General features: G+C 42.3%; 1 protein-coding gene across 2 annotated transcripts; it reads left to right on the top strand.

Moving 5' to 3' along the window:
• The first annotated feature begins 16,724 nt into the window (after window positions 1–16,724).
• zn214 (Zinc finger protein 214) lies at window positions 16,725–49,364 on the top strand. 2 transcript variants are annotated; one of them, XM_045716210.2, is made up of 7 exons: window positions 16,725–17,242; window positions 19,881–20,011; window positions 20,212–20,394; window positions 30,808–30,972; window positions 31,381–31,492; window positions 35,709–35,836; window positions 45,049–49,364. In XM_045716210.2, the coding sequence occupies exons 1-7, from the start codon at window positions 16,960–16,962 to the stop codon at window positions 45,955–45,957; spliced, it is 1,911 nt and encodes a 636-aa protein (XP_045572166.1). In that variant the 5' UTR covers window positions 16,725–16,959; the 3' UTR covers window positions 45,958–49,364. The 2 variants fall into 2 exon arrangements, with proteins under 2 accessions (XP_045572166.1, NP_001133810.1); NM_001140338.1 differs by lacking the exon at window positions 45,049–49,364 and having other exon boundaries at window positions 16,735–17,242; window positions 35,709–37,144.
• Window positions 49,365–52,226: the final 2,862 nt, after the last annotated feature.

The following is a 52,226-nucleotide window of genomic DNA, read 5'->3' as shown; positions in this document are numbered from 1 at the left end:
TTTTTGCACATAAAGCAGGGCTGTTCAATTCTGGTCCTGGAGGACCGAAACACTTATGGTTTTTGTTTCTACCTGCCAGTTAACTACATTTTCCTGGTGTCCCAGGTCTGAATTAGTCCCTTATTAGAAGGAGAGGATGAAAACCAGAAGGGTTTTGGCCATCCAGGACCGACATTGAACAGCCCTGACATAAAAGAATGTCAGAATGTGATGCCGGTGTGTGTGTGTGTGTTGTCTGCATGTTAAAGAGAATGAATAGAGCACACACAATCCCGAATACTATTCCAATTCACCTGACCGTCATTTGATCTACACAATACATTTCTATCTGAACATTTTGTAAATGTCCATTATCCTGAATGTCCATTGCTCCAGGTGTACAAAATCAAGTCAAACCAATTTAACCAATGATATTTTGTACAGAAGTATAAAAAAAGTTGATGCTGAACTACTGTATGACTCTTTCAACATGTCACTGAAATGGTTGAAAGCTGCAATACATTATGATACCTGAAAATACTGCAGAGTAATTCAAACCCATTTGCAAACATGGCAAACAGCAAGTCGGATACTTAGCAAAAAGAACTTCGAACCTCTACTTCCATCTGAAAGTAAGTGTTCTTGTTTCAAGCACACTATACCATCTTTAAAGAGATAGTTTACTCAGAATAGAATCTAACATGATTTTCCACCTACTGTCGCTGTAGTTGATTCAAGAGGGCAGTTTTGGGATATTTTGTTACTTTCATTGCTTAATATACATATTTTGTTACTGTTAGCATTCTCAGTAATACTTAACATTAAACTTATTAAACTTAACCCAATTCTTGAAGCTCCCAACGAACAGTTCTTGTGCTGAAGTTGCTTCCAGACACAGTTTGGAACTCGGTAGTGAGTGTTGCAACTGAGGACAGATGATTTTTACTCTCTACGAGCTTCAGCACCCTGCGGTCCCGTTCTGTGAGCTGTGTGACCTACCACTTCGCGTCGTTGCTCCTAGATGTTTACACTTCACAATAACAGTACTTACAGTTGACCGGGGCAGCTCTAGCAGGGCAGAAATTTGAGAAACTGACTTGTTGGAAAGGTGGCATCCTATGACGGTGCCACGTTGAAAGTCACTGAGAATTTCTGTAAGGCCATTCTACTGCCAATGTTTGTCTATGGAAATTGCATGGCTGTTTGCTTGATTTTATCCATCTGTCAGAAACGGGTGTGGCTGAAATAGCCAAATCCACAAATTTAAAGTGATGTCCATATACTTTTGTGTATATATAGTCCATCAATCATCATCAATATTGTGTTGGGTACTGACTGTGCACCATGACATTGTAGTCTGTAGAGCTGTTTATACCGTGTCAGTGAGAAAAGTGGGGAATTAGCTAGGGAAACTGACAGATCAATAACATTACATTGCTATACCCACATTGCACTGTAAACAAACGTCAGAATAGCAGTCTTCAATCATTTGGCCGCTGGGTTCATCATTTGATTCAGGTCTAGTGTGATTGAGGCAAAAATAATACCTAAAGTTAGTGAGCAAGCTAGCTAACGATAGCCAATTTTTGGCTAGCTCTAATGGTGCATCAACTGGCGAAAACTAGCTAAGTTAATTTACTTCTGTTGAAACGGGTCAAAAAGCCTACGAAACATTTCCATACACACAACAGCTGTTAGATACATTTAGCTAGAGGATAGAGCTGAACTGGCTGTGGTAGCTACTAGCGAGCTAGTTCATTCTCTTCAGACAGAACTTCAGTAGAGAGGGGATGAAACATTAGCAGAGCGTCTGCTAAATGACTAAAATGTCAAATGTAAAAAAATGTAAATGTCTAACGTTACATGTCAGTTACACTACAAGTTCAGCATTGGGAATAAATCATTCAAACAGCAGTTACCTTGCCAGGTTCATCATTCAAATAAAGAGTAGCCAGTTTCTGCTCTGCTTGCTTTTACAACGCTGAGAAAAAGCACAACACACAGAAAGCAACATTGCATTGTGCTGGTCAGAAGCTTTGCCTTCACTAGCCTGTCCGCACGCTCTGGGGTGTCCAAGTGGTCCTGAAACCATTGAACAGCCTACCTGACCGCTCTGAGGCATCCACATGGTCCTTAAGCACACCGATGGTACATTCTTTTGTATCACAGTGGTAAAACTGGGGGGGGGGGGGACAAAAATGTAATTTCAGAATGTGTGTGTGGGGGGGGGGGGGGGAGCGTGTTGTCCTACTCCTTTTCAATGGCTGTGCTCTGGATTGACGTGTAATTAATGCATTTCAAACATGCTCAATGGGTGACATTTCTGGTGAGTATACAGGCCAATGAAGAACTGGGACATTGTCAGCTTCCAGGAATTGTGTACAGATCCTTGCAACATGGGGCTGTGCATTATTATGCTGAAAAATGAGGTGATGGCGGAGGATGAATGACATGATAATGGGCCTCAGGATATCGTCAAGGTATCTTTGTGCATTCAAATTTCCATCGATTTAAATGCAATTGTGTTCGTTGTCCGTAGCTTATCCCTACCCATAACCCCACCACCACAATGGGGCAGTCTGTTCACAACGTTGACATCAGCAAACCGCTCGCCCACACGACGACTCACACAGGTGGTCTGCGGTTGTGAGGCCGGTTGGATGGACTGACAAATTCTGCCCAGTACAGATGAAACCGGGATTCATCCGTGAAGAGCACACTTCCTCAGCGTGCAAGTGGCCATAGAATGTGAGCATTTTCCCACTGAAGTCGGTTAAGACGCCAAACTGCAGTCAGGTCGAGACCCTGGTGAGGACAACGAGCACGCAGATAAGCTTCCCTGAGACTGTTTGTGCAGAGATTCTTCGGTTGTGCAAACCCACAATTTCATCAGCTGTCCGGGTGGCTCGTCTCAGACCATCCCGCAGGTGAAGAAGTTCAATGTGGAGGTCCTGGGCTGGTGTGGTTACACGTGGTCTGCAATTTGTGAGGCTGGATGGACGTACTTCCAAATTCTCTAAAACAACGTTGGTAGAGAAATGAACATGAAATTCTATGGGAACAGTTCTGGTGAACATTTCTGCTGTCAAAATGCAAATTGCATACTCTATCAAAACTTGAGACATCTGTGGCATTGTGTTGTGTGACAAAACTGCACCTTTTTACAGTGGCCTTTTATTGTCCCCAGAACAAGGTGCACCTGTGTAATGATCATACTGTTTAATCAGTAGCTTGATATGCCACACCTGTCAGTTGGATGGAATATCTTGGCAAAGGAGAAATAGTCACTAACAGAGATGTAAACAAATTTGTATTTGGTATTTTATTATTATTATTATTTCAGGGGGGTCTCGGATGGTTGAGTGGCAGCTCTCAGGGAACTGTGGGGGGATCTTGGAGGGTTTGTGGCCTGGTTTGTGGTTGGGAGCTTGGGTCGGTAGGTCGCCGGTTCAGGTCCCCGTTTTGACTTGGTGAGAGACCAGTCGACGTGCCCTTGGGCAGGGTGTTGACCCTGGTTGTTTCAGCGGGTCTCTCTGGATGAGAGTCTGTTAGATGACTGAATGTAATGTACATTCTGAGTGGCTTCACTGCAGGTAGATTGTATGATTTAATAATTTACAAATAATTTGGGCACAACATTTGAGAGAAATACGTTTTTTTGTGCATATGGAACATTTTGGGGATCCGCACTGCTAAAGCTAACTCTCTCTCCTCTGCTCTCATCCTTCTAGACCTATCTGCTGCCTTTGATACTGTGAACCATCAGATCCTCCTCTCCACCCTCTCCGAGTTGGGCATCTCCGGCGTGGCCCACGCTTGGATTGCGTCCTACCTGACAGGTCGCTCCTACCAGGTGGCGTGGCGAGAATCTGTCTCCGCACCATGCGCTCTCACCACTGGTGTCCCCCAGGGCTCTGTTCTAGGCCCTCTCCTATTCTCGCTATACACCAAGTCACTTGGCTCTGTCATATCCTCACATGGTCTCTCCTATCATTGCTATGCAGACGACACACAATTAATCTTCTCCTTTCCCCCTTCTGATAACCAGGCGGCGAATCGCATCTCTGCATGTCTGTCAGACATATCAGTGTGGATGACGGATCACCAGCTCAAGCTGAACCTCGGCAAGACGGAGCTGCTCTTCCTCCCGGGGAAGGACTGCCCCTTCCATGATCTCGCCATCACGGTTGACAACTCCCTTGTGTCCTCCTCCCAGAGTGCTAAGAACCTTGGCGTGATCCTGGACAACACCCTGTCGTTCTCCACTAACATCAAGGCGGTGACCCGATCCTGTAGGTTCATGCTCTACAACATTCGCAGAGTACGACCCTGCCTCACACAGGAAGCGGCGCAGGTCCTAATCCAGGCACTTGTCATCTCCCGTCTGGATTACTGCAACTCGCTGTTGGCTGGGCTCCCTGCCTGTGCCATTAAACCCCTACAACTCATCCAGAACGCCGCAGCCCGTCTGGTGTTCAACCTTCCCAAGTTCTCTCACGTCACCCCGCTCCTCCGCTCTCTCCACTGGCTTCCAGTTGAAGCTCGCATCCGCTACAAGACCATGGTGATTGCCTACGGAGCTGTGAAGGGAACGGCACCTCCATACCTTCAGGCTCTGATCAGGCCCTACACCCAAACAAGGGCACTGCGTTCATCCACCACTGGCCTGCTGGCCCCCCTACCTCTGAGGAAGCACAGTTCCCGCTCAGCCCAGTCAAAACTGTTCGCTGCTCTGGCACCCCAATGGTGGAACAAGCTCCCTCACGACGCCAGGACAGCGGAGTCAATCACCACCTTCCGGAGACACCTGAAACCCCACCTCTTTAAGGAATACCTGGGATAGGATAAAGTAATCCTTCTAACCCCCCCCCCCCCCCCTTAAAAGATTTAGATGCACTATTGTAAAGTGGTTGTTCCACTGGATATCATAAGGTGAATGCACCATTTTGTAAGTCGCTCTGGATAAGAGCGTCTGCTAAATGACTTAAATGTAATGTAAATGTTTTATTTCAGCTAATGAAACATGGAACAAACACTTTACATGTTGCGTTTGTATTTTTGTTCAGTATATAAATAGTATATCAAGAAGTTATGCGAAGTGTTACCTTACATCTTTGCCACTTTTAGTGTCAAGTGTACAATATACCATTGAGCATTGACAGTACCTAACCTAACCACCTCTTTCCCCCAATCACTCTCTCGGGTAAAGGACATCTTACTGGAGGCCACAGGAGCTAAATGTGGCCCGTTTATTTCAGAAAGGCTCCCCTCAGCTATTCACTTGCTTACATGTGCATCCTTATTTACTCTATCTGCCATAGGGGAGCTTAGAGACTTCCCTACAACATTGTTATCCAATTCTACTCGTGTACCGGTAATAACCTCCTCTCTTCTGGTGTCAGTCTGCAGATCAGAGGCTGCAGGTTCTGGAGGATCGACTCTGGTCAAGCAGGAGAGGACTGAATGGACAACAGTGGTGTCGAAAGGAAAATTGCCTAAAATTGGAGTGGAGGATACTTGTATGTCAGTGAATGAATAGTTTTTTTTTGGGATGCGTTTGTTGAGTAAGGATGCATATGTGGGAGACACCGTTTGAGGTGTGAAGTATGCACTGAGAAAAGCGGAGTCTGAGTGACCAGGAGTGGTCTTATTTCGATTGATTGTATTTCTGAAGAATATAGGAAGATTGCAGTGGGTCTCAAAAGAATACGGACAAGAGAAGTATCGTGCTTTGAACTTTGTAGCAAAGCACCCCTCAAAATAGTCATCTCAGGACTGATGACGGATGTTCAGGTTGAACATCTGAAGAGAATTCCTGGTTTGGTTGGCGCCCGGTGTCTGACCCGCTGGGTGAATGTAGGAAAAGAAGAAAGTCTGTCGGTCATGTTGTTTTTTTGTGAAAAAGAACCTACCTACCCATGTGAAGCTTGGTTAAGTAAGATACGCTGAAAGAGCTTTTGTACCCAAACCATTGCAGTGTACTTTTTTTTTAAGGATTTGACCATGTTTCAAGAATGGCGTGTAGAAAGACGACAGTGTTGCAATTGTGGTGTGGATCATTATCCCGAGTTCCTGCAGTGCCCTGTAAGGATGAAGGAGATTGAGGTGGCAAAAGTTAGAGCGATCAACTGAATTTCCTATGCGGAGGTGATTAAAAGAGTTGAGAAAACAAGTGAAGATATGGTAGTGAATTAATTGAATCAGATGGCTAATTCATCACAAAACCCACTGATATATTGCCAACTACTTTAATATTTTTTCCATTGGCAAGATCCTCAAATTTAGGCATGACATGCCAGCAACAAACACAAATCCAGGTATATCCAGGTATAATCCAGGTATCCCTAGAATTTCTAAGCAAACGGCTGGAGGTAGGGCTTTCTCCTATAGAGCTCCATTTTTATGGAATGGTCTGCCTACCAATGTGAGAGACGCAGACTCAGTCTCAACCTTTAAGTCTTTACTGAAGACTTATCTCTTCAGTAGGTCCTATGATTAAGTATAATCTGGCCCAGGAGTGTGAAGGTGAACGGAAAGGCTGGAGCAACGAACCGCCCTTGCTGTCTCTGCCTTGCCGGTTCCCCTCTTTCCACTGGGATTCTCTGCCTCTAACCCTTTTACAGGGGCTGAGTCACTGGCCTACTGGTGTTCTTCCATGCCGTCCATGGGAGGGGTGCGTCACTTGAGTGGGTTGAGTCACTGACGTGGTCTTCCTGTCTGGGTTGGCCCCCCCCCCTTGGGTTGTGCCATGGCGGAGATCGTTGTGGGCTATACTTGGCCTTGTCTTAGGACGGTAAGTTGGTGGTTGGAGACATCCCTCTAGTGGTGTGGGGGCTGTGCTTTGGCAAAGTGGGTGGGGTTATATCCTGCCTGTTTGGCCCTGTCCGGGGGTATCATCGGATGGGGCCACAGTGTCTTCTGATCCCTCCTGTCTCAGCCTCCAGTATTTATGCTGCAGTAGTTTATGTGTCGGGGGGCTAGGGTCAGTCTGTTACATCTGGAGTATTTCTCTTGTCTTATCCGGTGTCCTCTGTGTATTTAAACATGCTCTCTCTAATTCTCTCTTTCCCTCTTTCTGTCTTTCTCTCGGAGGACCTGAGCCCTAGGACCATGCCTCAGGACTACCTGGTATGATGACTCCTTGCTGTCCCCAGTCCACCTGGCCGTGCTGCTGCTCCAGTTTCAACTGTTCTGCCTGCGGCTATGGAACCCTGACCTGTTCACCGGACGTGCTTGTTGCACCCTCGACAACTACTATGATTATTATTATTTGACCATGCTGGTCATTTATGAACATTTTAACATTTTAACATCTTGACCATGTTCTGTTATAATATCCACCCTGCACAGCCAGAAGAGGACTGGCCACCCCTCATAGCCTGGTTCCTCTCTAGGTTTCTTCCTAGGTTTTTGGCCTTTCTAGGGAGTTTTTCCTAGGGAGTTTTTCCTAGCCACCGTGCTTCTTTCACATGCTTTGCTTGCTGTTTGGGGTTTTAGGCTGTGTTTCTGTACAGCACTTTGAGAATATCAGCTGATGTACGAAGGGCTATATAAAAATAAATTTGATTTGATTTGATTTTGATTTGATATCTGACCAAATTATGAAAGACAAGCATTGGAATTTTGAATTCCATGAAGTGAGTGTGGAAGAGTTGAAAAAATTGTTGTCTAGCGATAATGACAAGACACCGGGGTTTGACAACTTGGATGGAAAATTACTGAGGATAATAGGGGATGATATTGCCACTCCTATTTGCCATATCTTCAATTTAAGCCTACTAGGAAGTGTGTGCCCCCAGGCTTGGAGGGAAGCTAAAGTCACTCCGCTACCTAAGAATAGTAAATCCCCCTTTACTGGCTCAAATAGCCGACCAATCAGCCTGTTACCATCCCTTAGTAATCTTTTGGAGAAAAGAATTGTTTGACCAGATACAATGCTATTTTACAGTAAACAAATTGACAACAGACTTTCAGTACGCTTATAGGGAAGGACGTTCAAAAAGCACAACACTTACACAAATTATTGATGATTGGCTGTGAGAAATTGATGATAAAGATTGTGGGGGCTGTTTTGTTAGACTTCAGTGAGGCTTTTGACATTATCAATCATAGTCTGCTGCTGGAAAAACGTATGTGTTGTGGCTTTACACCCCCTGCTATATTGTGGATAAAGAATTACCGGTCTAACAGAACAGAGGGTGTTCTTTAATGCCTCTCCAACATAATCCAGTTTCAGAATGGGTGGCAAGGAATAAGTTGGTCCTAAATATTTCAAAAACTAAAAGCATTGTATTTGGGACAAATCATTCACTAAACCCTAAACCTCAACTAAATATTCTAATAAATAATGTGAAAATTTAGCAAATTGAGGTGACTAAACTGCTTGGAGTAGTGTCATGGACAAAACATATTGATACAACAGTAACTAAGATGGGGAGAAGTCTGTCCATAATAAAATGTTACCCTGCCTTTTTTAACCGCACTATCAACAAGGCAGGTCCTGCAGACCCTGGTTTTGTCGCACCTGGACTACTGTTCAGTCGTGTGGTCAGGTGCCACAAAGTGGGACTTGGAAAATTGCAGTTGGCTCAGAACAGGGCAGCACGGCTGGCCCCTGGATGTACACACAGAGCTAACATTAATAATATGCATGTAAATCTCTCCTGGCTCAAAGTGGAGGAGAGATTGACTTCATCACTACTTGTATTTGTGAGAGGTATTGACATGTTGAATGCACCGAGCTACTACATAGAGCCCAGTGGCGATCGGTGCTGTTTATGATGAGGGAGGACGATTTATTTTTAGTGATCATGGCTTTATTTCTATTACCACATATTGGATGACTGTCATTAATATTCCATTCACCCAGGTCAATTTAACATTGATAGGTTTAGGCTACTCCATGATACTCAAATTTTCCCTATACCCATCATGAGTTATCAACAACCTAGCCTATGAATGAAAGTTTACAACGTAGGTGCACAAAGGTCGATAGAAACATTTGAGGTGACAGACAGTGACACATGGACAGAGTGACACATTCAAAACCGCCTTGCACACTCTTGCCTGCATCTAGCTGATCTAGGGTGTAATCATAAGTCCAACAGTTGCAAATGAGAGCTTCTATTGGAAAAATTCAGGTGTTTATCCCCGTTCCGTTCCGCTTGCTTCCGTTTAAGAAACTGTTTAACAGAATCGGCGGAATAAATACACCACAGATCACGTGTAAACACAGTTCACTTTCATAGCAGCCACGTTGTATTCCTTTTCACATCTATGCACTCCCCTCCTCTTACCTTTTCCCTTCGTTTGTGGACTTCGATGCACAACACATCAGCTGTACTGTATGTGACCAGGCAAAAAAACCTTTCCAAACCATATCATAACCACTACACACAGCCTACATCGTTGTCAACATACCTAATAGAACTAACGCATTAGTAAACACACTACAATCATGCAGTAAGGTTAAAGTGTATAGTCAGTAAGCAGTTTAGCAGTTACACCTGTGTGCCCCAGTAGCAATAAATTAGTAAAACCAAAAGCTTACCTTGACTTGGAAGAGTTCCAGTGTTGGGTTGGATAGTCTTAGCCAGCTAGCTAACGTAGCATCCCTCTGTTTGAGCAGGGTGTTTGAGTATGCTAAACTAGTTAGCTGTATTTGCTAGCTAAGTAAGTGAAACTGAAAGTGAAAAAACATTAAGAAATGTCTCTCTTGTTTCTCAATTTTTGAAGAAATGAATTTGTTAAACTGTTAAATTATTGTCTTTCTCTCTCTTTGAGTCAACTACTTACCACAGTTTATACACTGCAGTGCTAGCTAGTTGTAGCTTATGCTTTCAGTACAAGAATAATTATCTGATCCTTTGATTAGGTGGACAACCTGTCTGTTCATGCTGCAAGAGCTCTGATAGGTTGTAAGTCTATGGAAGGGGGTGAGAACCATGAGCCTCCTAGGTTTTGTATTGAAGTCAATGTACCCAGAGGAGGATGGAAGCTAGCTGTCATCCGGCTACACCATGGTGCTACCGTACAGAGTGCTGTTGAGGCTAGTGTAGACCTTCATTTCAAAACAGTGTGTTTTAATCATTCATTTGGTGACATGTGAATATATTTAGTATAGTTTTATCTAAAAAGGATAACTTTTTTAATGTTTTACAATTTTTATGAAATTCACAGAGGAGGATGGTCCTCCCCTTCCTCCTCTAAGGAGCCTCCATTGATAGAGCCATGACTACATGGAACTCTAGTCCACATCAAGTAACTCATTCAAGCAGTAAAATTAGATTTAAAAAACAGATAAAAATACACCTTATGGTATAGCGGGGACTGTGAAGCAACACAAAACAGGCACAGACACATGCATACACACAATCACATGATAACGTACGCACTATATACCCACGTACAAATGAATTTTGTGTTATAGATATGTGGTAGTAGAGTAGGGGCCTGAGGGCACACACTTAATGTGTTATGAAATCTGTTGTGAATGTATGGGGATCCATAATAAATACAAATACAAAATGCACCACAGCATGTAGTAAATGTTTGCTGCTAGTCAAAATATACTCTGTGTGTTTAAAAATATGGATTTTTTTGGCATCATTGCTACATTTATAAACTGAAGGGTCAAAGTTTTTGGGACTGAAGGATTTTACATCTGACTTTATTTATTTATTTATTTTTTATGTCACCTTTATTTAACCAGGTAGGCCAGTAGAGAACAAGTTCTCATTTACAACTGCGACCTGGCCAAGATAAAGCAAAGCAGTGCGACACAAACAACAACACAGAGTTACAGATAAACAAACGTACAGTCAATAACACAAAAGAAAAGAAAAATACTTGTTAAATCCACCGTGTAGATGAAGGGGAGGAAACAGGTGAAAGAAGGATTGTGTACGTGTGCCATTCAGAGGTTGAATGGGCCAGACAAAAATATTTTAAGTGCCTTTGAACGAGGCATGGTAATAGGTGCCAGGTGCACCTTTTTGAGTGTGTCAAGTACTGCAACGCTGCTGGGTTTTTCACGCTTAATAGTTTCTCGCGTGTATCAAGAATGGTCCAACACCCATCCAGCCAACTTGACACAACTGTGGGAAGCATTGGCATTAACATGGGCCAGCATCCCTGTGGAACACTTGACCCTTGTAGAGTCCATACCGATGAATTGAGGCTGTTCTGAGGGCAAATGGGGGTGTAAATCAATATTATTAAGGAGTTCTTAATGTTTTGTACACTCAGTGTATATCACACAATGTCTGGATTCAACATTCTACCCAGGAATATTCAACACTGAAATCTGTTCCTCTCATTATTCTAAATGCTTCTGTGGATCTTTTCTGTTGACAATAATGAATTTCATTTTTAGCAGGCTCATATCAGATTTCTTGATCCAACATCCTCTCACTCTGTATCTCTTACAGTCAGTAGACATGGAGGATGGGAAGCCTGATCTGCTGCTAGTCAAAGAGGAGACAATAGAAGACGGACCAGAGAGCATTGATCTGCTAAGTGGACTAAAGATGGGGGAGCAAGGTAAGGGAGAAATACATAGCCTACATACAGTAATAGATCTTCAATGTGAATAGTGATGCGCCTGATTTTATTATTTTTGTATTAAACACATATGAAACAATATCAATACAATTTGTATGAAATACAAAAAAAGAAACGATATGATGCATATCAACATGAGTCATAAGCTAGGGTTCCATCCAATTGGTGACAGATTTTAATTAGAATATTATCAAATCAGCATTTTCCCACCAGTGGTGTGTTTCCAACAAACTGACTTGAGGATAAAAAGCAGTGTGTAATGATGTAGTGTATTTTTATCTGTAATAAACTGGATGCTTTCCCGAGTTGTAGTGGGAGGACCACACAACGTGACTCCATGTTTACTTCGATATGATGGTTATTTTATCTATATTTTTGCATAATTCATTTTACAGACAAAGATCCCACCATGTGTAGCGTATTTCGTTTTGTCGACTTTTGGAAAGTTTAACAACAAATTTGCTGTTTCCATCAGGCCTGATTAACATTTTTTAATCTTACGTTTACTTTACTCGCATAAGAGGTTGGATGGGAACCTGGCTATAGACGTCACCAGGCCATGTTTACAACTTTTTCTGTTGTGTCATGTTTGTTAAATCAGGATTGTAACATTTGCCTATTTGTGTTTGGTTGGAAGCTAGAGGCAAATGGGATACCATCTTAGATTCCCAGACCTAGAGTGGTGCTGCCATGGGTCCAGGGGACAACATCACTGAGCAGGCCAGGACCAGAGGCGACATAGTGGAGGTCAGTGGATTGGACAGCGTCCTCAACTCTGGGCTGGGGAACAACACTGTTAACCACAACCAGAAACAGACAGTTGAGCACAAAATAACAACCGAACAAAGTCTCCATGACAACAGACTCGCTTTGACCATGGCGAGGCATAGATTTGGTCTTGAGGGATGGGGAGGTGTCCGTATGCAGGGGGAGAGAACAGACACAGACTCGGCTAGCGATGATCCGCTCCTATAGTTGTGATTCAGAGAGACTGATGGCGCCTCAGGATAACACTCTAACAGGTGCTGCCTTCAGCATACCTTCTATAGGATCTATCGATTGGAACATGGACCCTGCGACAACACAGACACTTCCTGGCCGTCATCCTCCTCACACTCTCCTAATGTTAAACCAGACCTCATACAATAGTGCCTCAACACTAAATGGCTACACAAGCCCATTGACAGTAGTAGTAATGCTATCAGCAGATCTGGTGGCAAAGAGAAGTGCTTCCCGTGTTTGTTCTGTGGGAAAGTCTTCAGTTTCCCCAAACAGGTGGAGCTCCACCAGAGGATGCTCACAGGGGAGAAAAGGTTCTCCCGCCAGCACCACCTGAAGAGGCATCTGAAGGTCCACACGGGAGAGAGGCCATTCACCTGTACACACTGTGGGAAGAGGTTCTCAGAGAGGAGCTACCTCAGGATACACCAACAGAAAATGCACATGGCCTGTGTATAATGACATGTAATGTAATACTAGTTAGTTTGTAATTAATTCTGTTGGTTTTGGATGTAGTAGGGAACTAAATGAGGTGAACAGAGGAAAGAATGAGTATGATGAGACAGAGTAGATTATATGGTGATTGTTGGTGTGATGGTGTCTATAAAAATGCTTCACTGATGACAACTATGTTGTTTGATTCTGGGACAATGATAGGGCCTTAATTCATGTTTACTTGACATGTAATGTTGAACTTTTTACAAAGTATTCTAAAATGTATTTTATCAAAGCGATTGTACCAGATTTATAGAAAAGGTCAAGTGTTACCATAATGAGAAGTTATTCTACTTGTCACGTTTTGTACAATAAAAGTACTGTACATCACGTTATGTGAGTATATGACTATTTTGTTTGTTTTTTAAAACATTGGACTCTGTGCTGACTGACTTGGTTTTATTTTTGTATCATTGCAGGAATTGAATTTCCTTTCTCAGTCGAACCAAAACATACTTCATTCTTGAATCAACACATATGGAATTGTTTTTATAATAAACTCCAATGGCTCCATATTGTTAGTTTCTTGAAACACAGTGTTAGAGATGGCTTGACTGGTTAACATTTTATAATATCATGTCATGTTTCTGTGTGTACAGCAAAGAGTTTCTTATATAAACCTTTATGCTTTTCTGTTAAATTTGTGTTTACAGTCTGCAGTCCATGAGGACCTGCTGATATCCGGTGTTACTGGCGGGAGAGACTGGACCTATGAAGCGGCTGGTCACAAACCCTGGCCCCGGATCACGACCCTGGATCAGGAGCCGTTGCTCTTCCTTTCCGAGTCGGAACCAGGACCCAACCGTGAGGGACAGAGACTCCACCACCACACTGAACAACCTCAGTCCTGGTGGTCATCATAGAGACAGAGGATCCAGTCTGCAGACCAGACCCTTCTCTTTACAGTCTCAGTGCAGGGATGGAGCAGCGCCTGGGGCTGATTGAGATAGACCCTCCTGTTCCTATGATACAAACACCATAGTATCCATGATGAACAGAGCAGGTCACCCTGGGCTTCAGCCTTCACAGAGAGGTGGGAGGGCTTCAGCCTTCACAGAGAGGTGGGAGGGCTTCAGCCTTCACAGAGAGGTGGGAGGGCTTCAGCCTTCACAGAGAGGTGGGAGCCCCCCCCCCCCCCCCCCAGTTGGAGTCTATCAGGAAGTCTGTCCTCCCCTTCTGGATCTTGTTTAAATTCTGGTGACTAGGTTCATAGAAGGGCCTGGACCTGGGTCTAGCCTTCCTCATCTACCACATTGTTACTTAACCAATATAGACAAGGTCAGTATGGGCGTTCACCACGAGAGGTGCTTGGCCTATAACACAGCACACAATCCCAACAACACCCAAACAAGGGCTAGAGGTCAAGGAGGGAGCTCAAAGACTAACCTGAGGGTGGTGGCTCCTGCTGCTACCTCCTCTGGTGTTATTGGGTCACGACGTGGGAGGCCGAGGATTAGGACGGACGCCGACAAGCCGTACACCTGCCGCACGTGTGGGAAGCGGTTTGTTAGGGCAAACTATTTGAAGGAACACCAGACAGTTCACAATAAGGAGAGGCTCTTCAAGTGCAAACTATGTTACAAGAGCTTCACCTTCCTGACAAACCTTATCAGACATAGGAGTGTCCACAACGGGGCAAAATAGGAGCCGTGTGGCTTGAGATGTGCACAGGGGCTATCTGGGAACCATTCTGTAGCTGACATATTTAATCCAATAAAATCATTTTCTCCAGGTGTCCTTTTCAGGTTCTCTCAAAAAAACACTTTTTAAAATATAATATAGTCCACATGAGGTTTGAGAAAAATATTAGATATTTAGATTTTTTCTTTCAGCCTTTGAATGAATACAACGTCGCCCGGTTGGAATATTATCGCTATTTTACGAGAAAAATAGCATAAAAATTGATTTTAAACAGCGTTTGACATGCTTCTAAGTACGATAATGGAATATTTGATTTTTTTTGTCACGAAATGCACTCGCGCGTCACCCTTCGGATTGTGACCTGAACGCACGAACAAAACGGAGCTATTTGAATATAACTATGGATTATTTGGAACCAAAACAACATTTGTTGTTGAAGTAGAAGTCCTGGGAGTGCATTCTGACGAAGAACAGCAAAGGTAATCCAATTTTTCTTTTTGTAAATCTGAGTTTGGTGAGGGCCAAAGTTGGTGGGTGTCAAATTAGCCAGCCGTGATGGCCGGGCTATGTACTCAGAATATTGCAAGATGTGCTTTCGCCGAAAAGCTATTTTAAAATCTGACACTGCGATTGCATAAAGGAGTTCTGTATCTATAATTCTTAAAATAATTGTTATGTTTTTTGTGAACGTTAATCATGAGTAATTTAGTAAATTCACTGGAAGTTTGCGGTGGGTATGCTAGTTCTGAACATCACATGCTAATGTAAAAAGCTGGTTTTTGATATAAACACGAACTTGATTGAACAAAACATGCATGTATTGTATAACATAATATCCTAGGAGTGTCATCTGATTAAGATCATCAAAGGTTAGTGCTGCATTTAGCTGTGGTTTTGGTTTTTGTGACATATATGCTTGCTTTGAAAATGGCTGTGTGATTATTTTTGGCAGGGTACTCTCCTGACATAATCTAATGTTTTGCTTTCACTGTAAAGCCTTTTTGAAATCGGACAATGTGGTTAGATTAATGAGAGTCTTGTCTTTAAAATGGTGTAAAATAGTTGATTGTTTGAGAAAATCGAATTGTTGTATTTTAGTTGGTTTTGTATTTCGCGCCGTGCGATGCCATTGGCTGTTGACTAGGGGTTCCGCAGGCGGAACGGCGTTCTGTCCTTAACATGCAAGTGTGCACCAGCAAGAGACTATATTTTGGTTGTGATGTTTCTGTAGCGCTCATGTGATTGCAGAGTTTGCTAAACAAATGGCCACTGGATTGATGCAAATAATCAAGCCAGGTTGGTATAGGCTACATTGTAGTTAACATTTAAATTAGAAGGTTTTTGGTAAAGGCTTTCTATCTCTATTAGAAGGTTATCATTAGCATCATTGCTAACGGCGACACAAAGTGTATACCTAGGCACACACGGGCATTCCTGTTGCAGGAAGTTGCAGGAAAATACATATAACTGATGCATTTTTTTCATGTCTTATGATTAATATTTTACATTTACATTTTAGTAATTTAGCAGACGCTCTTATCCAGAGCGACTTACAGTAGTGAATGCATACATTTCATACATTTTTTTCTCCTACTGGTCCCCCGTGGGAATATAATATATGATACATTTTTTTAAATATAGGTGAATTACGTTTTAAAGTCTGGAATCTGTGATTACGTCCGTTTTTATAGGGCTCTACAAATCATGTATAGTGTCTTGGTAAGATACCCCCCATTAACTATTTAACTTTTCATTTGAAACAGGCTTGTCTGAATACCTGTTTTTAGAGCCCGATGACCTAGGCTCGAACAAGGACAGTTTCATATTTACCTTGCGGAGGATGGAATAAAGTAATTATATTATACTCTATTCTTGCTAACACACTGTTCTAAATTAGTCTGAGCTTGGAAGATTGTGATCATGAATAGGAGAGTTTATGTATAACGTCATAAGCAGTACCGTAATTAAACGAACAGCGCGCATTCCTATACCTTTTTCATTTAACCCCGGAATTTTAGCTATGACGCCAACCAATAAGATACCTTCTCTTTAGTGCGAAGTTAAGCTAACGTAGCCAGGCTTAGTGAAAGGAAGTGTAGTGACCAAGAACAAATTCCACGTTAGCGTTTTTGTTATTTAGACGTTTATTGGCACCCTGGAACTCAAAATATGACACAATTAACCGCGCTGCACATATTTACCCTAGGTAGTCTTTAATTCGTGTTTGAGACGGAACTTGGTTGATGATGTTATCTAGCTAGCTGCTAACGTTAGCTAACAACAATGGCTGACTGTATGATTTTTCACACTCAAATTGCCTCCATCATGGAGATGCTAGCGAATGCAGCCGTGGCAGAGATCTGTAAACTTGTAGACGACGACTATGCAGTGTTTCGTTTGGAAATAACTCAAAGCCAGAAAGAAAACAGGGGATTGCGGAGGAAACTACAGCAATTGGAACTGAAAGTGGCACGGGAGCGCGCAGAGAAGACAATTAGAGAGCGCGTCCTTGCCAGTCGTCCCAGTAGTGTCAAGATCCTCGACCGATACAGAGGAATGGCAAGAGGTACATTTTGCATTAGGCTGAGGCTGCGGGGAGTGTCGCCCCGTTCCCTTCTGCGCATGTGTTAAGATGTATACCCAGAATTGGGTATTGGTCAGTTTATGGATAGTATTGTAATGAAACAGACAGGGAGTGCAGTTCGAACCCTCAACCTTCTGGCCCGTTGCCCCGCGGAAATCGATAGTGCTAAAAAAAACATGATCAAGTGAGGGAGTTGTGTGGAGGACCCTGGTTTAAAAGAGCAGATATCTACTCTGCATCTGCTCTTTTAAACCAGGGCCTGCCACACAACTCCCTCACAGGACGCCTTTCTAGGAGTATGCAGCATTGCTAGTTATTGTTTATGGCCCTCTCATGATAAATAATTACTTTTGGGGATTACGTAGATTACATTTTGGATTACTTTTAGTTTCATTTAACTGGTTTTAATATAGACAGCGTGAATTGACTGTGAACTCTGCCATGATACACAGACACACACACACCTTCAATCTCCATGTTTCTCTCTGTCACCCCCACTGCTCTGTGTGGTTTAATCCGCCCTGTCATGGAATGTATCCGTGAAGGGCTTGATGCTGTGCATTGATGACATGACACCTGGGTCCTGCTGGTTATTATATGGGATGTCTTCCTTAATCTGAACTGGCAGTGTCAGCGGGGTTGGCAAGTGAGAGGGTGTGGTGTCATGTACAGTACCAGTCAAAAGTTTGGACACACCTACTCATTCAAGTGTTTTTCTTAGTTTTTACTATTTTCTACATTGTAGAATAATATTGAAGACATTGAACTATGAAATAACACATATGGAATCATGTAGTAACCAACAAAGTGTTAAAGTAGCCACCCTTTGCCAGCTTTGCACACTCTTGGTATTCTCTCAACCAGCTTCACCTGGAATGCTTTTTCAAAAGTCTTAAGTGTTCCCATATACGCTGAGCACTTGTTAGCTGCTTTTCCTTCACTCTGCAGTCCAATTCATCCCAAACCATCTCATTTGGGTTGAGGTAAGGTCATCTGATGCAGCACTCCATCACTGTCCTTGGTCAAATAGCACTTACAAAGGCTGGAGGTGTGTTGGGTCATTGTCCTGGTGAAAGACAAATGATAATCCCACAAAGCATAAACCAAATGGGATGGCAGAATGCTGTGGTAGCCATACTGGTTAAGTGTGCCTTGAATTCAAAATAATTCACTGACAGTGTCACCAGCAAAGCACCATCACACCTCCTCCATGCTTCACAGTGGGAACCACACATGTGGAGATAATGCGTTCACCTCCTCTGCGTCTCACAAAGACACAGCATTTGGAACCAAAAATCTAAAATTTGGACTCATTAGACCAAAGGACAGATTTCCACCGGTCTAATGTCCATTGCTTGTGTTTCTTGGCCCAAGCAAGTCTCTTCTTATTGGTGTCCTTTAGTAGTGGTTTCTTTGCAGCAATTCGACCATGAAGGCCTGATTCATGCAGTCTTCTCTGAACGGTTGATATTGAGATGTCTGTTACTTGAACTCTGGGAAGCATTTATTTTGGCTGCAATTTCTGAGGCTGGTAACTCTGATGAACTTATCCTCTGCAGCAGAGGTAACTCTAGGTCTTCCTTTCCTGTGGAGGTCCTATGAGAGCCAGTTTCATCATAGCGTTTGATGGTTTTTGTGAATGCACTTGAAGAAACATTCAACGTTTTTTTGAAATTTTCCGGATTGACTGACCTTCATGTCTTAAAGTAATGATCGACTGTCCTTTATTTTACCAAATAGGGCTATCTTCTGTATACTACCCCTACCTTGTCACAACACAACTGATTGGCTCAAATGCATTAAGAAGAAAATAAATTCCACAAATGAACTTTTAACAAGGCACACCTGTTAATTGAAATGTATTTCAGGTAACTACCTCATGAAGCTGGTTGAGAGAATGCCAAGAGTGTGCAAAGCTGTCATCAAGGCAAAGGGGTGGCTACTTTGAAGAATCTAAAATATGTTTTGATTTGTTTAACACTTTTTTGGTTACTACATGATTCCATATTTGTTATTTCATAGTCTTCACTATTATTCTACAATGTAGAAAATAGTAAAAATACAGAAAAATCTTGAACGAGTAGGTGTGTCCAAACTTCTGACTGGTACTGTAGGCGAGAGTAGTGGTGCACGCGCTCGCCGGTCATGTACATGCACTGTTGTGGATGCAAGGTCCAACTCAGATCACTTCTGACACCAGTGTAATGAAACAGGCAGGGAGTGCGGCACGAACCATCAGCCTTCTGGACCATAGTCCCGCGGAAATTGACTGCCCTAAAAGCATGCTCAAGTGGGTGTCTATCCATGCTTATAAATCCAGGGTAGCTTCAGGATGAAACAATACTTCCCCTGGTTACTTAGCTATCTTGCACAATTTATGTGATCTTTATTTTAACAGGCAGGTTAGTTAAGAACAACTTCTTGCACAAAGAAACTATCATATTCCATATTATTTAAAATTCCCTATGTTCATACTCAACTAAAACAATGTGATGCATGGAAAAATAAATAGTATATCAAGAAATTATGAGAAGTGTTACCTTACATCCTTGCCAATTGTAGACATTGTCAATAGTGTACAATATAACTTAACCATCCCCTTTCCCTCTCACTCTCTTAGGTGAAGGACATCTCACTGGAGGCCACAGGAGCTTTGTGAAGCCAGCGGAACACAATACATGGAGAGATGACCAACCAATCACTGTTGATGAGGAGAGTGGAACCTCAACCCAGCACGTTATTGTGATAGAGGTTAGTGTAATAGTATTACATCAAAATTACAGTACATCAAATGTGGCCAGTTTATTTCAGAAAGGCTCCCTTCAGCAATTAATTTGCTTACATTTACATCCTTATTTATCAGCCGTAGGGGAGCTTGTGAGACTTCTTTACTACATTGTTATCCAATTCAACTCATGTACCGATAATAACCTCCTCTCTTCTTGTTTTAGTCTGCAGATGCAGAGGCTGCATGTCCTGAGGTCAAGCTGGAGAGGTCTGAAGGAGAGGAGGACCCACAGCACAGCAGAGACATCCAGACTGGAGCAGTGGCTGGAGTGGCGCCCCCTGTAGTCACGGAGGACCTCGCCACCGCTTCAGTGCCCCAGACCAGGACCGGACGCAGCATCACGGAGGTCAGTGGAATGCTGAACTCCGTCCTCAAGTCAGAGACAGACACGGAGACTTTAACTGTAACACAAAAGCTCTTACACACAGGATCTGATAACAGGTCAGATCCAGAGAGACTGGGGCAGGAAAGGCTGGGCTGTCCTACTGCTCCCGGCTCAGAGTATTTACTTTACGGTATTCCGAATTTGAGGAAGGTTTATTCCTATCGGGACTCAGATGACGCGTTAGAGACTGGCAATGATCTGTTTTCTTCTTACCCTACAGAGATGGGTTTAGAGAGACAAACTGATCTGTCTAGAGGGGACTGGAACCGGTACAGTAGTAGTGTACACTCTGAAGGTTGCCTAGATAAGCAAGGGGAGGTCATAGATGAGATGACTGTGAAAGTGGAGGGCGATGCTCCTCTGACATGGAATGTAGACGCGACTCACTTAGGAGAACAACACTCACAAGGCAGATATTTATTGGATTACAGGGAAAGCTTAGAGACAAATCCAAATGTTGTGACCCACTCCACTTTACAGGCGGTCAGGAATCGCGACCCAGTGTCCACGTTGATGAGGCCTTCTGATTCACACAGCGGTGTCCTTTTCGATCAGGTATTGAACTCAAACGACAGGGCTAGAGCCCAGGCTCAGGGAGGGGGAGCCACATCAGACAATAGTAAAGAGAAACGGTTCCTCTGCATGTTCTGTAACAAAGGCTTCAGCTGCCCCCAGAAGGCGGAGATCCACAAGAGGGTCCACACAGGGGTAAAATCTTTCAGCTGTACCCAGTGTCATATGCGCTTTGCCCAGTCCGGCAACCTGAAGAGGCACCAGAGGGTCCACACAGGGGAGAAACCCTTCAGCTGTACCCAATGTCAAATGCGCTTTGCCCAGGCTGGCCACTTGAAGAGGCACCAGAGGGTCCACACAGGGGAGAAACCCTACAGCTGCCCCCAGTGTGAGAAGAGGTTCTCCCACCAGCACCATCTGAAGATGCACCTGAATGTCCACACAGGAGAGAGGCCATTCAGAGAGTAACTACCTTAGGATACACCAGCAGAAAAAACATTCCACTCTGTAACATAAAAAGTAACCATTCCACTCGATAGCTTCTGATGTTTAGATAAAACCCTGCATTAAAGAGAAAGATGAATTTTCATTGTTGTCAGCATAAAAATATCCAGAGATGCATTAGGAATAACGAGAGTAACAGATTTCAGTGTTGAACATTCCTGCGTAAAATATTGCATCCAGGCATTGTGTGATTTATAAGGCATATAGAAGCTTAAAAAGTCTGTTAAATATTGTGTTTGTACTCTGTAGGCAATATGATGTTCACAAATGTCTATTTCATTACTTCCATTTAACTACTTTATTATTTTAACAAACAAGTTTTAAATGCACCATATGAAAACAACACAGACACATCTCAATCGGCATGATAAGGTGATATACCGGGAAAAAAATGAACACAAAATGGGACTTTTCATTCTAAGACTTTCATTGAGACTCTCTTTAGTATATATTACATCTGATTTTACCCTATTCTGCATACACTGACAGCGCATAACCAATATGATGCGGTCATTGCTGCCGGCTCACCTTACAGGCACCGCAATCGCTACTCCTTCCTCCTTCAAGGCACTCCGAATCAGAATCACCTTTATTCGCCAAATACATTTGCATGTACAGGAATTACGGAAGCCCTGAAACCCAAGGCGAAAAAAATTTATACAAATTTTACTCTTGGAATTATCTCATTTGAATGACTTAGTGTCTCGTTCTAACGACTTAGTATCATGTTTGAATGACTTAGTTAAAGTCGCATAAAAGAGGTGCTAAGTCATTCAAATGAGATACTAAGTCGTTTCAAGGAGATACTAAGTCCTTCAAACGAGAGAATTGTTATTTTTTTCTCATTAGGCCTCATTATGCAGTTTGTCAGACCATGTAATGGTTGCTTCAACCATTCATTCACTGTTTCTATTAATTGATATGATTGACAAGTTATTTGATAGTCTAAAGCATGGCTGCTTTTGAATGCCAGAGCTTGTATGTGGGCGAGCAAGGAGCAAAGCGTAATTGAGCAGATTTTTTTTGTTGAAATTTTGTCAGCGCTGTAACTGTACACAACTACACACTCTATAAGACTGATGTACTCTGGCAACCGATTGATCAGACTTTCTATAGGAGACTCACTACAAACTCCACAAAACAGCTTTTGGCTGTAATCAAACAGACTGTCACCAAGAGCATGCACAATGGTGAATAGAACACAGATTATTGTTGCGTAAAAACAGCTCCACACCGGTAATCTGCAGTCACTAAAATATTGTTTAATTATCTAAATCCCCAAAGGGACAGGACGAATCTTCTTTGCGATATCAGACCTGGTTTGGCAGAAGGCATGAAGATCTCTGTTCAGCTTCAAATGACCTGATTGATAAATATGCCGCTATGTATTGTGACACTTTTGTTTACCAAAGACACAGTTAGACATTTGTTTAACGTCTTCCCGCTAATAAAAACGACTCCACTCAATATTATTGTCCAAATAATTTGTGTGCACGTAAGATTTTTTTTCTTCTCCCAGTAGTTGGTTTTGACTATAGCTTGAAGTATTTGAAACAGCTGAATAGTAAGGTAATAATAGTTTATTATAATAACAATAATAAACTGCTACGACTGCATGAGGCTATAAAACTGCATGCCACAGGAAGTTGATCCCTGCAATGGGAGGATTTATTTTGCAACCCGTCCAACAAATCCATCCATTAAGCAAGGTTCTCGCATATCATCAAATTAATAGGTATTTGTCATCGGTGCTATTGAAAATCAGATAGCTTCCTTATGTTTCAGTAAACCATTAGCCAACACTTCAACGATTAAACAAAGTTTCATCATGAAAGTTTACTATCTCTTCATTTTATTTTGGTGATTAAATTGATTTTTCCCCCTGTTATTGTGAACTGTAGGCTATAACCTTTATAATTGAAGGCCTATCACAAACCTTTTTTTGTAGGCGATTCTGGTAGACTACTAAAAACATGTTGTTCACAGCCTATTATCTCGGATGTTCATTAATTTATTGGTGATGGATACTTTAACTGTTTGTTTAGGCTACTGTTAAAGCGCTCACATTGGCTACTTCTCTGCCAGAACCCGTGAGATAACTAGTAATTCCCTTATGATAGATATCATGTTACCTCCTTACACATAGGTGGCGCGTCCATAAGGCTAGGCGAAACTAAGCTTTAAATTAAAGTGTTAAAGTAAATTGAATTGAATTATATAATTACCCAACTCCTGTTTATACAGAAATACATAAATAAAATAATTAAAAATAGGCAGCTAAAGCATGATTTGGCCACAGAGGATCATTAGCTTCTTTCAAAAATATTAGTTGTAGATGTTTTAAATCGTATTGCCTACAGTCAGAAGGAAAGGCAGCACAAGCTATTTGGGCAGCTCGCACAGCAAATACTAAGTAGATGATCGTTGAGTTGCGACTGTCGGTGAAAAGTAGAGGCCCGGCATATTGCAATATAAAAAAATGCGGGAAAAAAATGTTAGGAAAGCAAATGCCTATTGCTGTAAAGAGAATGCAATGAAAATACTCTCATCTGTCTTTTAGTCCGGGGCGCAACTTTCACTGTGCATTTTTGTTCCCCCCCCCCAGTTTTATCATTGGAATGTGATACAAAACGAGGCAATAGGGTGCTTTAGGACAATGCGGACGCCTCTGAGCGGTCTGGTAGGCTGTTTGGAGTGTTTATCTGACTGGAAAATAAAAATAAAAAAGTTATGTCTCTCCCACTTCTAAAACCAAAGTTTTCCCCCTGCTTTTAGTTATCAAAATTCTAAATGTAATTGAGCGAACAACAGTATAGCCTATCTTATTGGCATCAGCGGAGAGCATCGGCCATATCCCGGATAACTGCGCATATTCACACTTTATCATTGTTGGGTCAGTGCTACATGAATTTGTTTTTGGACAATAATTTCCTCCTCCAGTTTAGATGGACGTCATATTCTATTTGTGTCTCCACTTCTCGTATGGTCTATTATATGGATAACGTCGTTTTTATTGATCTGTTTGTCAGTGTCAGCAGTATTAAAACGATTTTGTTTATGTCTCCAGTCATATAAAGTGTTGTAGAATTGCATGAAATGTTTTTCCTGTGCAACGAAAGAAGAAATGTTTCTGATATAGGCTAGCCTATAGCCTCGGCCTACTCTACGCTGTACGCTCTCAACCATGCATTGAACGACAAGGTGCGAGTTACGGGCGAGCCAGGGGGGGCTCAGCTCCCCAGAATGAGACGTTAGCTCCCCTAAATGCAACAAAAGTCAAACTTGGGGGGGTCTCTAAATAATGCTAATTTAACCATTGTCCTATTAGTTTAAAATGTAGTAGTAAATATGTTTTACAGTGGTAAATATTATAATAAAAGCTTCCAAATGAAACTAACTCCCCCACCTCTTTGTCATGATTTAAACCGTTTAAGGTAGCCTAGTGGTTAGAGCGTTGGGCCAAGTAATGGAAAGGTTGCTGGTTTGAATCCCCGAGCCGACAAAGCTCTGTTGATGTGTCCTTGAGCAAGGCACTTAACCCTTATTGCTCCTGTAAGTCCCAGAGCATCTGCTAAATGACTAAAATGTAAACGTATGTAGCGGCGCTGTCCACTAAATAGTGCTGAATTTTGGCCTTTACTCGTAGATTTTCCTTCGTACTTCCTCATTTTCGCCATTTGTTTGCCATGCGTCCTTGATTGTTTTAAAGTCACCATTGGCCTCATATTGAAATCCCTGAGCGGTTTTCTTCCTCTGTGCCAACTAAGTTTGGAAGGACGCCTTTATCTTTGTAATGACTAGGTGTATTGATACACCATCCAAAGTGTAATTAACCTGTTGGGGCTAGGGGGCAGTATTTGCACGGCCGGATAAAAACGTACCTGATTTAAACTGGTTACTACTCTTGCCCAGAAACGAGAATATGCATATAATTAGTAGATTTGGATAGAAAACACTCTAAAGTTTCTAAAACTGTTTGAATGGTGTTTGTGAGTATAACAGAACTCATATGGCAGGCCAAAACCTGAGAAGATTCCATACAGGAAGTGCCCTGTCTGACAATTTGTTCTCCTTCTGTGGCATCTCTATCGAAAATACAGCATCTCTGCTGTAACGTGACATTTTCTAAGGCTTCCATTGGCTCTCAGAAGGCGCCAGAAAGTGTAATGGGGTGTCTGCAGTCTCTGGGCTAAGTACAGCAGCTCTGTTTGTTACTGGACAGGCTGAGGACAGTGACACTGGAGATGCGCGTTCATGAGAATTCTCCATGTTTTTCTTTCAGCCTTTGAATGAATACAACGTCGCCCGGTTGGAATATTATCGCTATTTTACGAGAAAAATCGCATAAAAATTGATTTTAAACAGCGTTTGACATGCTTCGAAGTACGGTAATGGAATATTTAGATTTTTTTTGTCACGAAATGCGCTCGCGCGTCACCCTTCGGATAGTTACCTGAACGCATGAACAAAACGGCGGTATTTGGATATAACTATGGATTATTTGGAACCAAAACATAATTTGTTGTTGAAGTAGAAGTCCTGGGAGTGCATTCTGACGAAGAACAGCAAAGGCAATTTTTCTTATAGTAAATCTGAGTTTGGTGAGGGCCAAACTTGGTGGGTGTCAAATTAGCTAGCCGTGATGGCCGAGCTATCTACTCAGAATATTGCAAAATGTGCTTTTTAAAGCTATTTTAAAATCTGACACCGCGATTGCATAAAGGAGTTCTGTATCTATAATTCTTAAAATAATGTATGTATTTTGTGAACGTTAATCGTGAGTAATTTAGTAAATTCACCGGAAGTTTGCGGTGGGTATGCTAGTTCTGAACATCACATGCTAATGTAAAAAGATGGTTTTTGATATAAATATGAACTTGATTGAACAAAACATGCATGTATTGTATAACATAATGTCCTAGGAGTGTCATCTGATGAAGATCATCAAAGGTTAGTGCTGCATTTAGCTGTGGTTTTGGTTTTTGTGACATATATGCTTGCTTTGAAAATGGCTGTGTGATTATTTTTGGCAGGGTACTCTCCTGACATAATCTAATGTTTTGCTTTCGCTGTAAAGCCTTTTTGAAATCGGACAATGTGGTTAGATTAACGAGAGTCTTGTCTTTAAAATGGTGTAAAATAGTCATATGTTTGAGAAATTGAAGTTATAGCATTTATGAGGTATTTGTATTTCGCGCAAGCGAGCATCCCACCTTGCCCAGGGAGGTTAATAACTTCAAAATGCCCAAAAAGATATTCAGTGTCTGCGTTTTATAAAAAATGTTACTCATCTACGAATAAGTGACCTTTGTGAGGCATTTGAAAACCTCCTTGGTCTTTGTGGTTGAATCTGTTTGAAATTCACTACTCGACTGAGGGACCTTACAGATAATTGTATGTGTGGTGTACAGAGATGAGGTAGTCATTCAAAAATCATGTTAAACACTATTATGTGACTTGATAAGCAAATGTTTACTCCTGAACTTGCCATAACAAAGGGATTGAATAATTATTGACTAAAGACATTTCAGCTTTTCATTTTGAATTAATTTGTACAATTTTTGAGAAACATAATTCCACTTTGACATTATGGGGTATTGTGTGTAGGCCAGTGACAAAAACATCAACGTTTAATACATTTTAAATTCAGGTTGTAACACAAAATGTTTTGAACAAAGTTAAGGGAGTGTGAATACTTTTTGAAGGCACTGTATAGACACACAAATGACACAATCCACATACAGTATGTACATACCAGGCAAAAAGAAAATACAGACTACACTATAAACATCAGTCTAAACTACAGACTACACTATATGCCACGACACCTCAGTGGGGCTCGACGGCAGAACCAGCATCCTGGAACTACCCCCTCGATCCACCACTCAACTCAGCCCTGCCTCCTTACTGCCTACTTGGCTCTGACACCGCTCATTCCACTTCAGGCAGACTCAACAGGATGTCCACTTCTTCCTGCTTTCTTACTGTACATCAGCCACTGGCTTCTTCCTTGCCACTATTTCAATGCCAAGTAGCCCCAGGGCTCTCCAGAGTGATTGGCCAGCGAAGCCCCTGCAGCCGACCACAACTGGTAGATTCCAGGTTCTCCATCCATTCTGCTGACTCTCAAGGATGAGGGACTGGTATTTGAGCTTCCACTCATGTGACAACTCCATTCTCTCCTCCCAGGGCACTGTGAGCGTGATGAGGACCACCTGCTTGGTGCCTCTAGACCAAAGAACGATAACCATTGGTCAGACCTGCTTGGCAGGAGGAGAGCACATGCTCAGTCGTCCACATATTGTGCTGCTGGGTTTTTTGCCAACCCCCACGTCTGGAGGTTTGTTGGTGTGGGCAAAACATTGTACACAGAGCAAGCCAGAAACTTAATCTGCTGCCCTTTCATGTTCCAGATGTGTTGCCGGGTGAGTGCCCCGTCTCGCACGCTCTCTCGGCGTGTCGAGCTGCCTTTTTTTTCATGGCTACAGCTCTGACATGCCTTCTTTTTTCCTCAGCCTTTGTGACCTCCCTCTGCACCATGCCTCAGCACTCTGCTTTCTTCCAGCTTGACCTGGTTCTGCATCCCAGACCCAGCCTGCCTTGGTTTACCGACCAAACAATGTCAGCGTGTTGCAGTCGTTCCTCCACCTCTATGAGTGCTCTGCTGGCTGACCACTTGTGACCCGTTCTGACCTTGATCTCTAACCTCCAATCAGACCTCTCAAATCAAATCAAATGTTATTTGTCACATTCTCTTTTGATTTAACAAGGAGGTTCATCGCTGCAGAAATCTAAATGATTGAGAGTGCCCCCGGCCACAATACCTACCTCCAGCCTTTCCACTTTTGAAGCGCATCTTGAAGTTGTCGAAATAGCATTGGAGGAGCTTCTGGAGTCTTGCAGGTACATGGTCTTTGTGTGTGGTTTCCACCAGCTTGTGGGGTATGGTTCTGTAGGCAATGGTTAGGTCTAGCCACAGGACTGCCATGCCTCCTTGGTTATGCTTTGCGTCCTCGATCTTTGAGATGAAGCTTGTGTGTTCAAGGCAGCCGGACAGATGGAACTCTGCCCAAAGTCAAGAAGATTTTACCTTCCACATTGAGGAGTGAGATGGTTTGGAATTGCTTGATGTTTGTGGAGTTATCTTCTTTTGGAATGAAACAGCCCTCAGCAACTAGCCAACTTTCTGCAAGATAGTTTTTCCTCCATCCCACTTTCAGCAGCCTTGTACAGAATACCATTAGGCTTTGGTGCTGATCTTCTCCTGGCCTTCTTGAGAAAGTAATCTCCTGCCAGCTGGGTTCCAACACCTCGAAGGGGATGGTGGCTTCATTGGTTTGATGAGTTTTGCCATCTCTTCCAGCTCCTTTTCATGCCTGGGGTCGCTGTGGACTCCACGTAGGTGCTCCTCCATCTCTTCCTTTGTTGCTTTGAGCTCTCCTGATCTTTTGTCCTCCAGGGGTTTTGATAGATACTGGAAGGGTAAAGTCATTCCTCTCCTTCATCTGCCTCCTTCTGTCACTGCGATGGTATTCAGCTCGGCACAAGGTCTTTATACGCTCTCTCAGATTGTCTCAGATGTCCTTCGATGCTGGTTTCACTCCCTCCCTTACTTGGTGAAAAGCCTTCTTCAGCCTCCGCAGGTCGCGTCTTAGGGTCGTTATATTCTTCAGACATCGGTTTTCTCTTGGCTTGATGTTCGTCTTGGATTTCCTCTCTTTTTTTTCTAAAGCTGTCAGCCCCTATGCTCCAGATGATAGTTGACATGGCTCAGATATTCTTCCCTACATCTCCTGCAAGTGTTACCTCCAGCACTTGATCCACGTCTCGGTCGAACATGTCCCATTCCTTCTTTGCTGACACATTAGGCCATCTTAAGACCGATAGGGCCTTAATGATCATGTACTCTTATCTCCACCCAGCACAGCCAGAAGAGGACTGGCTACCCCTCGGAGCCTAGTTCCTCTCTAGGTTTCTTCCTAGGTTCCAGCCTTCCTAGGGAGTTTTTCCTAGCTACTGTGCTTCTGCATCTGCATTGATTGGGGTTTTATGCTGGGTATCTGTATAGCACTTTGTGACAACTGCTGATGTAAAAATGGCTTTATAAAATAATTGTTATTGATTGATTTCACAGGCTCCTTCCTGGTCTCTCCTGTGTTGTTCTGTACATATTGTCTTGTATGTTGTTTGCCTTCCCTTTCCTGTTGGTTCTCTGTCTCCCCTGGTGCATCAGTGATGTTCCGATTTGCCACCCCTTGCCTGATAGATCTTCATACCCCTCTTGTTTTTGAAAATCTTTACACATCTGTAGACCCTAGATAAATTGTTTAGCTGTTCCGTTGTCGGTTGTCCTTTATGAGTGGTCATAACAGTGGTCTGTCCTGTACGTCGATCATCCTCCCCCGCTCTCGCAAGAGAGTGGTATCTTATTAGGTATCTTTCCATAGCGATTGATAGTGGGTACCTTCTTGGGAAGGTTGTGATTAAGCCTTCCAAGAAAGATATTTAATGTTATGGGAATATTTTGCTTCCACTGATCCTGGGGATCTTAAGGTCAATGGCATCACTTTACTACCAGGACATTTTATCCAACAACCTGGTTGCCTGAATTTAACCCCAAGCTAACCCCAAGCACATATCAAAATCCACAAAGAAATGGTTAATTGACCACAAAATCTACATTTTGCAATGGACTTGAACCTCATTGAAAACCTGTTTTTTGAATTGAAGAGGGCAGTCCATAAGCGCAGACAAAGGATATCAAGGACCTGGAAAATTATGCATGGAGGAATGATCTAATATCCCTCCCAATGTGTTCTCCAATCTTATAAAACATTTTAGAAAAAGGCTAAGTGTCGTTATCCTCACAAGGGTAGGGTGCTGGAGTATTGAAATAATTTTGAAACCTATCTTTTTTAGAAGAAAAAAAATTACTTGTTAAAAAATCTTTCTCTGAGCAATTCTGTTTGTATAAAATAATATAATTTTCCCAATTTTGGGAGCATATAATAAGCTCAGTATTTTAATTATTTATTTTATACAGTCTTTTTTGCTCATATTTATTAAGGGTGCCAATAATTTGAGGTGACTGTACATTTACATTTACAATAATTTTACTTGGTGAAATGGTATGGGACTCAAACGTTCTGGGGGTGGGTAAACATTCCATGTTGAAAGTGTGTTTATTACAGTGATGGGGAGAAATCAATACAGTTACATATTGCAATACATAGCACCTAAGTATCGTGATAATATCGTATCGTGACATCCCTGGCAATTCCCAGCCCTAGTTTATTATCTGTGTGTATGTACCTGAGGGAGTATATGTCTGTGTAATCTGTATTACCTCTCTTCCAGGAGGAGGAGGGTCTAGAGGTGCTGCTGGTGAAGGAGGAGGGCTGTGAGGAGGGTCTGGGGAACGCTGAGGGGACCATGGTCATGGAGGACAACCAGACTACACCTCCTCCTGAACCCACAGAGGAACCAGCTGAGCAGCACAGGACCACACACAGTCTCACCAAGGTGAGCCCACTTTGAACTACTGTCTGAATGATATTAGGTCAGGGCCCATATACACAAAGCCTCTCAGAGCAGGAGTGCTGATCTAGGATCAGTTTAGCCTTTTAGATCATAATAAATAAGATTATATGGAAAGATCCTAGATCAGCACTTCTACTCAGAGTCTTTGTGGATATGGGCCCAGGTCTTGATTAATTTTGATTTAAGTGTGGGACCATGCATTTGAATTATCAAACCATTAAAGAGTGTCGAGTAATCAAATCAACAGACACATTTGCATAGTATCACATCAGCTAACATGTTTGGGCAATGAGGGATTGCTATGAGTATTATGCAATCAGAAGATGTTCCATAGCAGGGTGCTTATATCAGCTTTCAATCCAACATCTTCTCACTCTGTATCTCTTACAGTCAGTAGACATGGATGATGGGAAGCCTAATCTGCTGATGGTCAAAGAGGAGACAATAGAAGACGGACCAAAGAGCATTGACCTGCTGAGTGGACTAAAGATGGGGGAGCAAGGTAAGGGAGAAATACATATAGCCTACATACAGTGCCTTCAGAAAGTATTCATACCCCTTGACTAATTCCACATTGCGTGTGTGTTGCAGCCTGAATTCAAAATTGATTCAATATATATTTTTTCTCACCCATCTACACACAATACCCCATAATGATAAAGTGAAAACATGTTTTTAGACATTTTAGAAAATGTATTCACACCCCTGCGTCAATACATGTTAGAATCACCTTTGGTAGCGATTACAGCTGTGAGTCTTTCTGAGTAAGTCTCAAAAAGTTTTGCACATCTCGATTGTACAATATTTGCACATTATTATTTTTACAATTCTTGAAGCTCTGTCAAGTTGGTTGTTGATCATTTCTAGACAGCCATTTTCAAGTATTGCCATAGATTGTCAAGCTGATTTAAGTCAAAACTGTAACTGGGCCACTCAGGAACATTCAATGTCGTCTTGGTAAGTAACTCCAGTGTATATTTGGCCTTGTGTTTTTGGTTATTGTCCTGCTGAAAGGTGAATTTGTCTCCCAATGTCTGTTGGAAAGCAGATTAAATCATATTTTCCTCTAGAATTTTGCATGTGCAGAGCTCTATAATGTCCCCAAAAAAACTCCCTAGTTCTTGCAGAAGACAAGCATACCCATAACTTGATGCAGTGGCAGCCACCACCATGCTTGAAAATATGAAGAGTAGTACTCAGTGATGTGTTCGACTTGCCCCAAACATAACGCTTTTGTATTCAGGACATAAAGTTAATTTCTTTGTCACATGTTTTACTTTAGTGCCTTATTGCAAACAGGATGCATGTTTTGGAATATTTTGTGTTCTGTACAGCATTCCTTCTTTTCGCTCTGTAATTTTGGTTAGTTTTGTGAAGTAACTACAATGTTGTTGGTCCATCCTCAGTTTTCTCCTATCACAGCCATTAAACTCTGTAACTGTTTTAAAGTCACAATTGGCCTCATGGTGAAATCCCTGAGCGGTTTCCTCTCCGGCAACTGAGTTTGGAAGGACGCCAGTATCTGGGTGTGACTGGGTGTATTGATACACCATCCAGAGTGTAATTAATATCTTCACAATGCTCGAAGGGATATTCAATGTCTGCTTTTTTTTATTTGTATCCATCTACCAATAGGTGCCCTTCTTTGCGAGGCATTGAAAAACCTCCCTGGTCTTTGTGGTTGAATCTGTGTTTGAAATTCACTGCTTGGCTGAGGGACCTTACAGATAATTGTATGTGTGGGGTACAGAGATGAGGTAGTAATTCAAAAATCATGTTAAACACAAGTATTGCACACAGAGTGAGTCCATGCAATTGATTATGTGACTTGTTAAGCACATTTTTACTCCTTAACTTATTTAGGCTTGCCATAAGAAAGGGGTTGAATACTTATTGACTCATCTTTTCATTTTTTATTAATTTGTAAACATTTCTAAAAACATAATTCCACTTTGACATTATGGGGTATCGTGTGTAGGCCAGTTACACAAAATCTAAATTTAATCAATTTTAAATCCAGGCTGTAACACAACAAAATGTGGAAAAAGTAAAGGGGTGTGAATACTTTCTGAAGGCTCTGTACAAATGACGTGCGGTGAGGTCTGTCCATATCAAAACTTTTCCATACGGATGGCATTCCCCTTGTAGCAGGGCTCCAAACTAACATTTTCCCCTGGTTTTTCAGTTGGTGGCACCAGGCCAGGATTTAGTTGCACCCATTTATTTTTGCCGCATCACGCAATATAAAAAATGAGTAGGCCTATCATCTTATAAAGTCATTCACAGTGCTTTATTAAAAAGTTTAATAGACTACTGAGATGGTATTCAATAAATAAGTTGTTTCATTCTTGTGATGTGATAAAAAATATTTTAATGTGCAATCTAATCCAGTGATTTTGATGCATTTTGGGTAGACACTTATGCTATTGTTGTCGCCAGTTGGAGGGTGTTTCCTCCGACACATCAATGCGGCTGGCTTCCGGGTCAAGCAAGCAGTGTGTCAAGAAGCAGTGTGGCTTGGCAGGGTTGTGTTTCGGAGGTTGCATGGCTCTCGACATTCGCCTCTTCCGAGTCCGTACGGGAGTTGCAGCGATGGGACAAGACTGTAACTACCAATTGATGGCATGATATTGGGGAGAAAAGGTACAAAAAAATAATTAAAGATAGGGCTCCAGAATTGTCATATTTTTTTTCGATAGAGATGAAGTTGCATCTTTCTGTGCTCTAATATCATAGGCTAATTTATTTGGGGCTAATTCACCACCTGAGTATGTGGAAACCCAACACATTAGCTAGATCACTAACTCTAAACATAATACCCACTCATAGTAGCCATGTATGAATCTAAAAGTACATTAAAGGTCCCAAAAAACATTGCAGTTGTAGCCAACCGTCCTATGCACTCGCAACGGCTAATGCACATTTTCCTCGCTCCATATCTCAAAGGCATATCAAATATCTTTGTAAAATAGTTGCTATTGAGCACATAATTGAGAGTTGAGAAGTATAAAGTATAACACTAAACCAAGGAATTTAAGTTCACCAAAGTGGTCAAACCTGGCTCTCGTCTGAACATTGATATTGTCCAGTATACTGTAATAGATTTGCCCCCTCTCTACACTGATTGTCTGTTTACTACGAGTTCCGCTTTCTGCCAGGCCCAGTTCATTGCCTTTCAGCTCGAACTGCTCATAGAAACTATCAAAGTCTTGTAGCTGCTGTTCCAGTGCTATCAGAGGTGGAAAAATTGTTCTCGATCAGCTTAGATGGAAAGCTACTGAGGATGGTTAGCTGACTCTATAGCCACATCTTTAATCTGAGCCTAGAGGAAAGTCTTTGTCCTCGTGCCTGTAGGAAAGCCAAAGTAATTACGCTACCCAAGAGTGGTAAAGCTGCCTTTACTGGTTCAAACAGCAGACATATCAGCTTGCTGCCAGATCTTAGCAAACTGTCAAACTGTTGAAAAAAATGGCAGTTTACAATTGAAGGAAAAACCAAGTAATTTAGTCTCCTCAACATGCTCAACAGCCACACCATTCATTACACGATTCAGCTGAGATCTTGAGATCTAGAACTTACGGAATGATTGTACCCAATACAATGCTCTTAGTTTTAGAGATGTTCAGGAACAGTTTATTACTGGCCACCCATTCTAAAACTTTGCATGTTGATATTCAATCTCCGTTGTTTATTCAATGCCAGATCTATCCATGAGCTGCCAAATGTCTTAAGAGCTACAGTATCTGGCTTTGGACGTGAGAAAGATTTCTCATGCTTGTTGAGTGCTATAGGCAAGTTGTTGGAAGTCGCAGTAACCGGCTCTTGTCCACATGCTGTCGCTGGCGGAAAACAGCAGGCAGGAGAAGCAGTAGTCGGCTGCTAGCTTCGCTGCCACAGTTAGAGCCAGTCTTTCCGTTGATACCACTCAGATTGAAAGGATTGTGTTATTTTCTGTCCCTTCCTTTGATGTAGGTCCCTAAACTCAGGTGTTGATCTTCCATCCCTTGTTTCGCAAGAAAATCCAACTTTGAAAACTGTTTCAGATGCAAAGTGTTAGTCATCCTGATCAGCTTACTTTAGCTAGCAGTAAAACGAACATAACCGCCAAAAGGCGGCAGATGACGTGTGACGTCCACAGGCAGGAGCGAGCTCTGTCTATACCCCAGCCTAACCCATTACTTTTTTCATGCCAATACGTATTTATTATTTGAGTGCAATGAAAATTAATGGGACATATTGACACATTAAAGGCAGCGAAGCTCTCTGCCTGCCTTTTGGCGTCCGTTAGCTGGCAGTATAAGGTAGAAAAACAGACCGCAAGTCATGTCAATGGCTTGCATTGAGTTTGGAGTTTGAAGGGTGGGAAAAAGGGACACAGCGAGGCTGCCTTTCTCTCTGGCCTACTTGGGCATTTTGTACCAGATCACTACACATTTGGGAAGATGGCATTTTCCCAAATGAAGGTGACAAGGCACTGCCTACCCTGAATGCACATCACTGTTACATACAGTAATAGATCTTCAATGGGAATAGTGATGGCCTGGCTATTATTTGTTGTTATTTTTCTTCATTCATAAAATTAAATCAATGCAACTTATGTTTACAAACAAAACACACCCGTTATAATGTATGAACTTGACTAAGTAATTGACAAAATAATCTCCATATATAGAGTTTTCTGACATTTTTTCTGTCTATTTTCTAACCTCTTCCTGCAGGTGGTTGGCTGGAGGCTAACAGAGGAGACTGGGGAGACATCATGGATTCCCAGACCCAGACTGATGCAGCCAAGGGCCCAGGGGACAACATCATTGAGCAGGCCAGGACCAGAGGTGACATAGTGGAGGTCAGTGGATGGGACAGCGTCCTCAACTCTGGGCTGGGGAACAACACTGTTAACCACAACCAGAAACAGACAGTCGAACACAAAACAACATCTGAATTTAGTCTCCATGACAACAGACTGGCTGAGACCAGGGCGAGGCGTAGATTTGGTCTGCGGGGACAGGGAGGTGACCATATGCGGCTGGAGAGAACAGACACAGACTCGGTTAGTGATGCTCCGTCCTGCTCCTATAGTTGTGATTCAGAGAGACTGATGGCGCCTCAGGTTAACCCCCTAACAGGTGCTGCCTTCAGCCTGCCTTCTATAGGATCTATCAACTGGAATATGGACCCTGTGACAACACAGACAGTCCCTGGCCTTCATCCTCCTCACACTCCTCTAATGTTAAACCAGACCTCAGACAATGCCAGTGCCTCAACACTAAATGGCTACACAAGCCCATTGACACGTGACAGTAGTAGAGACAGAATCAGTAAAGGTGGCATCGTCAAAGAGAAGCGCTTCATGTGTTCGTTCTGTGGGAAAGCCTTCAGTTTCCCCAATCAGGTGAAGATCCACCAGAGGATGCACACGGGGGAGAAACCGTTCAGCTGCCACTTGTGCTGGGACAGCTTCTCCCATTTGTCTAGCCTGAAGAGGCACCAGAGAGTCCACACAGGGGAGAAACCATACAGCTGCCCCCAGTGTCAGAAACGGTTTTCCCACCAGCACCGCTTGAAGATACACCTGAAGATCCACACGGGAGAGGGGCCGTTCGCCTGTACACACTGCGGGAAGAGGTTCTCAGAGAGGAGCTACCTCAGGATACACCAGCAGAAAATGCACACGGCCCATGTATAAAGTATTGTAACGTAATGTAGTACTAGCTAGTTTGTTTGTAGTTAATTATTTTGGTTGTGGATGTATAAGGAACTGGATGAGGTGAACTGAGGAAAGAATGATTATGACGAGGCAGAGTAGATGATATGGTGGTGGTTGGTGTGATGGTGGTGTCTGTAAAAATGCTTCACTGATGAAAAGGGACAACCCTGTCCCTTTACGTTGATATTGGTATTTTACAGAGAAATAATGATAGCGCCTTAATTCGTGTTTACTTATCATGAAGTAGTGAAGATGTGTGTAATGTGATGTTGAACCTTTTCCAAAGTCTTCTAAAATGTATTTGATCAAAGCGAGTCTACCAGTTTTAAAGAAAAGGTAATGAGAAGTTATTCTACTTGTCACATGTATCGTTTTGCATAATAAAAGTACTGTACTTTATGTTTGGTGAGTGTATGCCCATGTTGTTGAAATTAAATACAAAACAGACTCTGTGGTGGTGACTGACTTTTTGTATCATTGTGGGGACTGAGTGCCCCTTATCTCAGTCGAACCAAAACATTATAATTAATTCTTAAATCAACACATGGACATTTTTTATAATTCACTCCAATGGCTCCATATTGTTAGGTACACTATACAGTGCATTCGGAAAGTATTCAGGCACTTTCCCTTTTTCCACATTTTGTGAAGTTAGTCTTATTCTAAAATAAGTTTTTTTTTTTTTTTTAAATGTCTTCAATCTACACACAATACCCCATAATGACAAAGCAAAAACAGGTTTTTAGAAATGTTTGCTAATTTATTAAAAATAAAAAACAGATACTTTATGTACATAAGTACTCAGACCCTTTGCTATGAGACTCGAAATTGAGCTCAGCTGTATCCTGTTTCCATTGATCGTCCTTGAGATGTTTCTACAACTTGATTGGAGGCCACCTATGGTAAATTCAGTTGATTGGACATGATTTGGAAAGGCACACGCCTTTCTATATAAGGTCCCACAGTTGACAGTGCATGTCAGAGCAAAAACCATGCCATGAGGTCAAAGGAATTGTCCGTAGAGCTCAGAGACAGGATTGTGTCGAGGCACAGATCTAGGGAAAGGTACCAAAACAATTTCTTAAATGGAACAAGTTTGGAACCATCAAGCCTCTTCTTAGAGCTGGCCGCCCGGCCAAAATTAGCAATCCGGGGAGAAGGGCCTTGGTCAGGGAGGTGACCAAGAACTCGATGGTCACTCTGACAGAGCTCCAGAGTTCCTCTGTGGAGATGGGAGAACCTTCCAGAAGGACAACCATCTCTGCAGCACTCCACCAATTAGGCCTTTATGGTAGAGTGGCCAGACGGAAGCTACTCCTCAGTAAAAGGCATATGACAGCCCGCTTGAAGTTTGCCATCAGGCACTTAAAGGACTCTTGGATAAAACCAAGATTGAACTATTTGGCCTGAATGCTAAGCTTCACGTCTGGAGGAAACCTGGCACCATCCCTACGGTGAAGCATGGTGGTTTTTCATTTTTTAACATTTTTATTTGGATCTCTTTTAGTCCTCATTTGGACTAATCTTCCAAGAGGCCTTAAACATTAAAATACAATTTAGCATACGAACACATTTTCACATATAAACACACTGTTACAAACAGACATAATACACTAACATATTGACCCGATAAATACTCAGTCTAAAAATATATTGAATCTTCGTCTATTATAGTCCAACACAACATTTATATGTATTATATTTAAATGGTTTTAAAGTATTGTTTAAATGTATATATTGAGAGGTTTCTGGTTTGCTCAGTAAAATGTTCTATTTCTTTATTGCTCTAAATCAAAATGTTCTTTTGCCTATTTCTCTTTTCTGTCTAGATAACACATAGATGGTGGAAAATCTATTCCTAGTATTTACTGAATGTCTGTCTCTTACCAACTGAATACCGTTGTGAATAGAGTTTGCACGTTTTAAATTGTGTATATTATGAAATAAAATAAGCATGTTTTTTTCAATTATCTTGTTGATTGATGACCAACCAAGAGCATTGCGCATGACTACAACAGAAGAACCATATCCCCACCTTAAAACAATCCTTGCTGCTTTGTTCTGTGCAATCTGCAGCCTCCTAATTTCACTTTCTGATGCATTTCCCCAGACCACAGAACATTAGTTCACCTGACTCTCAATTAATGCTTGTGTTATTTGCTTAAGAATCTTTCCTGGTAAATATTTAGCTATCCTTCTGATCATGCATGCTGTTTTGATATTTTTTTTACATAGATGAGTTGTTTGAGGCGACCATGATAAGCAGTTGTCTAGCTGCACTCCCAGTAGTTTGGTTTCTGCCACTTCCTCAATTTGTACTCCCCCCATACTTAATTGTATCCCATGCTGTGTTGTTGGCCTTTTCTTAGTGGAACAGACCAACATAACTTTGGTTTCTTGGTGTTTAAAACAAGTTTTCCGGCAAACCCCCTCCCTGATATTCTCCAAATCTCCTTGTAAAGCTTGCCATACCTGTTGAACCGATTGTCTTGCTGTATAAATTGTAGTATCATCTGCAAATATAGTAGCTTGAGATACAGATAAGGCATAAGGAAGGTCGTTGGTATATATTAAATAAAGAAGTGGCCCAAGGCAACTGCCCTGCGGTATTCCACAGTTTAAAGCATGAGGGGAAGAAAATTAACCATTGATATAGGTGGACTGTTTCCTGTCAGTTAGATATGACTGTACCCAATTCAATGCTACCTTCTTAAAACCATAATGCATTCATTTTGTCAAAATTATTTCATGATCCACTAAATCAAATGCTGCACTAAAATCTAAAAATAGTACAGTCGTGGCCAAAAGTTTTGAGAATGACACAAATATTAATTTTCACAAAGTTTGCTGCTTCAGTGTCTTTAGATATTTTTGTCAGATGTTACTATGGAATACTGAAGTATAATTACAAGCATTTCATAAGTGTCAAAGGCTTTTATTGACAATTACATGAAGTTGATGCAACGAGTCAATATTTTTTAGTGTTTGACCCTTCTTTTTCAAGACCTCTGCAATCCGCCCTGGCATGCTGTCAATTAACTTCTGGGCCACATCCTGACTGATGGCAGCCCATTCTTGCATAAAAAAATGCTTGGAGTTTGTCAGAATTTGTGGGTTTTTGTTTGTCCACCCGCCTCTTGAGGATTGACCACACGATCTCAATGGGATTAAGGTCTGGGGAGTTTCCTGGCCATGGACCCAAAATATCAATGTTTTGTTCCCCGAGCCACTTAGTTATCACTTTTGCCTTATGGCAAGGTGCTCCATCATGCTGGAAAAGGCATTTTTTGTCACCAAACTGTTCCTGGATGGTTGGGAGAAGTTGCTCTCGGAGGATGTGTTGGTACCGTTCTTTATTCATGGCTGTGTTCTTAGGCAAAATTGTGAGTGAGCCCACTCCCTTGGCTGAGAAGCAGCCCCACACATGAATGGTCTCAGGATGCTTTACTGTTGGCATGACACAGGACTGATGGTAGCGCTCACCTTGTCTTCTCAGGACAAGCTTTTTTCGGGATGCCCCAAACAATCGGAAAGGGGATTCATCAGAGAAAATGACTTTACCCCAGTCCTCAGCAGTCCAATCCCTTTTGCAGAATATCAGTCTGTCTCTGATGTTTTTCCTAGAGAGAAGTGGCTTCTTTGCTGCCCTTCTTGACACCAGGCCATCCTCCAAAAGTCTTCGCCTCACTGTGCGTGCAGATGCACTCACACCTGCCTGCTGGCATTCCTGAGCAAGCTCTGTACTGGTGGTGCCCCGATCCCGCAGCTGAATCAACTTTAGGTCCTGGCGCTTACTGGACTTTCTTGGGCGCCCCGAAGCCTTCTTCACAACAATTGAACCGCTCTCCTTGAAGTTCTTGATGATCCGATAAATGGTTGATTTAAGTGCAATCTTACTGGCAGCAATATCCTTGCCTGTGAAGCCCTTTTTGTGCAAAGTAATGATGACGGCACGTGTTTCCTTCCAGGTAACCATGTTTGACAGAGGAAGAACAATGATTCCAAGCACCACCCTTCTTTTGAAGCTTCCAGTCTGTTATTCGAACTCAATCAGCATGACAGAGTGATCTCCAGCCTTGTCCTCGTCAACACTCACACCTGTGTTAACGAGAGAATCACTGACATGATGTCAGCTGGTCCTTTGGTGGCAGGGCTGAAATGCAGTGGAATTTTTTGGGGGGGATTCAGTACATTTGCACAGCAAAGAGGGACTTTGCAATTCATCTGATCACTCTTCATAACATTCTGGAATATATGCAAATTGCCATCATACAAACTGAGGCAGCAGACTGTGAAAATTAATATTTGTGTAATTCTCAAAACTATTGGCCACGACTGTACACCCACAAACCTGCCATTATCCACAGCATTGAGCCACTGGTCAGTCATGTCAACCAATGCAGTGGTAGTGGAATGGTTTTTGTGATAAGCATGCTGATTGGCTGTAATCAGATCATTCTTTTCCATGTACTCCCATATTTGTCTACTCACAATACCCTCCAATATCTTACTGAGTGAAGGGAGTAGACTAATTGGTCGACTATTGGCAGGAGTAATGGGTTCTTTGCTGTCTTTCGGAATAGGACACAGTTTCGCATGCTTCCATACATTTGCAAACATCCCCTTTTCCAGTGACCAATTAAATATATATTTAAGTGGAGCTGCAATCTGGGGAGCAGCATAGCGAAGTAAAACAAATTGTCCATAAGATCATAACCTGTAGATTTATCATCGGGTAATGACTTCAAATGGTTTAACACCTCCTATTGACACCATTTGTAGACTAAAAGAGCAGGTCTTGTTGCTCATAATATGATCATCAACCATTGGACAATAGCTTGTTTGGAAGAATGTATGTTTACATTATTGCTCAGTAAATTCATTTTCTTTGTAAAGAAAATCTGCAAAATGATTGGCAATGTCAGCTGGTTTTGTTATTGTTCTCCTGCCAACCTCCACACTAGATGGGCATGATGAGATAGATGTACCAAGTAGACCCTTAACTGTATTCCATACCTTTTTAGAATAATTTTTACAATCAATAAAAGCATTTTTGTAAAATATATATTTTTTCTTACGATTCAATTTAACTGCATAATTACGTAATGTTCTATAATTCTGTTAATCAATTTCTAGTTCTGATTTGGCTGCTAAGACTTTTGCCACATTTCTTTGAGAAAAAGCCTCACCCAGTTCATCATCAATTCATGGAGGTGGACGAGCCCCAACTGTACTCTTTCTTACTGGGGCATGATGGTCCATTACCTCAGTAAGCAAATCAATAAAACATTCTGTAGCGTGATTGAAATCATCCCCTAGATAAATCAGCTCCCAGGGTACAGCAGCCAAATTATTTTGAAATAGCTCATGATGAAATGTTTTAACATTTCTCTGGAACACAATCCTAGGGGGTTTCTTTGGAACCTTGGTGTTCATGGTTATGGTCACAAAATTATAGTCTGTCCAACCCACTGGCATTGATCTGGCTTTTAAACATTGCAATGGTATACTACAGAAGATCAGATCAATGCACGTGTCTGAATGGTGACCCAACTTAGTTGATGATCTAGTAGTATCATTAACCATTTGTTTCAAACCACAGTTCTCGGCATATCTCATCAATTTAATTCTATTCGAATTATTATGATCCTTCCAATTTATATTAAAATCACCCAAGATAAATACATCTCTGTTGCTATCTGTGGCCTGGTCAAACCCAGTGCATAAGTCATCCAGATAGGACACCTTAGAGCTAGGAGGTCTATACACACATCCTACCAATATGGCTGCCTGGTGAAGCAGATGTACTTGAGCCCATAGTGCCTCTACTTGACATACATTAAGGTCATCCCTCCTCTTAAAAGGTATATGATTCTGAATGTACAGTGCTACACCCCCACCATTCCTATTCCTGTCTCTTCTAAGTAGACTATATCCTTGAATGTTAATTTGCCCATCATTTACAGATGCATCTAAATGCGTTTCGGTCAGAGCCAAAATAGGAATATTATTTATGTTGACCAAGTTAAAAACCTAATGTATTTTGTTAGGAAGGCTACATACATTAACCTGCAACTGTTTCCTTGTCAAGTGGAGATCAATAGAGCATGTATTCATTATAGTTGAAGTTGTCATGATACACTACAACACAAACTCAGATTTGAACATTTAATTAATTAATTATAGCGAGGGAGTTACTCTAGAGTCCCGATACAATTGCCTGTTGATGTAAAGTTTATCCATCACCATGGAGACTCGTTGATTGGTGGCAGCATCATGCTGTGGGAATGTTTTTCAGCGGCAGGGACTGGAAGACTAGTCAGGATCGAGGGAAATATGAACGGAGCAAAGTACAGAGAGATCCTTGATGAAAACCTGCTCCAGAGCGCTCCGGACCTCAGACTGGGGCGAAGGTTCACCTTCCAACAGGACAACGACCCAGAGCACACAGCCAAGACAATGCAGGAGTGGCTTCGGGACATGTCTTTGAATGTCCTTGAGTGGCCCATCCAGAGCCCACACTTGAACCCCATCGAACATCTCTGAAGAGACTTGAAAATAACTGTGCAGTGACGCTCCCCATCCAACCTGACAGAGCTTGAGAAGATCTGCAGAGAAGAATGGGAGAAACTCCCCAAGTTACAGGTGTGCCAAGCTTATAGATTCATACCCAAGAAGACTCAAGGCTGTAATAATCAAATCAAATTTTATTTGTCACATACACATGGTTAGCAGATGTTAATGCGAGTGTAGCGAAATGCTTGTGCTTCTAGTTCCGACCATGCAGTAATATCTAACAAGTAATCTAAACATTTCACAACAACTACCTTATACACACAAGTGTAAAGGAATGAATAAGAATATGTACATAAAAATATATATGGATGAGCGATGGCCGAACGGCATAGGTAAGATGCAGTAGATGGTATAGAGTACAATATATACATATGAGATGAGTAGTGTAGGGTATGTAAACATTATATAAAGTGGCATAGTTTGAAGTAACTAGTGATACATTTATTACATCCAATTTTTTATTATTAAAGTGGCTAGAGAATAAGTCAGTATGTTGGCAGCAGCCACTCAATGTTAGTGATGGCTGTTTAACAGTCTGATGGCCTTGAGATAGAAGCTGTTTTTCAGTCTCTCGGTCCCAGCTTTGATGCACCTGTACTGACCTCACCTTCTGGATGATAGCGGGTTGTGAACAGGCAGTGGCTCGGGTGGTTGTTGTCCTTGATGATCTTTTTGGCCTTCCTGTGACATCGGGTGGTGTAGGTGTCCTGGAGAGCAGGTAGTTTGCCCCCGGTGATGCGTTGTGCAGACCTCACTACCCTCTGGAGAGCCTTACGGTTGTGGGCAGAGCAGTTGCCGTACCAGGTGGTGATACAGCCCGACAGGATGCTCTCAATTGTGCATCTGTAAAAGTTTGTGAGTGTCTTTGGTGACAAGCCGAGTTTCTTCAGCCTCCTAAGGTTGAAGAGGTGCTGTTGTGCCTTCTTCACCACGCTCTCTGTGTGGGTGGACCATTTCAGTTTGTCCGTGATGTGCTGAGGAACTTTCCACCTTCTCCACTACTGTCCCGTCGATGTGGATAGGGGGGTGCTCCCTCTGCTGTTTCCTGAAGTCCACGATCATCTCCTTTGTTTTGTTGACGTTGAGTGTGAGGTTATTTTCCTGACACCACACTCCGAGGGCCCTCACCTCCTCCCTGTAGGCTGTCTCGTCGTTGTTGGTAATCAAGCCTACCACTGTAGTGTCATCTGCAAAATTGATGATTGAGTTGGAGGCGTGCATGGCCACGCAGTCATGGGTGAACAGGGAGTACAGGAGAGGTCTGAGAACGCACCCTTGTGGGGCCCCAGTGTTGAGGATCAGCAGGGTGGAGATGTTGTTTCCTACACTCATCACCTGGGGGCGGCCCGTCAGGAAGTCCAGGACCCAGTTGCACAGGGCAGGGTCGAGACCCAGGGTCTCGAGCTTAATGACGAGTTTGGAGGGTACTATGGTGTTAAATGCTGAGCTGTAGTCGATGAACAGCATTCTTACATAGGTATTCCTCTTGTCCAGATTGGTTAGGGCAGTGTGCAGCTACCAAAGGTGCTTCAACAAAGTACTGAGTAAAGGGTCTGAATACTTATGCACCTTTAGGATGAATTGGAACGCCGACTGTGAGCCAGGCCTAATCGCCCAACATCAGTGCCCGACCTCACTAATGCTTAAATCACAGTGTTAGAGATGGGCTTGACTATGGTTTGCATTTTATAATATCGTGTCATGTTTCTGTGTGTACAGTAAAGACTTTCTTATATACATCTTAATATGCTCTTCTCTGCATTTTGTGTTTACAGTCTGCAGTCCATGAGGAACTGCTGATATCCGGTGTTGCTGGTGGGAGAGACTGGACCTCTGAAACGGGTGGTCACAAACCCTGGCACCGGTTCAGAACCCTGGATCAGGAGCCTTCGCTCTTACTTCCCGAGTCGGAACTGGGACCGAACCACGAAGGACAGAGGCTCCACCACCACACAGAACACAACCAGTGGACAGGTGGACTGAACAACCTCAGTCCTGGTGGTCATCAGAGAGACAGAGGATCCAGTCTGCAGCCCAGACCCTTCTCTTCACAGTCTCAGTGCAGGGATGAAGCAAGGCCTGGGGCTGATCGAGATAGACCCTCCTGTTCCTATGATACAAACACCACAGTATCCATGATAAACAGAGCAGGTCACCCTGGGCTTCAGCCTTCACAGAGAGTAGTGGGCGACCCCTCTGGTGGGAGTCTATCAGTAAGTCTGTCTTCTCCTTCAGAGTCTCGTCTAATGCCTAGTGACTGCGTTCATAGAAAGCCTGGACCTGGGTCTAGCCTTCCTCAGCTACCTCATGGTTACCCCATGAATACAGACAGGGTCAGAATGGGTGTTCATCACAAAAGGTACCTTGCCTATAACACAGCAGACAACCCCAACAACACCCAAACAATGGCTAGAGGTCGAGGACAGAACTCAAATACTCCTGCTTCTACCTCCTCTGGTGTCATTGGGTCACAACGTGGGGGGCCGAGCGTTAGGACTGACGCCAACAAGCCGTATGCCTGCCCCACGTGTGGGAAGTGCTTCGCTGAAGCGTACTATGTGAAGATGCACCAGACCGTTCATACCAAGGAGAAGCCCTTCAAGTGCAAACTATGTTATAAGAGCTTCTCCTTCCTGACTAACCTTATCAGACATAGGAGTGTCCACAATGGGAAGAATTCGTAGCAGTGTGGCTTGAGATGTACACAGAGGATATCTGAGAACCATTCTTTAGCTGACATATTATAGTTATAGTAAGAAGGTAATCAACCACTTACCCTTCATTAACCCTTTTGTTAACTTGTCATTTGAAACAGGCTAGTAAATACCTTGTTTTTAGAGAAACCGTAAACCTGGGCAAGAACTAGAAGAGTTGAATATTTACCTTACTGGAGTTGATATAGTCATATTATTTTCTATTCTGTTCTAGCTAACACTTCTTTCTAAACAAGTCTGCTCTCAGCTTGAAAGATACTGATCATAGGATATCTGATGTGTAATGTCATAAGAAGTACCGTATTTCAAAGAACAGCAAGCATACATTTAACATTTAACCGCACCCTTTGAAGTATGAGGCAAACCAATAAGATACATTCTCTTCAGAGTAAACGGAGGTAGGTGGAAATGGGAAGAGATGACTGACACAATGGCGGAAACTGTTTTGTTTGAAACTGCTGGCGAGTGAAGATGACAGTGAGAATGAGTGGGTTTCACTGGCGAAAAAGAAAGGAAACAAGAGAAGTAAAGTTGTGGTGGACAATAGGAAACTCTTAGACTGGTTTTTGATCGGAGTGAGGGTTTTGGATCAATGGAACCTGGGAGATCCATTTGAAGTGGCATCAGTGAGAGTCACAAGAAGTGGGCTTATTTCGATTTTTTCTGTGTGTCGAGACATGACAGGTGTCTCAATCAATGAGAGAAGACTTGAAATAGACAAGATGGCGGCGTACACATTGTTGGATACTTCGTGGAGCAAAAAAAGTATTTATTTTAATAACAGAGCATTTATCTCAATTCAAACGGACCCTTTGCAACTGGACACAGACATTTTATGGGACTCCTGTTTCCACGAATCGAGGACGAAGAAAATGATCTGTGCTACACCAAACAGTACCTATCCTGTAACACCCATTAATGGATACCAAAAGTTTTTGGGTAAATCACATCTGGTGTAACAATCTGTAGCTAAGGATGTACAAGGAATCCTGTACATGAAGGTACCGCCCTCACAGGCCCCTGAACCTGTGTAGGGATTTGATTTAGATTGGACTGTGAGTGACTGAAGAAGTGGGATGGTTTTAATTGATCTATATTTGTATTTCGTGCATTGTCACCCCCCCCCCCCCCCCCCTTCCCGAAATGGATTCTAGAGGGTCCACACAGGGGGAAAACCCTAAAGCTGCCCCCAGTGTGAGAAGAAGTTCTCCCGCCAGCACCACCTGAAGATGGTCCACACGGGCGTGAGGCTGTTCGCCTGTACACACTGCGGGAAGAGGTTCTCAGAGAAGAGCTACCTCAGGATACACCAGCAGAAAAACCATTCCACTCTATAACATAGAAAGTAACCATTCCACTCGATAGCTTCTGACGTTTAGATCAAACCCTGCATTAAAGACAGATTAATTTTCATTGTTGTCAGCAGAAAATATCATTTGGAATAACTAGAGTAACAGATTTCAGTATTGAATATTCCTGGGTAGGATATTGTATCCAGACATAAAGTGTCTTATATATCATGTTTGTACTGTGTAGGCTAAATGATATTCACAAATTCCTTTTTATTACTTTCATTCAACTACTTTATTTTTACCTAAAGACACTCTTAATGAGAAAATTAATGCAGTTTATCAAGTTCATGCAGTTTTGTTGTTTAGACGTGTGTGTGGTTCTATTGCTAATACTGGTTTCAATGTGTCACTATGGGATTTGCTTGGGGGCAGATTATTTGTTTGAAGTATCCAATCACACAGCATCTGTTGGAGACAGAGAGGTCGAGTGGCGCCCACTGGTCAACAAGGATTATCCCTCAATCTCCTGCTTTACACAGAGCCCTGGCAACTACTGTTAACGCAGGGATCTTTTGACCCAGAGTTCCCCTGTCCAGTGTCTGTGTTCTTTTGCCCATCTTAATCTTTTATTTTTATTGGCCAGTCTGAGAGATTTCTTTTTCTTTGCAACTCTGCCTAGAAGGCCAGCATCTCAGAGTCGCCTCTTCACTATTGACATTGAGACTGGTGTTTTGCGGGTACTATTTAATGAAGCTGCCAGTTGAGGACTTGTGAGGCATCTGTTTCTCAAACTAGACACTCGCCAATTTGTGCAGTTCTGTGAACGGAGTAGTACACAGCGTTGTAAGAAATCTTCAGTTTCTTGGCAATTTCTCGCATGGAATAGCCTTCATTTCTCAGGACAAGAATAGACTGACGAGTTTCAGAAGAAAGTTCTTTGTTTCTGGCCATTTTGATCCTGTAATCGAACCCACAAATGCTGATGCTCCAGATACTCAACTAGTCTAAAGAAGGCCAATTTTATTGCTTCTTTAATCAGTACAACAGTTTTCAGCTGTGCCAACATAATTGCAAAAGGGTTTTCTAATGATCAATTAGCCTTTTAAAATGATAAACTTGGATTAGCTAACACATCGTGCCATTGGAACACAGGAGTGATGGTTGCTGATAATGGTCCTCTGTACACCTACGTAGATATTCCATAAAAAAAATCAGCCGTTTCCAGCTTGAATAGTCATTTACAACATGAACAATGTCTGCACTGTATTTCTGATCAATTTGATGTTATTTTAATGGACAAAAAATTATATCTTCTTTAAAAAACAAGGACATTTCTAAGTGACCCCAAACTTATGAACGGTAGTGTAAGAATTACCAACTGTTTGTGTCTTGGGCATCCCCCTGTAAGTGCTGATTTAGGACCAGATTTGCCTTTTAAATCATAATGAATAAGACTATTGATCCTCAATCAGCACTCCTACTCTGACCCTTTGTGGATACAGGCCAAGGTCTTCAATAATTGTAAGTGTGGGACCACACCTTTGAATTATCAAACCATTTAAGTGTCAAGTAAGCAAATCAACTTACATGTTTGCATAGTATCAAATTAACTAAGACGTTTTGCATAGTATCAAATCAACTAACATGAGGTTCTCAGAGGGGAGCTACCTCAGGAAATGCACATGGCCCATGTATAGAGTGATATGTAGTACTAGTTACTAGTTTATTTGTAGTTCATTCTGGTGGATTTGGATATTGTAGGGAACTGGATGAGGTGAACTGAGGAAAGAATGAGTATGATATGACAACTATGTCCCTTTAGGTTGATACTGGTATTTTATAGTGACATAATGATAGTGTTAATTCATGTTTAGTTGACATGAAGTAGTGAAGCTGTGTGTAAAATAATGTTGAACCTCTTCCAAAGTATTCTAAAATTAATTATTTCAAAGCAAGGGTACCAGATTTACAGAAAAGGTAGTGTTACCATAGTGTCACGTATCAGTTTGTGCAATAAAAGTACTGTACTTCACGTTATGTGATTGTATGACCATTTTGTCGAAATTAAATACAAAATTGACTCTGTGTGGACTTGGTTATCTCAGTCGAACCAAAACATTATACTTAATTCTTGAAATGACACATGGAAAAAATATATAATAATAAACTCAACTGACTGTGGTTAACATTTTCTAATATGTCATGTTTCTGTGAGTACAGCAAAGACTTATAAACCTTTATATGCTCTTCTGTACAATTTGTGTTTACACCGTCTGCAGTCCATGAAGACCTGCTGATATCCGGTGTTGCTCGCCACAGTCTCAGTGCAGGGTTGGAGCAAGGCCTGGGGCTGATAGGAACAGGAGGGTCTATCTCTATGATACAAACACCACAGTATCCATGATGAACAGAGCAGGTCACCCTGGGCTTCAGCCTTCACAGAGAGTCTTTCAGCAAGTCTGTCTTCTCCTTAAGTTAAGGGTCCCGTCTAATGCGTGGTACCTAGTGTGTAGTTCAGCCCACAATCCTAATAACACCCAAACAATGGCTAGAAGTCAAGGAGGGAGCTCAAAGACTAACCACCTGATAGTGGTGGCACCTGCTTCTACCTTAGGTGTCATTGGGTGACAACGTGTGAGGCCTAGCATTACAGATGCCGACAAGCCATATGCCTGCTCACGTGTGGGAAGCGCTTCGCTAAGGAGAAATATGTGAAGCAGCATCAGACCGTTCCCACCAAGAAGAATCCCTTCAAATGTTTCTCCCTCCTGAGTATCCTTATGAGACATAGGAGTGTCCACAATGGGCACTGGGTAGTAGGTAGGAGTTGCCCTTAATCAGATATTTTTTCATGCTCTCCTCCCAACTTTCATCATATCTGTGATGTGTGTTATTGTTATGAATCTCCCATGGCTGTTGCAAACATTGTCAATCAATTATTGACCTACTCAGCCACACAAGTCACACACTCAAAGTTGGCTGTATTTATACTGATGTACACACATTTATTTGGACAGTGAAGCTAAAACTTTTAATTTGGTTCTATACTCCAGCATTTTGGATTTGAGATCAATGTTTCATTAGGAAAGTATGTTTGTCTATGGAGATTGCATGGCTGTGTGCTCAATTTTACACACCAACGGGTGTGGCTGAAATAGCCGAATACACTAATTTGAAGGGGTGTCCACATACGTTTGTATATACAGTGCATTCGGGAAGTATTCATACCCCTTGACTTTTTGTTGTTACAGCCTTATTCTAAAGTGGATTATATTGTTTTTTTCCCCCTCAGTCTACACACAATACCCCATTACGACAAAGCGAAAACTGGTTTAGACATTTTTGCTAATTTATTACAAATGAAAAACTGAAATCATATTTACATAAGTATTCAGACCCTTTACTCAGTACTTTGTTGAAGTACATTTGGCAGCGACTACAGCCTCGCGTCTTCTTGGGTATGACGCTACAAGCTTGGCACACCTGTATTTGGAGAGTTTCTCCCATTCTTTTCTGCAGATCCTCTCAAACTCTGTCAGGTTGGATGGGGAGCGTCGGTGCACAGCTATTTTCAGGTCTCTCCAGAGCTGTTTGATGGGGTTCAAGTCCGGGCTCTGGCTGGACCACTCAAGAACATTGAGACTTGTTCCAAAGCCACTCCTGCGTTGTCTTGGCTGTGTGCTTATGGTTGTTGTCCTGTTGGAAGGTGAACCTTCGCCCCAGTCTCTCCTAAGCGCTCTGGAGCAGGTTTTCATCAAGGATCTCTCTGTACTTCGCTCGGTTCATCTTTCCCTCGATCCTGACTAGACAACCAGTCTCTGCCGCTGAAAAACATCCCCACAGCATGATGCTGCCACCACCATGCTTCACCGTAGGGATGATGCCAGGTTTCCTCGCTTGGCATTCAGGCCAAAGCATTATCTCTTGTTTCTCATGGTCAGAGTCCTTTAGGTGCCTCTTGGCAAAATCCAAGCGGACTGTCATGTGACTTTTACTGAAGAGTGGCTTCCATCTGGCCACTCTACCATAAAGGCCTGATTGGTGGAGTGCTGCAGAGATGTTAGTCCTTCTGGAAGGTTCTCCCATCGCCACAGAGCAACTCTAGAGCTCTGTCAGAGTGGCCATCGGGTACTTGGTTACCTCTCTGATCAAGGCCCTTCTCCTCGATTGCTCAGTTTGGCTGGCTGCCAGCTCGAGGAAGAGTCTTGGTGGTTCCAAACCCTGTTCCATTTAAGAATGATGGAGGCCACTGTGTTCTGAGGGACTTTCAATACTGCAGAAATGTTTTGGTACCCTTCCCCAGATCTGTGCCTCGACACAATCCTGTCGCTGAGCTTTACGGACAATTCCTTCGACCTCATGACTTGGTTTTGCTCTGACATGCACTGTCAACTTTGGGACCTTATATAGACAGGTGTAGCCCTTTCCAAAACATGTCCAATCAATTGAATTACCAAAGGTGGACTCCAATCAAGTTGTAGAAACATCTCAAGGATGCTCAATGGAAACAGGATGCACCTGAGCTCAATTTTGAGTCTCATAGCAAAGGGTCTGAATACGTATGTACATAAGGTATCTGTTTTTTGTTTTTAATAGATTTGCAAAAATGCCTAAAAAACTGTTTTTGCTTTGTCATTATGGGGTATTGAGTGTAGATTGATGAGGAAAATGTTTTATTTAATATATTTTAGAATAAGGCTGTAAGGTAACAAAATGTGGAAAAAGTCAAGGGGTCTGAATACTTTCCGAATGCACTGTTTGTATCAAGGTGACATCTAGATGATTATTTATTGTGTGGGCTTCTACCCTACTAAAAATAAAATCACGTGAGAGAAAAAATAGTAACATTAGCTACCGCTGGCCACACGACTGTGATACCTAGTAGGAAGCACTTCAAGTCGGCAGGCATGTCGATACGACACTGGTGCGCTAGCGCCGGTTTATCTT

The sequence above is a fragment of the Salmo salar genome, chromosome 04, assembly GCF_965601325.2.
Source record: "Salmo salar chromosome 04, fSalSal1, whole genome shotgun sequence".
Taxonomy (NCBI): domain Eukaryota; kingdom Metazoa; phylum Chordata; class Actinopteri; order Salmoniformes; family Salmonidae; genus Salmo; species Salmo salar.
The sequence above is the reverse complement of the archived record's forward strand: the minus strand, read 5'-3'. Positions and strand labels throughout refer to the sequence as shown.

Bases quoted from the DNA above. Each gene is read 5' to 3' on its own strand.
- zn214 (XM_045716210.2), top strand. From the start codon at position 16,960: ATGGCTGACTGTATGATTTTTCACACTCAAATTGCCTCCATCATGGAG. The intron at 20,012-20,211 runs GTTAGTGTAATA...TTCTTGTTTTAG, and splicing joins AGCACGTTATTGTGATAGAG to TCTGCAGATGCAGAGGCTGC. The intron at 31,493-35,708 runs GTAAGGGAGAAA...CTCTTCCTGCAG, and splicing joins ACTAAAGATGGGGGAGCAAG to GTGGTTGGCTGGAGGCTAAC.